Genomic DNA, 71441 nt, shown 5'->3' on the forward strand with positions numbered 1-71441 from the left:
GGCTGGGAGGTTGGGGCCCTGCGGGTCCATTAAACACAGGCCTCTGCTTCTCAGCTGGTGCAACAGTGTATGGGGACAGTCATCCTGGACCAGGTCACAGGGTCCTTCGACATCAACTGTGAAAAGGTGAGTGGCGTCTCCCAGGCTGACGAGTAGGTGATGGCTGAACATCCATGAACCCATTAACCGCTGCTCTATCCAGGGCAGAGAAAGTGACTCCTGTCCTGGGTTCCCCCCTCATTCTGAACCCCATAGCTGACTTAGAAGCTGTGATTCCCCCCCCCCCTTCTTTCTTTCTTCCTCTCTTCCTTCTTTCTTTTTCCCTCTTCTTTTTTTTTTGGGTCACACTCGGTGATGGTCAGGGTTTACTCCTGGCTCTGTGCTCAGGGATTGCTCCTTGTGGGGCCTGGAGGGTCCAAGTGTACCAAGGATCGAATCCCGGTCAGCTGCATGCAAGGCAAAAGCCCTACCTGCTGGACTGTCTCTCTTTCTCTCTTTCACTGTCCCTTTTGCCCTTTCTCCCTGCCCCCTTCTTTTCCCTCTTCCCTCTTTTCCCTTCCCACACCCTGCAATTTGCTCAGAGTGTACCCCTGACTCTGAACTCAGGAGACCATGAGGTGCTGGGCATCAAACATAGGCCTCTTGCATGCAAAACGTGCTTATCTTCCAGCCCAGAGGAATGATTTTCAAAATGGGATTCTCACCTGGGAGCTTGTTAGAAAAGCAAATTCCCAGGCCTTCTGCACATGTGCTGAATCAGACTTTGGATGGGGCCCACCGATATTTATTTTATCAAACTCTGGGGGTTGAGAGAAGCTGGCTTGGAGGGCGCCCTCTGCCCATGTATCCACAGCATCCCTGTGGGACCAGGAAGCATGACCCTGGAATAACCCTTGCCACCTCCAGGCTCTGTTTTCTTGCCTGTCTGTGGGGGTGTCTGTGGAGGTAGGGACTCGACCACGTGCTCCAGAGATCACAGCCTGAGTGGGAAGTGGAGCCGAGATGGGGGTGTCTGGGTTGGAGGGAGCTCAGGTGAACAGAGTCTTCTGTTCTCTGCATGCAGCTGCAGCAAGTGGGCCTGGGAGGATTCCTCAAGAGAGGCGCGCAGAAGATCCGCAGAAGACTGGGGAGAATTGGTCGGAGAATCAATGGTTACCTTCAATATCTTCAGCCAAGACAAGTGAGACTTGATGAGACTCTGGAGTCTAAAAAATAAATTCTTAGGAAAGCAATCTCCTCCAGGCTTTGATTTCACTTGTCTTGATTTTCTCACATATTACTATTAACTATTTCTTGCTTAATACTATTACTTATGGGGTGGGGGGTGGGGATGGTGGGAGGGATACCAGGGACATTGGTGGTGGAAAATGTATAGGTGGCAGATGGATGTTAGATCACTGTATGACTGAAACTCAATCATGAAAGCTTTGTAACTGTATCTCATGGTGATTCAATAAAAAAAAATACTATTACATATTACTTTTCTCACTTGTTACTGAGCCCTTAACTGTGGGTTTGGGTGATTGGCATGTGGGAGACAAAGTGTGTGTGAGAGAAAAGAGTGTGTAAGAAAGAAAAGGGTGCATGAGAAAAGTGTGTAAAGTGCATATGTGAGAGAGCATGTTAGAGATAAGAGTGTATGTGTGAGAGTTGTGTGTGTGAGAGAGAGAGTGTGTGTGTATGTGTGTGTGAGAGAGAGAGAGAAAGAGTGGAGAGAGAGAGAGAGACAGAGAGAGAGGAGAGGGGAATGGGGAGCTGTTCTACCCAGGAGGGCCTGGGGTGAGGCAGCAGAGCTCAGGGGTCCCAAACAGCATATCCATTCTTAGGACCCCTCTCCATACCCTTCATAGATCTCTTAACCTTCTCATTGGACACCCTTGGAGGAACTGGAGTCCACTCCATGTGCAGAGTGGGATGCTGGGCTAATGTCCCTCCTGCTGACATGGGGGGAGGGTGGGGGATAAAGGGAAAAGGTGAGGGGGACTGGAGCCCTCTACCTCAGGGCTGTTGGCTTGGCACTCAGGAATCACTCTTGGTGGTGCTCAGGGGACCTTATGGAATGCCAGTGCTGGAATCCAGGTCAACCTCATGCAAAGCAAGCACCCTACCCACTGTTTTATCACTCCAGTTCCCTTTCATTATTTAAAAATGCATCCAGGATTTTGTCTTTTATTCAGGTATGGGCTGGAGCGATAGCACAGCGGTAGGGCATTCGCCTTACAAGCGGCCAACATGGCCGACCCGAGTTCGATTCCTCCGCCCCTCTTGGAGAGCCCGGCAAGCTACCGAGAGTATTCGATATGCTAGACACAGTAACAACAAAGTCTCCAATGGAGACGTTACTGGGCCCGCTCGAGCAAATCGATGATCAACGGGAGGGCCTTTACCTTTACCTTTATCAGGTATGTTGAAATGAACATATCACAACCTATCAGGTGACCATTGACTTGATAAGATTGTTATTGCACCAGAAAGATAAGACAGTGGGTAGGGTTTTACAACGGCTGGCTCCAGTGCAATCCCCAGCACTGCATATGGTCCCCTGAACCCTACTAGGAGTGATCCCTGAGCACAAAACCAGGAATAAGCCCTGACTACAGCAGGTGTTGCCCCCAAGCCAGAAATAAACTAATAAAATCAATTTTGTATTAAAAAAGAAAAAAGTAGGGGCTGGACCAACAGCACAGCGGGTAGGGTGTTTGCCTTGCACACGGCAGACCCAGGTTCGAGTTCCAGCATCCCATATGGTACCCTGAGCACTGTCAGGAGAGATTTCTGAGCGCATGAACCAGGAGTAACTCCTGTGCATCGCTGGGTGTGACCCAAAAAAAAGCAAAAATAAATAAATAAATAAATAAAAATAAAGAGTAAACAAAAATTCACTCTCTTTGGGTTGGGGGTGGTGAGGAGACTGTGTGGGAGAACCTTTGTTCTGGTATAGGTTTTGGAAGGATGGAGTGAGCAAGGGTAGGTCCATGGGCTGACCAGATTTGGGACAGGTCAGTTTGAAGAATGTTGAGGGCTGGGTTTGTGTGCAGGGCCTGCTCCTAGTGAACCCTGAGGTTAAAGTCTCACCTGCACTGGAGGGTGTGTGGCTGAGGAGGGAATGGTTAGTAAGTTTGCATATTAAAGCATACTGGCAGAGTGACTGCAATCTCCAGGAATCAACTCACTCAGGAAAGGACAGTCTCTCCCTGTCCTGCAAGGCTCCAGAGGTGAAATATGTACACAAACAAGAAAATGAGATTAAAATTGGACCTCAGGACCAGAGACATAGAGATAGTACAGCAGGTAGGGTGCTTGCCTTGCATGTGACCTACCTGGGTTCAACCCCCAAGTCCCTGTCAAGAGTGATCCCGAATGCAGAGTCAGGAGTAAGCCATGATCATTGCCCCAAAACTGGGAAAAATATTCCGTCTTCCTCCCCTGACCCCACTTCTCCCATGCCTTCTTTGTTGCTATCGTTGTGATACCAGGGGTCATTCCCAGGACTGGTTGTGGTGCTAGGAGGGTGCTGATCTAGTTCCAGAGCTCACACCCCGGGCTAAGTGCTCACTTAAGTCGTGGTGCAGGTTTGGGGGGCATGTGCATGTTTGGGGTCACACTCCTGGCTGTTCTGCTCACATAGCTTTTGAACTAACTGTGGTGCTTGCTGGGGTCGTGGTGGGACTCACCATGCCGTGGCAGGAGATCGCACATTTTGTTGTGAAACTGAGGGCCACAGATGGCAGAGTCACCAGACTCCACAGTGCCTGTGGCGGCACTGCACTGGAATAGAACTCCAAAGCCACTTGCCTGCAGGTGATTTTTTTTTTTTTTTAAATCACTGAACCATCCCCCAAGCCCTGACATTTTTTTTTTTTAAGGTGGGGATGGCGCTTTAGTCACACCTGGCAGTGCTCAGGATCTAATCCTGACTCTGTGCTCACAAGCGACCCCTGGCAGTACACTGTGGATCCTGTATGGTTCTGGGGATCAAAAGGGGCGCGGGGGTGGGGGGGAGGGAAGGAGGGGTGGAGTTTCCCTCTTAATGCCTCTATCTTCTGGAGATAAAGCACATCAAAATTCAGAGGATTCTTTGCCAAAGAAAGTTTCTTGAAACTATGTGGGTGGATTCACAAAGTGAATCCCTCTTGCTGTCAAAGGAATTGTTGCCTTTTAAAAGTGAGGACTCTACTCCTGGCACTGAACCACCCCTTGTTTCAGTCTCTCTCTCTCTCTCTCTCTCTCTCTCTCTCTCTCTCTCTCTCACACACACACACACACACACACACACACACACACACACTTTTTGGTTTTGTGCCATGCCTGGTGATGCTGCAAAAGCACAGGCTCCAGCCCTTGGAGTCTTCTCCCTGATCCGGTATCAGGTTATTTTTTATTGTCAGTGCCAGGAATCAAATCCAGAGCCTTGCATATATAAGGGAAGTCCTTTACCATTGAGCCACCTCACTGGTCTTATACCAGGTATTTTTTTTTCTTTTTGGGTTACACCCGGTGATGCACAGGGGTTACTCCTGGCTCATGCACTCAGGAATTACTCCTGGTGGTGCTCAGGGAACCATATGGGATGCTGAGAATCGAACGTGGGTTGGCAAAGCAAATGCCCTACCAGCTGTGCTATCGCTCGAGCCCCTTATATCAGATTTTTAACTTCCACTTTCTGGCTAAAGATACTACTGGCTGTTTTGTTGTTGTATTGTTTTCTAAGCTGCTGTTGCAAGTTGACACACGCCCTACATGAGGCTTGAAACTAACCTGTGTAGTTTCATTTGATGGACTTTTCTTAGAGCTCGGTGGTTGGTCCTGGCAAATGCATTGTGAAAGGAGATGCCTGAAGTCTAAGTGATACTTCTCCAGACCTTATATAAGCATGCTCCCAGTGGGGAAAAGGCCATGGTGAAGATGGGGCAGTAGGACAATCAGACTCCATCAACCCAATCAGCCATTGGTGGTAGCAGAGTCATTAGGAGAGTATGAAGATAGCTGGGAGGGCAAAGTGTGTGTGTATGAAGAGGTCCTCACATCAATTAAAGAGCAGGTCCAGGCAGAAGTGCTTACAGAAACTACCAACAAGCACACCAACTGCCTACCCCTGCAGGCCCAGTAGTTCTCAAGAGTCTTCCAAATTACAAGTGTCAGTGACTGATAATTACACAGAATGAATCTTGTGGCCAGCGGCAATGGGTGCCTTCATGGATGGACCCAGTACTTCCTTGCCCCTGGCACTTGGTGCCAGTAATAAGAGGCAATTCCTGGCTTATCTGGGGGTCTTAGCAGCCACTGAGTACCACAATGGGTATTGTTAGGCTCTGACACTCCTACCATTGTTTACCACAGGTAAACAATGACATTAACCTCAAAGTTGATATTGCCCAGAAAAGAAATGACCTGAAAAGACAGGACCCTAACATCTGCAGGAGGAAGTAGCACAAGACCTTCTCTATGTGAGACCCATGAGGTAGGGTCTGGGTCACAGCTTTTTGGGGGCTCTGAATTATCAAAGTTCTAAAAATGTTTACTCCTGCCTCATGGATGGATCTGCTAAATCAAAGGATGGTGGGTACACTGGGTCATGGCAGGTGTTCATTCTCAAATAAAGTTTATTTTTTTTTTGGGGGGGGGCACATCTGACAGTGCTCAGGGGCTACCCCTGGATCTGTGCTTGCCCTGGTAGTGCTTGGGTGACGATGCAATGCCAGGGACTGAATTGGCATTATTACCTTTTGTCCTTCACAGCACCTTTCTTCCTCTTGACCTAATAGCTGTTCTGATGGTTCTGCCTTTACTCTCTATGGTGTATAATCCCCTGATGACAAAAGTTAAAGTATTTCGACCGGTCCTCCTCCATGGTCCTGTTCTGTACCCTTGTTTGGTTGGCTGTCTAGTTGCTTGGGCTGAGCCCTCCCAGGGCTTCCTCTCTCTGGAATTGGTAATCATTATGTTCAAGCTTTCAATGATATGGGCTTATAGCATTACAAGTACCGTAAGTCAAATATCATGTTGTAGGCTGACAATATGCTCCTGGTTTTGGCAGGGAGGACAACATGATCAAGCAGTCTTCTTTAGGGGACAACACTATAGCTTTAGATTGCATGGGAGTTGCAGGGCCTATTCCTGGCTGGTGTTGCCCACGGCCAAGGGCCCTTCATGCCTTCATGTGTGAACATCAGTGGACCCGACAAGTTCATCAAACCTGTGCTCCTTAGATAAGGACAAGCCTGTCACACAAGGCATGGTGACTGGTAACTCTTTCCAGTAACATTTCATTTTCACTCTGGGAATTACTAGTATGTTTCCTTTCTCAACTCCCAGGTTGGGGTCAGGGTCTGTGTTTGTGGGCATTTTAAGGTAATCTGTCCTGCAGCAACAACCTGTAGCACTCAGTCATAACACAGTCATGGCTACCTTTATTGGCTTTGTGTAAACTCGAAAAATAGCCATAAAAGCATGTCTCTTTTGGGCAGACCCACCATTTTCCTTTTCCAGGAGAAGGCACGGATCCTGCCCTCAGCTATGTCACCAGCGTGCCTTTATGCACTACCCAAACTGCACACGGCCTGTGTCTGAGCCTACTGGAGGATTCCCACACAACTCTTTTATCACTCAGCTCAATCAGAGAGCTGGCATCAGGACAGGATTAACTGTGACCACTAAAGATAGAGAGAAAGCACACATAGAGAGAAAGGTGGGCTTCCAGTCTCGTGCATCCAGCAGAACGCTATCGTTGAGGAAGCCAGGCCAGACATTGCTTATACAGAATCATGGCATTTTAAAGCAGCCAATTAGCAAACTCCTCTTGAAAAAGGAGGAGCAGCTCTCTCCACGAAAGGTGAGCCTCATTCCTCTGAGCCACCTTAAGAGCAATCTGGAGACGAGGTAGAGAGCTTGATGCTGAAGGAGGCCACAATGTCCCATGCAGATGCCACCACAAGCCCTGACCCCTTGGTTCGAGAACATGCTCCAGGCTAAAGTTCTCCCTGAGAAAGGACTCGGCACTGTCACTGGACTCCACAGACGGAGGCTGCATCATTCTGGTCCCGGGGCTCCTGTGCTGGCTGCACAGTGAATGCCTCCCTCTGGACTGTAGTGGACACGGCCACAGCGCAACTGTGGCTCCTCCTCCTCATACCAGCGCTGTTCACTGAAGTCAGGGAAGAAGGCTGCAATCTCTCGCCGGGCTGAGACCACCGAGTCTGAAAGGGAGGTAAGACAGAGAAAGGGCTCTCATCAGGAGTGTGGAAAAGAGGCATGAGGCAGTCACAATCAGGCTCAGGAAACTGGCTTCTATTTCTGCCAAGTCCTCGGGCATGTCAAGGAAATCCAGAAGCTGTATCTGCTGAGATGGCACAACAGGCCAGAAGTAAAAGTGGGAGGCAGAGAGATAATACAGCAGGCAAGGAGCTTGCCTTGCCTTGCCTGCAACTGACCCAGGTTTGATCCCTGGCACCCTGAATGATTCCCTGAGCCGCCAGGAGTGATCCCTGAGCACAGAACAAAGAGTATGCTCTGAGTACTAAAATAAATAAGTAAATAAATAAATAACACTTTAAAAAAGAAGCAAGAAAGAATGGAAACTGGCAAGAAAGCTCAATGCTCAGTGGGGGTACCTAGCTCTCAGCCCACCAGTCTGTCCACTGACCCCAAGCCACCTTCTCTTACTCTCAAATGTGGCCAAGGGAGGAAAACTTACCAGAGCCATGAGTGGTGTTGCGGGTGTCAGTGAGGCCGAGACTCCCACGAATTGAATCTGGGGCCATATAGCGTGCTTGAAACACTCTGGTTGGCCCCATCAGTTTCCTCCAGAATTGGATGGCATCCTCGTGGGCAAGGATGTAGGCTCGGATTGGCCCACTGGGAACAAAACAGCATGGGTTAGGAGCCTGGCCAAGATGGCTTGAGAGTGCGTACTGTGAGCAGGGCAGAAAAAACCGCACACTGGACAGCCCACCTTTCTCTGCCTTCCTAGCTGAGTACCAACACTCCTGCTTCAAATGCAAGGGGATGGAGGGCCACTGCTGACATCACAGAGATCAACATAACTGCTAGGGAGCATTCAGTAATTATATAACCCGAGTTGGAATGCAGATGACCCCTGAGGGAAGCACTTCACCAATATTCTTATACAGCATTAAACAAGGAACCACTATGTAACAGGGGGCCAGCAGGTCAGCGGTGGCTCCATTAGCCTGTTCGAATTTTTTTTGTATATATTTTGGGAGGATACACCTGACAATGATCATGGAGCAACCCCTCCTGGTTCTGCACTGAAGAATTACTCTTGGAGGTGCTTGGTGGGATGCTGGGATCGAACCAGGGTTGGCCACGTGCAAGGCAAGTCCCCACCATGTTTCTTTACACATCAGACACTGATACCAACTTTAGAGCAGCAGGTACAATTTATGAATCTATTCTGGGGTCAGGGAATATATATTCCAGTGAATTAAGATGGTGGAACCACACTTGCGCATGTTTCTCCCACCCCACCACTTGTTCTCTTGCTCTTTCTCTCTCCCCACCCCTTCCTCAAAATTTCGAAATAAAACTTGCTATACTTAAAAAAAAAAAAAGATACTCGGACCAAAATTAGAAGTACCTGGCCATGAACTCCACCAACCGCTGATAGAAAAAACGCCCTGCAAAGACAGAGGACCTTCATCAAGACACTGACATCTAAGGGAGCTTTTTGCCTTCTTACTCAGAAAAAGAAAAGAAAAGAAAAGAAAAGAAAAGAAAAGGGGCCTCAGAATCTAACACACCTTGGATCTGAATTCAGGCTCGACCACACTTGCAACCAGTAAAGTTTTAGGTAAATTATCCAATCTGTAGACTGAGGACATAACAACACCTGTCTCACAGAGCTATTTATTAGAGAACTAAAGGAAAGTCTATATGCACTAGAACACCAGTTGACAGAGTAAATACCAAACGGATCATTCAATGTTACCAGGACAAATATTAAGTTTTTGGTTGGGACTATGAAGTAAACCTTCATGGAAGAACAAACGTTTTAAATTCCAATAATCATGAGAAAGTGTGTATAAACTCAAGATCTGAGGAGACTGATTGCAACTGGACAAGTGGCACATTGGAAAGTCTGTTATTGGCATCCAGATAAAATCTCCCTAGCTTGCCTTTTGGGAGTCTCCTGTTCAGAGGACTGTTGGTCTTACCTTCATGCTCCTGGTAAAATCTCTGGCAGTCTTCTTTCCTCCACAGAAGTTCTCTCATTCTGACGATAAGGAACTTGTTGCTCAGAATCTGCTGATGAATAGCCTGGATAAACACCCCCCCCAGAGATAGAAATCAGTCAATAGGACCATATGAGTGAGTAGGAAATCCAAGGACCGTATGAGTGAGTAGGAGATCCAGTATGACTAAACTGAGGTCTCCTGGGAGCTCACACCTTCAGGATCTATCCTGTTGGTGGATCAAGAGAGAAATAAGCGTGAGGAGGTAAAGTCACATGGTGCAATCCTCAGGTTAAGGGGGGGGGGGCGTCCTTCCCAACACCCCTCTTAACTCCAGCCCATATTCTTCTGCATCCCAGTGGGCTTACTTCACCGTGCTGCTCAGCTAGTACTTGTGGGCCCAGGGCAGGCATTATCTTAAACAGACCATAGCCTAGTCCCACCAAGATTCCACGCCCTAATCTCCAGGATTGTAAATGTGAAGCAGTATGATTATAATACTAGCACAAGGATTTTGCAGGTGTGATTAATCTTACTAATCACTTGACTTTGCTTTAAATGAAAGGGAGGTTATTCAGATTGTCCTAATTAATTAGTGGGCTTTTTTTTTTCCATACTCAGCAGTGCTTGGGGGACCAAATGGGGTGAGGGAATCACACCCAGGTTGGCCAACATGCAAGGTGGGAACCTTACCCACTAACTCTCAGTACAGATAGATAATTATCTATATAACTATCTATCCCACACAGGCTCTTTAAAAGAGAGTTTGGGACCAGATTAATAGCTCATCGCTGAGTGCATTCTTTGCATGTGAGAAGATGAGGTTCGATCCCCACCACTGCATGTCCTCAAGCACTGCTGGGAGTAACCCCCAAGCACAGGCAAAAAAAATCCAAACCATGCTGTTTTATCTAGTTGGGAGCTATAGAAGTCAGGAGGGATTTGAAGCATGAGAAGTATTTGATGCATCTGCAGTCTTAAAGATGGATAACAATATGTGATGAGGAATGCGAATGCTCTCGAGAAAATGAGCTGTTCCCACTGAAAGGCCACAAATGGGGAATTCAGCACTATAAGCAAAGAAGGCAAATCGTGGCAAGCACCTAAATGAGTTTATAAGTAGTTTCTTCCCTCCACATAATAGTACAATCTGCTGGTACCTTAACTTTGGCCTTGGGAGAAGTTAAGGAAAGAACCCAGTGAAGGCTACTGGCCCTTCAACTTCAAGAACTGTGAGTTAATTAAATAAGCCTGTTTATTTTACTTAGTTAGGTTTTTGGGGCCACACCTGGCCGTGCTCAGGGGTTACTTCTGGCTCTTGACTCAGGAATTACTCCTGGCAGGAGACCATATAGTATTCCAGGGACTGAACCCGGGTCAGCTGTGCTTACATGGTAAATGTTCTACCCTCTGTACTATTGCTCAGGTCCCTATATGAGCATTTTTAAAATGTTACCAAATCTGTGGTAATTTGTTATGTAGCACATGAAACTAATATATACACAATGTCTTGAGGTTTGGTGCTACTTTTTCTTGGTCTTTGGGTCACACTTGAAGATGCTCAGGCATTACTCCTGGCCCTGCACTCAAGAATCACTCTTTGTGGGGACCATATGGGATGCTGGGGATTGAATTTGGGTTTGCTGCGTGCAAGGCAAGTGCCTTACCCGCTGTACTACCTGTTTGGCCCCAAGATTTGGTTCTTATCATTGTATTGGATTCTTTCCTATAATTTATATCAGCTCCAATTCTCCGAGAGATTTCTAGAATTAAGGTAAGAGTCCATGGTTTCTGTTTTCCCCTTTAGAGCATCTAGCACAGGACTGCGCCACCAGTCTTCACAACTGGCCTGAAAGAGAAGCAGAGTGTGAAACCTGAAAGAGAAGCACTGCCCAGGGCCTATGGGAGAGGCTTAGCATTCATTCTTACCTCTAGCATGAGTGGGTGAGCAACGGCATCAGGCTTGATCAGGGCCAGAGTGAGCTGGAGAGCCTGAGGGCTTCGCAGGATTGAGGTCATCTCTCCTGCCATCAGAAAGCTGGTCAGGGCCCCGTAGGTGCTGCAGTCCCACCCTCCCTGCTCTGGAGCTCTGCAGCTTCCTAAGCCACCAGGGCTCACTCTTCTGACACTCATAAAGCACAGGACAGTAACACAATAGGATTGCACATTATTATTAGTTTGGTGGGGGGAGGTTGGGGCCGCGTCCAGTAGTGCCCAGGAGCTCTGTGCATAGGGATCACTCCTAGAAACGCTTGGGAGGCCATATGTGGTGCTGGGGATCTAACTGGGTTTGGCTGCATGCAAAAATAACCCCTGTAGTATCCCTGTGGTTTCACATTATTGTTGTTCTGCCACATATGGCAGTGCTCAGGGGCTACTACCAGCTTGGCATGCCACTCCTAGGGGAGCTAAGGTGACCATGCATAGCTGGGGAATGAACTCAGTGTTCTCACAATATAATGCATGTGATCCAGACCTTTGACCCATCTCCCTGGCTCCTATCTTATCGTATTAAAGTGCTTATGGAATTGAGGGAAGAGAGCAGTACAGGGTGTTATTCAAGTTGCTCTGTGGAATATTTTTATGTTTTCATTTGTGCGACTGTAAGCTTTCAGAGGAATTACCAATTCAAGAGAAATTAAAATGGGCCACACTAGCTGTACTCAGGGCTTACTCCTCGCTCTGTGCTCATGGGTAACTCCTAGAGAGGTTTGGAGGACCATATGAGGTGCCGGGGAGCAAGCCCAGTTGGCCACATGACAGACAAGTGCCTTATCCACTATACTATTGCTCTAGGCCCAATTTCCATTATATTCTATAGGGGATTTACAATTTAAGCTCTGAAACAGCTTGGTGATGATGGTATAGTATGCATTTCCACTAGTGAGTCCCTTTTATCCCATAGTACTTACCCATTATGTCTAAATGAGGACTGGGGGGCCAGAAAGATAGCTCAAGGCACATGCAATGGTTCAAGTTCAACCCCTGGCAGTCCTATAAGCACTGCTGGGAGCAAACCCTGGGCACACGGTAGGGAATAGATACAGAGTACTGCTAAGTGTGAACCCAAACTAAAACAACAATCACACCCCCTATCTCCAGCCCCCCCAAAACCCTGGAAGACTGAGTGAACAGGAACTGAAATGTTGCTGTTAACCTAATGTCAGCTGGGTACACAGTAAAATATTTCTTTCTTTTTTCCTCCCTTTTTCGGGCTGGAGCAATAGCAGAGCGGGTAGGGCGTTTGCCTTGCATGCGGCCAACGGGGCCCACCCGAGTTCGATTTCTCCGCCCCTCTCGGAGAGCCGGGCAAGCTACTGAGTGTATCTCACCCACACGGCAAAGACTGGCAAGCTCCCTGTGACATATTCGATATGCCAAACACAGTAACAACATGTCTCACAATGTTACTGGGCCCACTGGAGCAAATCGATGAACAATGGGAGAAAGGAGCTACAGTGCTACAGTACTTTTTTCCTCCCTTTTTCAGCCACACCTAGCAGTGCTTAGGGTTTACTCCTGGCTGTGCATCCAGGGATCACTGCTGGCAAGCTTGGGGGATCATATGGGATGTTGGAAATTGAACCTAGGTTGGCTGTGTGCAAGGCAAGCACCTTATCTACTCTACCCTTGCTCTGGCGCCACCATTTCTTATCTAATCTAATATCTAGGTCAGGATCTTCTCTGCCTAAATAAAAAAATCTTATAGGCAGGCAACTCCTGGGTCAGAGAGTAGTTGCAATGATTTTGTATCTGAAATAACAGAAACAGTGCTGGTACAGAAGTGTTTCATCAGTTATTAATTATATTCATCTTTGTATTTCTAGTATTTAGCTAAGCATAAGAGTTCAATAAATAATGGTGGACATGATGCACTAAACGCAAATCATTTTATAAACTGAGCTAAGGGAGATTTAAGTCTCTACCAAGTGTAATATGCTATTACATGTGAGAAATCAATTACCTCTGCAGATGTGATTGAACTTAAGGATTAGATCTTTTACATGGTGAAACCCCCAAATTTGCTAACAAATACATAAGGCTCTATAAATAGTATCTGGACAAAACTCAAATAATCTCTTATTTATTTATTTATTTATTTTTGCTCAGGGGTTACTCCTGGCTCTGCACTTAGGAATTACTCCTGGCAGTGCTTGCGGGACCACATGGGATGCTGGGGATGAACCTGGGTTGGCCACATCCAAGGCAAACGCCCTACCCGTTGTACTATATTGTTCTGGCCTCTATCTCTTATCCTGAAATACAACCTGAATCATGTTAAAGGTGATGCTAGGATCAGGCTGAACTGAAGAAACTACACTAGGGTTCCTTCTACTCTTGTCTTTTTGCCATTTTCCAGTTTGAGGCTCCAACTCCTACCCATGGTAAGCCCAGGCTAACCAGGATAAGATCAGCCATTCAATCCTCTTTTACACAGGCAGTGAGAAAAGCAAGAGTAAGCTGAGTCTCTGCCATACCTCTAAAGAGAATGATTTCCTGACACCTTCCTTCCCTTACCTTCCATTCACACGGCATTACCAAGCTCTGGCAGTTCTACAATTCTTCAGTTTCTTTCCCTCTCGATAGTTCCCACTCCAGTTCAAGACTTCATGGCTGAAGAGGCAGTACACCATGGAGAGGGTTTGCCTTGTACATGGAGCGCACCAGGAGTGATTCCTGAGTACATCCGAATGTGGCCCAAAAAAAACAGGAAAAAAACCGAAACAGATTATTTTCTTTCTTCTTGGATTTCTGCACAGCCTTCTTTACTGGTCTCTCACTTTCTATTCTATTTTTTTTTTGGGGGGGGGGGAGGGAAGAGGGAAGGCACAATCTGCTTTGCTCTGGGTTTACTCCTGTGCTCAAGAATCACTCTGGTGGGGCTCGGGGACCATACATGGCATCAGGAATTGAACCTGTGTTGGCTATGTACAAGGCAAGCACCCTATTCACTATACTATTACTCCAGCCCTCAGTTTCTACACTTGCCACGCTCTACAATCTGCTTTCCACAATAAACTAAAAATGCAGGGTTTTTTTTTGGGGGGGGGGTTGGGGCCACACCTGGCAGTGCTCTCCTGGCTCTGTACTCAGGAATTACTCCCGGTGATGCTCTGGGGACTTTATGGGATGCCGGAGATCCAACCCATGAATGTTGCAGGCAAGGCAAACACTTTTGCTCCAGTCCCTAAAAATGAACGTTTAATGATATGGTTCTTCTCCTGAACCCTTTCACATGTAACCTGCTTTTGTGATAACCCCCAAATCGTGGCCTGCCTAACCTTATCAATTCTCATGCCTGCTCTCAAGCTTCATCTGGACCATCATACTCATTAATTTACTTCTACTCCTGACTATGGGTCTCACAGCTGAGACCTTCTGTTCAGAGAGCCTCTGGGTGAGAAGTTTTTGCCCTCCAGAATCTGCCGACTGTGGTTACCTCTCATACCAGACCTTACCTCTCACTTCCCCTTACATTTCCTCCTGGCTCCTAGCAAATTTTCTTGTTATGTGTTTTTGTCCTGAAGGTCACTTTCAGGAAAGCAGGGGTCTGTTCTGCTTACTATCCTAATCTCAGTATCTACGCAAAGTACTTAGGGCTCGCCTTCAACAGTATCTGTTGAATGAATTGGCGAATGAACCAGATTGAGCTATTCCAAGGCCATTCTGGGGCTCTCCAGTGGACGACGTGGTTCCCTTCTCTAATGCCATCGAAGTCGTGGCTGGCTTGGCGTTTGGGTTACAACAAATGCTGACAGGTCATGAAATCTGCTCAAAGTAAAGGTCACTTCATCGTAAAATTACGAATTTCAAAAGTTGCCTGAGCGTTTTGAGGCCTAAAACCCAAACATCCATTTCTCTCCTCTGGGAGGGTGGGAGCCAAGCTCCACGTTTTCCCTCCAGGGCGGAGGCCGGCAGCCCCTAAAACTCCGCCTCCGACCCCCAACATCGAAAGCCCCGCCCCACAGCCCTTTGACTTACAGCCTGAACTGCTGATTTGGCCCCTACCCCACCTCTGGCCCACTTTCTGCAAGTCTGCAGCCGCGCCATCTCTACCCCTTGTACTCGGGGCACAGAGCTCACCCCAGATGCTGGATTATTTGGAGTCTAGCAGGAGTTTAGGTCCGGATTCACCTGGCCCTCCTGTCGCTGGGCCCGCCACCAGGCACCGCACTAGCCACCCTATGAGATGCGAGCGGGGTCTTTCAGGCAGTTGAACGGGCAGCCCCTGCTGGGAGGGGCCTTGCGGTGAGGCCAGGACCGGCGAGCGAGTGGGCGTGGCCACGCTTGGTGGGCGGGGCGGGACGGAGCTGCTGGCCCGGCCGGCGGCGGCGGTGTAGAGCTGCGCGCCCTCTGGCTTGCGGTAGGACTCGGCTGGCGTTTGGCCGCGGGCGGCTGAAGTGACTGGAAGAGAGTTTCTAGGGGGTCCTCTGGCCTGGCGTTGATTTTTTTTTCTTTTTGGGTCACACCCGGCGATGCACAGGGGTTACTCCTGACTTTGTACTCAGGAATTACTCCTGGCGGTGCTCAGGGGACCTTATGGGATGCTGGGAATCGAACCCGGGTGGCCCCGTGCAAGGCAAACTCTCTACCCCCTGTGTTACCGCTCCAGCCACCCCCCCACCCCCCCTCCCCGGCGTGGATCTTGCCGGACTCTCTTTCTCCTCCAGTCTTTGTAGTGGGTCATGCCTGGCACATGGTTGGCGCCCAGTGTTTGTGGGCGGCTGGCGGTGGTCAAGAGGCTTATTGTTCTCAACCCACTCGCTATATTGTCTGTTGCTCGGACTCAAAGTTCTGCTTTTCTTCTTGGACTTGCTCGGCTTATGTGATTCCTGGAGACCCTTCCTGACACAGGCTTTTCTCTTCACTGTTTTAACCATTGTGACTGTTAATTTCATTGAGTGTTTTTATTTTTCTGCGTTGTTCTAAGGAGAGCATATTTTAATTCGTAATAAGGGCACCCTTTTATTTTCTTTTGCCCTGTTTCATTTTCGTTTACACCACCCCAAATGATGTGCTTGACACGTCATGCAGTGACAGGGCTCGAACCTGGGGCTTTGTGCCTGGTGGGAGGCAGTGGGCTCCAGCCTGGTGCTCCACCTCTCCGGTCCTTTCATGTTCATTATAAATAAATCCCACCACCTTTTTACTATGGGAATTGCAGTGTAACCCTCAGAACTCCAAAACTTTGTCTACAATTACTGACAAACAGGTGGAGAGTGACCCTTAAACTGTTATCAAACCCAAGTTTCTAGTTTAGGCACCCGCTGAAGGCCAATTACTTGAAAGACAAGAGTTGATTTGAGAACGCATGTCCCCACACCCCACAGAGATTTTTTTTCCCCCACAGAGATTTTAATGCTCAATTGGAACTTGCTGGTTGGGAAAGGAAACGAGAAGTTTGAGGTCGTAGGCAAAGCAGGGAGTTCTTTTCTTTTTCTTTTTTTAATTTTTTTTATTTTATTGAATCACCGTGAGATAGTTACAAGCTTTCATGTTTGGGTTGCAATCACACAATGATCAAACAGCCATCCCTCCACCAGTGTATTTTCCCCACCACCAATATCCCCGGTATACCCCCCCCTTTCCCACCCTCCCCCTGCCTCCATGGCAGATAATATTCCCCTTCATACTCTCTCTACTTTTGGGCATTATGGTTTGCAATACAGACACTGAGAGGTTATCATGTTTGGTCCTTTATCTACTTTCTGCATACATCTCCCATCCCGACTAGTTCCTCAAGCCATCATTTTCTTAGTGATCTCTTCTCTATTCCAGCTGCCTTCTCCCGTTTGCTCATGAGGCAGGCTTCCAATATGGAGCAATCTACCTGTCTCATGTATCTACTTGACACCTCATGTTATGTTGTTTTATACTTCACAAATGAGTACAGTCCTTCTATGTCCTTTTCTTTCTGACTCATTTCACTTAGCATGATACTCTCCATGTCTATCCATTTATAAGCAAAGTTCATGACTTCATCTCTCCTGACAGATGCATAGTTTTCCATTGTGTAGATGTACAGCAGGGAGTTTGTCTCCACACTGTTCATGCTGGCGTTGGTGGTTAGTGGATCCTTAGAGAATAGGTAGCTGTTTCTTGTGGCATGAGAGGCAATAAGCCTTTTCCAGAGTCTGCATACTCACTCTGAAGAGTCCTTTTAGGGTTACTATTGTTGGTTTCTCTAAGGGAGAGAGGACTTTGTGTATGATAAGCCCCAGGAGTGTTCTCTAAGGATCTGTTGTTACTCTCAACGCACAACCATGGCTGACCTGAGTTTGATCCCTGGCACCCAATATGGTCCCCAGAGTCTACCAGGAATAAGTCCTGAGCACCTCTGGATGTGGCACCAAAAATAACAAAAAAAAATAATTCCCAACTCTAGTCCCTGATCCTTCCCCTTCATCCTATTTCCTAACCCAAATCACTGACAGGGGTCTAATTTATTTGACTTGTAACCTATTTATAGCTCATAGTTTTACTGTGACTCATTCATTTCTCAAGATGGCCTTATAATTCTGACCTTTGAACTTTAAACTCGAGTCCTAAGCTTTAGGTCTTGGCCCTAGTCCTTATCTAACCCAGCTTACTTTTCTACTATAAAGTTACTATCCTTTTTTTTTTTTGGATGGGGAAGGGGTTGGTTTTGTTTTATTTTTATTTATTTTTTTTTGCCATATTCAGGGTTCTCAGGACATATTCCTAGCTCTGCGCTCAGCGATTACTCCTGGAAAGTTTGGGAGACCATACGGAGTGCCTGGGATAGAACCCAGAGGGGCCATGTTCAAGCTAAGCACTCTACCCACTATACTGTCACTTTTCCCACCCTCTCTTCCCTCCTCATGCATTATTTTGTGAAATTTTCTATTACTCTTTAGTTTCTCTTTCATGTTTTTATTCTGAATCATGGGGTTCAAGGAACCATGTGTAGTGCTGAAATCGAACCCAGGTTGACCACATGCAAGGCAAGTGCCCTACCCACAAGTGCTCTCCAGCCACATCCCCTCCATTTTCTTATCATGAGCAATGACCACATAAATACAAATGAAGAAACTCATGCCTCCAAAAAGGCAATACTTACAATCTGAGACTTTTCATCACTACTGAGCTATATTTGTGTCATATGAATGACCTGGGTTTCAATGCATTATAATCTGATTTGAGAAATTTCAACAATATCATAAAGGAGATTCAGAGTTTTATTCAAAGGAAGATCAGTAAGCACAATACTTGGAATAATACATCATCATAATAAGTTTCTAATTACTCACAAACGCTGACTCATTTAAGTCTCACCACACAAAACTTAGATGCCAGGGAAGGCATCAAGCTGGTATTGATGGTCTGAGGAGAAGAAGTTCATTGGAGGGCAGATTTGTGAAGTATATACCTGACCATTGATCAGAGTCTCTTTGCAAAGTCTGGTCATCTAAAGACTGGACATTCCTCACATACTTTCTTTTCATTTAAATACTTGTTCCAAACTTAAATTTTTATAGCATGGGGCTCTCCAGCAGTGCTCAGTGGTCAAAGGCTACTGTCTACAGGAGTGATCCCTGAGCACAGAGCACAGAGTCTCCTGAGTATTGGTGGGTGTGACTCCAAAACTAAACCTAACCAAAAAACAAAATTGTCTAGTAAATAAAATAACCAAACATCAACTCAAAACTTAGATGCCAGGGAAAGCATCGAGCTGATATTAATGGCCTGAGGAGCAAGAAGTTGACTGGAGGGCAGACTTGTGAAGTGTATGCCTGACCACTGACCAGAGTACTTGAGCAAAGTCTGGTCATCTAAAGACTGGACATTCCTCAAATATTTGCATTTCATTTAAATACTTGTTCATATAGTTAAGGAATGCTTAACTAGTTAACCACTAAACTAATGGAAGAGTCTTTAGTGGCAATTCACAAAAAGAGAATATAGACTTGTTGTCAGAGCAATATTACAGCAAGTAGGTCACTTGCCTTGCACACAGTTGACCTGGATTCAATGCCCAGGAATGATCCCTGAATGCAGATCCAGAAGTAAGTCCTGAGCACTACTGGGTATGGCACCAATCCCCCCAAATCCCCCCACAAAAAAGAAGAAAAAAAAAGAGTGAACTAATCTAGTGTCCAAGTCATGTAGTTTGAGTAAGAGAACATAGTACCACTAATATTTGTAAAAGATTTGTATTAACCAAGAGAAATGTTTGCCAGCCAGATTTTCTGCTGAGAGTCATTTATTAAAAAGCAAATCAATGAGTTTGATCACAATTGTTGATTTTCTTTAGCATTCACCTCTAAGTGGACTATACTTAAAGAGCCAAATTGATCATCTGGGGATTCAGCAAGTTCTATAATTCTCATGGTGAGTTTAGGCAACTTCCTGTAAGAGAAGTATAAATAAATAAGTAAATAGATAAATAAATCAAACTTGGGGAAATTAAGAGATAACTACCACATTTGTAACTATATCCATAGTTTATTTAGATGAATGTTAAATAATTATTCTGTATTAAGACAGGCAAGAGAAATTCCAATTTCATTGGAGAGAAAAAAACAACAACAACAATGGAAGTGAGCAGAAAAGAGGAGAGCTAAGGATGTCGAAGCCTATGTGAATCCTGGGAAAATTAATGGGAATTTTCACTAGGCAAAAAGGTTGTGAGTAGAGACAGCGAAGCAGAGGCTGGTCAGAGGCATAGCTGGGTCTTTAGGAAGCACAGGAAGTTAAAGACCAGTGTCTGGGGACTGACTAGCTAGGTTCAAGAGTCAGTCCTGTCAGTTCCCAGCATTGTGGCATTGGGAAAATCACATTCCTCTCTAGACCTCTGAATCATTGAACAACGCATGTAGCTAATAGCAATACCTCCCACATGGTGGAGTCTGTGAGGAGTACAGGAGAGGAGAGGAGTTAAGGACAGAACCTGGGACTGGGGAGATAGGTCAAAGGGTGGGGTATAATCTTTGCATGTGTGAGATTCCACATTTGATCCCCTGAGCTCCACCAGGCTTAACTCTCCTGGCTCCCAGCACTGCCCAGACAGTGCTGTATCATCAGACCTGAGTACCCAACTAGGCCAAGTTAGTCTGGAGTTTCCTCTGTGCTCAGAGATCACTCCTGGTGGTGCTCAGAGGACCAGATGAAGTGCTGGGAATCAAACCTAGGTCGGTCACATATAAGGCAAGCAACTGTACCATTTCTTTGCCCCGTTTTTGCCCCCCGCCCCCGACATTTAAAACAAAAAACTTTCTTTGTGATCTTATAAAAAATGGAGTTTCTATTCTGCTTTGGTGAAAGACTCTAGGGAGGAAGCCACTATTCATTCATTCATTTTTTTCCTTACACCGTAGCTAGTCATTTTACTAAACTTAGCATGACTCTTTTCATGTGTGTTTGTGCAAAATCTTTAGTTCGTTATTTTTAATTGATTTGCTATAGTATTAGAATGAACCTTGCTTTTTCTCTCAATGTAATGTTTGAAATATACCTGTATTGTTAAGTGTACATCTGATTTATTTGGAAAGTTGCTTGGAGTTTCAGGAATACATCTACTGGTTTCTTTCTTTCTTCTTTTTTTTTTTTTAGGTCTCACCTAGCAGTGTTCATGACTTACTTCTAGATCTGTATTGAGGGATTATTCCTGGTAGTGATTGATTCCGGCTCGTCCATGTACAAGGCAAGTGCCCTACCCACTGCAATATCTCTCCATTCCCTGTGTTAGTTTCTTGACAGGTTTCACCTACACTGGCACCAGCCTGCCATCTGCCTCTGTGAATAACTATACAACACTAAGTGTATATCACTTTACAAAAAGTTTTTTAAAATTTAATTTAATTTAATTTTTCCCCACTGACCCTGAAAGAGCCTTCAGTGCGGCACTGTTGGGAAGGATGAGTAAGGAGAGGCTGCTAAAATCTCAGGGCTAGGACGAATGCAGATGTTACTAATGCAGATATTACTGGTGCCCACTTGAGCAAATCGATGAATAATGGGATGACAGTGATACAGTGAATTTTTATTTTTATATAGTTGTTCATGGGCTGGAGCGATAGCACAGTGGTAGGGCGTTTGCCTTATAAGAGGCCAACATGGCCGACCCGAGTTCGATTCCTCCGCCCCTCTCGGAGGGCCCGGCAAGCTACCGAGAGTATCTCGCCCGCACGGCAGAGCCTGGCAAGCTACCTGTGATGTATTCGATATGCCAAACACAGTAACAACAAGTCTCAAAATGGAGACAGTTACTGGGCCCGCTCGAGCAAATCGATGAACAACGGGAGGACCGTGATCCGTGATGTTCTGTAGTAATTGGCCTCTATAGTTGTTCATGGTGATTTATTACATTCACTAATCCATCACCAATCCCACCATCATTGCACTCTCCCCACCACCATTTTTTATAATTCTCCTAACCACCACCCAAACCCGCCCCAATAGCATGTCCTAAATTATTTTGTATGCTTGTTATGATTTTGTTGTTACTGTGTTTGGCATATCAAATACGTCACGGGGAGCTTGCCAGGCTCTGCCATGCGGACGAGATACTCTCGGTAGCTTGCCGGGCTCTCCAAGAGGGGCGGAGGAATTGAACTCGGGTTGGCCATGTTGGCTGCGTGCAAGGCAAATGCCCTACCACTGTGCTATCGCTCTAGCCCTTGTTATGAATAATTTGCAAATGATGAATAATTTACAGATGATGAGGGAACAGATCTGTAGTTATCACCAGCATGAGCATTAGGCAGCATTCTGATCTTTGCTACTATCACAAGTGATTATTCTTTTTATCTCAAGATATTATACATATATATATATATATATATATATATATATATATACATGTACCTCCTGTACTATCTCTCTGGCCCCTGTCTTAATTCTTTTAAATTCTTATTTGAGATAATTGCCATGTATCTTATAGTTTTTTTTCTGTTTTGAATTAAATGATATATTATTTAAAATTTTATTTTCCAGTTTGGTGTGTGCTACAGAGATATATTTTTGGTTCTGTAGACTGATCATGTATACAGCTAAATTTCAGGACCCCCTAAGTAGTGTGAATAGTTTGTGATTTGGGCTACTTTAATATCAATGATTTTAATATCTTCCTTTTTCTGGGTCTTTAGTAGACTAAGGTGCCATCTATCAAACAAAAAGTAGACAGAAAAAAAAGCAAAAAAGTTTATTGTTTATTCATCTATAGTGGCCCTTATACAGGTATTTTGCATTAGAGGGCAAATGTTTTTCAAATAGTGATTCAGGGACAGACTCTGTGATGATTAATTAAAAACAACTATTGCAGAGGCCACACCTGATGGTATTCAGGCCCGGGGGTATTCTGGCACAGTGGTGCTCAGTAGCCTTTAAGGTCACAACAAGTGGTGTTTGGGTAGGGGGATACTGAGTCCAGGAGTTACACCTCTACCCTTTTTTTTTCTTTTTGGGTCACACCTGGTAATGCTCAGGGGTTACTCCTGGCTCGTGCACTCAGGAATCACTCCTGGTGGTGCTTGGGGGATCATATGGGATGCTGGGAATCGAACCTGTGTCGGCCATGTTGGCTGCGTGCAAGGCAAATGCCCTACCCGCTGTGCTACCTCTCCAGCCCCATACACCTCTACCCTTTGATAATCAACTTTTGTTTTTGATAATCAATTTTATACAACATCTTGATGGGACCTCAGTTCCCAGATATTTGATCCAAAATTATTCTGCATATTTCTGTGATGGTATAACATTCACATTAAAATTAGTGGACTTTGATTAAAACAGATTATCTTCAATTATCGCTGGAGCGATAGCACAGCGGTAGGGCGTTCGCCTTACAAGCGGCCAACATGGCCGACCCGAGTTCGATTCCTCCGCCCCTCTTGGAGAGCCCGGCAAGCTACCGAGAGTATTCGATATGCCAGACACAGTAACAACAAAGTCTCCAATGGAGACGTTACTGGGCCCGCTCGAGCAAATCGATGATCAACGGGAGGGCCTTTACCTTTTACCTTTATCTTCAATAATGTGGGTAGGCCTCAATCAATGAGTTGGTTCTGAATAGAACAAGACTGGTGTTCCACAATCCAAAAGAAAGTTCTGCCAGCAGATGGCCTCAGACACCATTCTATGGTATCCAGTTTCACTTCCTCTCTTTTAAGTTACAAGGTTGAAAGAGACATTAGACTGAAGGCCTACTTGATGAGGGCCATTATCCAGCTATAATTGGAGGGGATTTAGCAGGATTTCCTATGAATGAGCTCAGGTCAAAAATAATCTGACAGCGACTAGGGGCTGTACCCAGTGGCAGAGTGCCTCCACTCTGTTTTAGGTCACAAATTTGATCCCTGGCACCGCCCACATTATCAAATGAGATTGTCAGCACTGCTGTGATTCCTCGTGCCCAAAAAGGTGACTCTGGCTCAATGAAGTGTATACAGCACTACAAGTGTGTCAGTTCAAGTCATCATAGCAATAATTGCAGCAGATAGAAAAGAGAAGGGAAAGTACTCAGACAGAAATAGAGCTCACATGCAAGCTCTTTACAAGTTGGCCCGAGTCATGAAAGTGCCTAAAATGCTTTGCATGCAGGAGGCCCAAGTTTGATCTGGCACTACAAGGTTCCCTGAATATTGTCAGGAATGGCCTGTAAGCACTCTGCTGGGAGTAGCTCTTTTGCACAACTGACTGTGGCTCCAAAAGAACAGACAAAACATCCTTATGATTTCTATATAGTGAGACTAGAGGGCAATTTTGTTATAGACCTTCCCCAAATGAGTAATATTTATAATAGAATACAAATCAAGTGAGCCTTGCAAATTTGTTGTTGAGATTATGTTAGAAAATGTTGCCCTTCGACAAAAACCTCATGGGAAGGGGGGCATTCCGGTCCGTCCTTCACGCCCTACCGAGGTCACCAGTTGCCCCCCACGAGCAGCTTTCCAGCACGGCCACGGCCCCAGAAGCACAAGGACTTAATGCAGAACCCAGCAGCTTGGAGCAGAAAAGTGAACGGACTATGTGTTAATTCAGGCCATCATGTCTGCCTGGAGGGGAAAGGGTGTTGCCCCATTCGCCCTCTCCTCTCTGGAAAGAAGATTGCGGCCACATGGGCGCCTTGTGGAGAGCAGTTGTGAGTGGGGGGTGCGGGGGCGACAAAAACCTCATGGGAAGGGGGGCGTTCCAGTCCGTCCTTCACACCCTACCGAGGTCACCAGTTGCCTCCCACGAGCGGCTCTCCAGCACGGCCACGGCCCCAGAAGCACAAAGACTTAATGCAGAACCCAGCAGCTTGGAGCAGAAAAGTGAACAGACTATGCGTTAATCCAGGCCATCATGTCTGCCTGGAGGGGAAAGGATGTTGCTCCCTTCCGCCCTCCTCCCTCTGGAAAGAAAGATGGCGGCCACATGGGAGCCTTGTGGACAGCAGGTATGAGCCAGGGGTGCGGGGGCGACAAAAACCTCATGGGAAGGGGGGCGTTCCGGTTCGTCCTTCACGCCCTACCGAGGTCACCAGTTGTCCCCCACGAGCGGCTCTCCAGCACGGCCACGGCCCCAGAAGCACAAGGACTTAATGCAGAACCCAGCAGCTTGGAGCAGAAAAGTGAACGGACTATGCGTTAATCCAGGCCATCAAGTCTGCCTGGAGGGGAAAGGGTGTTGCCCCATTCTCCCTCTCCTCTCTGGAAAGAAGTTGGCGACCACATGGGTGCCTTGTGGAGAGCAGGTGTGAGCCGGGGGTGTGGGGGCGACAAAAACCTCATGGGAAGGGGGGGCGTTCCAGTCCGTCCTTCACGCCCTACCGAGGCCGCCAGTTGCCCCCCACGAGCGGCTCTCCAGCATGGCCACGACTCCAGAGCATAGAAACCAATCTCTTAATTATCTGACTCTCAGTAGAAATACTTCCAAAATAGCGGAAATCCAAAACCAACATTTAATTCTTGAACCCAGCTATAGAAAGCGAATCACTTCACAATGCTTTCTCAGCATGTCTGATTTGGGGGGAGAGGGTAAACTCTAAATAATAGTGGTGCATCTTTTATTGAAACAATGAATCTAACCAAAGCAGATAGAGTATCAACTAGAATTCATCTGCCTCGCAGGCATTGGGAGGGGTGGGGGGTGGGATTTTATTGGGGTTCTTCGTGGTAAAAAATAAGTATTGGTAAAGAGAAAGGTGTTTGATATTTGCATGACTGAGACCTAAACCTGAAAGCTTTGTAACTTTTCCCACAGTGATTCAATAAATAAATAAATTATAAAAAAAGAAAATGTTGCCCTAAAATTAATACAGAATTACATAATTTTTAAAATAAAAATTTATTGATTTATCACTGATTTACCACACTCTAACATCCTAGTACTATAGATTCCTTCCTGTATGTGTATGAAACTCTGCACCTACCATCAAAGTTACCTAGTGCCCTCCCACTTTAAAAATTGCTTTTCTACTCATTGCTTCTAACCCTTTTCCCTTTTTTCACTATCTCACGTTTTACTCTCTTGAATTTTTATTTCAAGATAATTTGTCTCAGACCCACTTCCATGCCTCTTAATACTATAATGATTTCCACAGTATTAGTTTTTTTCTTTGACCTCACAACCTTAAAGTCATGAATGGTGATATAGCTCAATGGCAAAACATATGCTGTGCATATATTAGACCCTGGGTTCAATTCCTGGAATCAACGGAAAGACCTTAAAGTCAAAGACATAATAATCTTTATGGGACTAAGAAAAGCCTGGTCCAGTCAATACAAAGATAACCTTTAATGGGCCTGGGAGACTGCTCAGTGACAAAAGTTCCTGACTTGCTCTGAGTTTGATACCTAGTACCACCCAGATGCAACAAGTATGTAATTAGTGTCTCTGTTTACTGTGAATCCTGATACTGCAACAGAGTGCAGCTTCTGGAACACCACAACCAGATGTGTACAAGACTCCTGGCCAGCATGGCAACTAAAGATATGTGAGCATAGCAGCTAGGAGTGTGACCCTGGGTGGGCATGAGTATAGGCATTACAGTGACCCCTGGCAAGCTAACTAAAGGAGTGTGGCCCTTATGAGCACATGTACAAGCACTGCAACTTAGTGTGTGACCCTTGGTCAGCACTGCAACCAAACTTGTGAGCAGCATAGCCAAGTGTATGTGATCCCTGGTCGTGACAACACCAGCATGAAGGGGGAGGGGGGAGGCGGGCACAGAAAGAATAACCTTTCATGTTCTAATTAGTATCATTTTTCAAAATGCCAGAAATTAGAAAGAGAAAGAGTAAAATAGATCTTATTTACTCCCAAATTATCATACCAAAATGCATTGTCCCCCTGAAGATATGTTTGTAGAGTTGGTAGTACAGAATGAGCATGCAGTATGTATGTGTATATATATATATATATAGTATATATATATTTATATATATAGTATATATATATTTATATATAAGAGGATAACAGGAACTGTAGCACTGTAGCACTGTCCTCTTGTTGTTCATCAATTTGCTTGAGCGGACCCAGTAATGTCTCCATTGTGAGACTTGTTGTTACTGTTTTTGGCATATTGAATACACCATGGGTAGCTTGCCAGGCTCTGCCATACAGGCGGGATACTCTCAGTAGCTTGCTCTCTGAGAGGGGCAGAGGAATCGAACCCAGGTCGCCTGGGTCGGCTGTGTGCAAGGCAAACGCTCTACCTGCTGTGCTATCTAATTGGGTAAAATAACAGTAATTTGACTAAGTAAAGTAAAGGCCCTCCCGTTGATCATCGATTTGCTCGAGCGGGCCCAGTAACGTCTCCATTGGAGACTTTGTTGTTACTGTGTTTGGCATATCGAATACATCACGGGGAGCTTGCCAGGCTCTGCCGTGCGGGCGAGATCCTCTCGGTAGCTGGCCGGGCTCTCCGAGAGGGGCGGAGGAATCGAACTCGGGTCGGCCATGTTGGCCGCGTGCAAGGCAAACGCCCTACCCGCTGTGCTAATAGTAATTTGACTATTTAAGGAAATGTCTGCACTTAGAGATGCACTCTGAAGTATGTAGGAGTGAGGTGATATGATATGAGACTTTGTTAATAGACTTCAGCAAAGAAAAAGAAGAAATAAAAGGATAGAGGTAGGAAATGTGTCAGATACTTTGTACCTTGTTAAATCTTTATTAAATAATAGGCATATAAAGGTTATTATACATTGTCTATAATTTTATGTGTATTTAAATTTTTTAAAAAAAATTTAAAGCCATTGGGTCTGGAACGATAGCACAGTGGGTAGGGCCTTTGCCTTGCACGTGGCTGATCCGGGTTCGATTTCCAGCATCCCATATGGTCCCCCGAGCACCGCCAGGAGTAATTCTTGAGTGCATGCGCCAGGAGTAACCCCTGTGCAACACCGGGTGTGACCCAAAAAGCAAAAAAACAAAACAACAACAACAACAAAAACCTTCGAAAAACAATTTAAAGCCATTAATACATCTTAAAAATAACAAATATTTTCTTTTTTTTGTTTTTTTTTTGGGTCACACCCAGCGATGCACAGGGGTTACTCCTGGCTTTGCACTCAGGAGTTACTCCTGGCGGTGCTCAGAGGACCATAAGGGATGCTGGGAATCGAACCCGGGTCGGCCGCACGCAAAGCAAACGCCCTACCCGCTGTGCTATCTCTCCGGCCTCAAAAAATAAGAAATATTTTCAAAACAATAATGAGCTCTTTTTGGGGGGGCAAGGGAGGGACACAGCCCACATTGCTCAGGGCTTACTCCTAGCTTTGTACTCAGGAATCACTCCTGGCAGTGTTTAGGAGACTACATGGAATGCCAGGGATTGAACCTGGGTCACTGCATGCAAGGCAAGTGTCTGACCCACTGTACTATTTCTCTGGCCCACAATATTGAGGTCTTAACTATAGTTAGTTTACTACTGAAAATGAAAAATAAGAGTGATTTTACTTACACATGGTCCATCATGCAGCTTCGTTATGTTAAGCCCTTCAAATCTGCAAGGAATTTTATTTTGAAATAATTATTTTTTCCTCTATAGTATATTCTAGATTATGACTAAATTGCACTTGATAATCCCTTACTAAATTTGAGAAGGAAACATTGTGCAAACGGTGATTTCTTATTTAGCAAATGTTTTTAAATAGGGGTTAGGGAGTGCATTTCCCTTCAGCTCCCAAGCTAAGCCCCAACACTGCTAGGCAGAGCATTGGTGGCCTGGGGGCCCCAGGCACCAGTGGGGGTGGTCCTTACAAACAGTTCTTTGGCAGTCATCCCTCAGATGTCTGTGATTTCCAGCCTTCTCTGAGTCTATGATGTGCCGAGTCTCCCAGATTCTGTTGGCCATTATCTGAATCAGCGATAGAGGCTGACTTGAGAGTGGTTTACATCATCACTCTTGTTAAGTTTTGGTAGCTACCAGGAATGCAAGAAAACCCAATCCTTTCTAGCCATCATTTCTTATCATGATGAAGATGGTTATTTCTTCTCTTGAAGAGAAATCAGAAAGAGGAAAGGGAGATAGACAACTTTTATTTATTCTAAGTTTTTTGTTTTTCCTCTCAAGATATTGATCTTCATCTTAAAATCTTATTCATCCAAGGCTATGGTTCTCCTTAATGGAGAATGCGTATGTTATGGAATATGCTTTACCTCTATAAGGCAATTTTTTTTGGGGGCGGGGGAGAGGGGACACCCAGCTGTGCTCAGGCTTACACCTGGCTCTGTGCTCAGGGATCACTCTGTGATGCCTGGATTTACATATGGTCAAATTAGGCACGTACAAGGCAAGTGCCTGATCCACTGTAATGTCTTTCCAACACCTCTAAGGCAGTTTCTTTTTTTTTTTTTGGCTTTTTGGGTCACACCCGGTGATGCACAGGGGTTACTCCTGGCTCATGTACTCAGGAATCACTCCCGGCGGTACTCAGGGGCCCATATGGGATGCTGGGAATCGAACCCGGGTCGGCCGCGTGCAAGGCAAATGCCCTACCCGCTGTGCTATTGCTCCAGCCTCTCTAAGGCAGTTTCTTTGATGAAGAACTTTGTTAATCTCTATTCCTCTTGGGTCAGAGATCTGGGCATTTCACATGGGTGTCACCCATAGCTGCTAATATATGATGAACTCAAATACAAGTGCTAAAACATGTTGTTGGGCGTGGGGTGGGTGGGGGAGTACTTGCTCAGCAGAGTACTTGCATTGCCTGAGTGATGATCAGAGCCCTGGATCTGACCTCCAGCACCATCAAAAACAAAACAAACAAAAAGCATAGTGTGTTTTGGAAAATGATCTCTAGTTGAGTATCAATAAACCAACTGCTGAGGAGATTCCCCAGCTCCCTTCTCCTCTTTAGGTCTTTGACCTGAACAGGCCGAAGGAGCCTCAAGGAAAATTCTCTCTTTTTTATTTTTGTAGTTGGTTTTGGGCCACACCCAGTGCCACTCAGAATTTATTCCTGGCTCTGTGCTCAGGGATTACTCCTGCCAGTGTTGGGGGACCTTATGCAGTGCTCGGGGATCAAATCCAAGGATAACTCTCTTCTATCACCAAATAGTCTGAAGGCGATGGCTGCTTGTCCACTGGGTTCTCATCCAGGTTTAGCTCCCTCCCTCAGCAGTTTTCTGTTTCTGGGCAGGATTGCTTTTAGGAGTGTAGGAAGGAATGAAAGAATGGGACAGCAAATAAGGGAATCTCTGGAAAGAACAACTATTCAGGGACTGGAGATGGAGCGATAGCACAGCGGGTAGGGCGTTTGCCTTGCAACGCGGCTGACCCGGGTTTGATTCCCAGCATCCCATATGGTCCCCTGAGCACCACCAGGAGTAATTCCTGAGTGCAGAGCCAGGAGTAACCACTGTGCATCGCTGGGTGAGACCCAAAAAGAAAAAAAAAAACTATTCAATTAAGGAGGAAGTGTTCTAAGGAAATCCGTCTCAGCTTTTTTTAATGATACTTTTAATTTTTATTTTATTTTATTTTTTATTTTTTGCTTTTTGGGTCATACCCGGCAATGCTCAGGGGTTACTCCTGGCTCAGCACTCAGGAATTACTCCTGGCGGTACTCGGGAGACCATATGGGATGCTAAGGATCGAACCCGGGTCGACTGCGCACAAGGCAACCGCCCTACCCACTGTGCTATCGCTCCAGCCCCTCAACTTTCTTTAGTTTACTAATTGAGAAAAAGAATAAAACCAAGACTTACAGAACTTTGGAGCACAAGTGGCAGTCACTATTGTAGGTAACCCGGTCACTGCCACATACAAGTTCACTTGGCTTGATGAAGGAGATAAACCAGCATGTATTAATATTCTGGGTGCACTTGACCTGCAGGAAAGACAGAGATGACTACTTTTTTATTTTTAATTTTTTTTGTTTGGACCAGACCCAGCTGTGCTTAGCGCTTGTTCCTGACTCTGTGCTCAGGGATCACTCTTGGTGTACTCAGGAACTGTATGGGGTTCCAGGGATGAAACCCGAATTGGCTGTATGCAGGGCAAATGCCCTACCCCTTGTGCTGTCACTCTGGCCCCATTGATGCTTTAGATGCTTTAGAGATCTCAGACACTTTAGGTCCTCTCACTATCATCACTGATATTGGAGGAAGGTAGAATAAGAGCATTTAGACTGGGCATTAGGTAAACAAGCTTTGAAAGTCTCAAGTGTTTGACCCTGTCATCACAATATATATATGATGTGATACTGAATATGATAAAACATATAACCGGTGGACAACCCAGTATGAGCTACACATTTCTTTTTTTTCTTTTTTTTGGGTGGGAGGTTGGCGATGCTCAGGGGTTACACCTGAGTTTGCACTCAGGAATTACTCCTGGAAGTGCTCGGGGGACCATGTGGGATGCTGGGAATCGAACCCAGGTCAGCCGCTTGCAAGGCAAACGCCTTTCCTGCTGTGCTATCGTTCCAGCCCTGCTACACATTTCTTATTAGCAGCAAAGTCCCTGTACAGCATCAATATCCCTGTCCAACCAAATGCAAAATGTGATTGTTAGGTAACAGGGAGGAAGATGTCACTTTTTTTTGCCTTTTGGGTCACACCCAGCAATGCACAGGAATTACTCCTGGTTGTGCACTCAGGAATCATTCCTGGCAGTACTGGGGGACCATATGGAATTCTGGGGTTTGAACCCAGGTCAGCTGCATGCAAAGAAAATGTGACTATTTGTACTATTGTTCCAGTCCCTGAAGATGCCTATGGACATTGCAGAGTGATTTCTACATGCTGCTTTAGACAGCAGTGGGCTCAAACTTAGCAGAGATCAGATGTAGAAACTGAAACAGAGAGAATGCATTGTTGGGCTTGAGGTGAGAGAAGTCAGATATACGTTTTGGCGTATCTTGGTTGAAAGTGTGTCCACTACAGCACAGGAAAGAAATGAATTAGAGTCACACCTTACTCACTTAGTTAAAGATACAAAACACTTGCCTTCTCTACCCTGAGAGGGTTTCATAAATTGATTGCAAGGGAAGTGGGCTCAAGAACATAATTGTGCTGTGTGTGGTGATGACTCAGTGTTTATTGTTTATGCTAGTCCCCCCCCCTTTTTTTTGGCTTTTTGGGTCACACCCGGCAATGCACAGGGGTTACTCCTGGCTCTGTACTCAGGAGTTACTCCTGGCGGTGCTCAGGGGACCAAATGGGATGCTGGGAATCGAACCTGGGTTGGCCATGTGCAAGGCAAACGCCCTACCCGCTGTGCTATCTCTCCAGCCCCTATGCTAGTCCCTTTTGACCCCTACCTCCCAGAAGAAAGAGCCAGGGCTCTAAGGAAAAATAATTTTTTCCCCCATTTCTGTTCTTGGGCACCAGGGAAGCAGAGCTCACCTTTGTGTCTTCATAAGACACATTGGAGGTCACAGGATCAAGGAAATCTGGAAAACAAAAGCTTACGTGCTAGAGCAGACAAGGAATATAGCTCAGTAGTAGAACATTTGAATGTGTAAGAATCTGGGTTCAATCTCCGGTACCACACACACACACACACACACACACGCACACACTCAAGGATTCTTAAAAGGCAAAATGAGAGAGACTCTGGTATACAGGAAGCACCAAACCTCATAATCAAAGGATTCCTTTTTGAGTCATGCTGTCTTATAAAGCAGAATTTCCTTCCTTCCTTCCTTCCTTCCTTCCTTCCTTCCTTCCTTCCTTCCTTCCTTCCTTCCTTCCTTCCTTCCTCCCTCTCTTCCTCCCTCCCTCTCTCCCTCCCTCCCTCACTCACTCACTCACTCCCTCTTCCTTCCCTCTCTTTCTCTCTCCCTCTCTCCCGCCCTCCATTCCCACACCTGGCAGTGCTTAGGACTTACTCCTGGGTCTGTGTTCAGGGGTCATTCCTGGTGGAACTCAAGGTGCTGAGTATGGGTATGAGTATGAGTATACGGGTGCTGAGGATTCAATCCAAGTTGGCTGCATGCAAGACAAGTGCTGTGGCCCCTGTACATCTCTGACCCCTAAAGCAGAATATCTTAACCAGGGCTTAGGATATTCCGAGGCGGCCAGAGGTGAAAATCTTATAAATTGGGATGATGGAACTGGAGTAGGAGACCAACTGGTGGGAATGGAGATGCAGAAGAAGGAAACAAGGTCATAAGGGGTTACAGCCAGAAAAAGGTTGGGAAACACTGCCCTGAAGGAATGAAGAGTCAGCAAACTTTTGCCCTTCCTCCTCTCATTAAGTAGAGATCTTAATTCTACCCTTTCCTTTTCATAGGTAATTAACAACTTCTTCAACCTTTCTCAGTGCTTTTTAGACAACACACTCAAAGTTACAATTACCATGAAAGAGTTATATTGCGGTACCTTAAAAAGATACTGGGTTTCATTAAGGCCTATATACTCTGGATCTAAAGCAATTTTTAAATTATAATTTATTCACGTATATAATTATCTGACAATATTATTATTTTGGATACTATTATTATAATATGGAATATGTATAATGTGGTACCATATCTCTCTTATGTATAAGATATAACTGGCATAGCAGTACATTCACAGAGTTGTTAGACCAACCCCACAATCAGTGACATTTAGAACATTATCATCACCCCAGAGAGGAATTCTTTATGTATTAGTGGTTACTTCTTATTTCAACATAAAGTTGGATCTTCTTTTTAAATCCATTCTGACCATTTCTACCTTTTAAGTGAATTGTGAAATTTATTACCAGTGTTTTTATTGATACACTCAGATTAATGCCGCCATTACTACCCTTTATTAGTTTTGGGAATACATTCAGTGGTGCTGAGGGAACATTAGGTACTGGGAATTGAAACTGAGTCTCATGAATTGCACTCTGCTGAATTATCTCTCTGGCTCTGCCATTTTACTTTTTATGTTGTTTGTCTCATGTTTTTTCTGCTTCCCTGTTCTTCCTTTACTGATCTCTGAATATTAGTGCATTCAACACTGTGAATATATATTTTTTTTTTTTTGCTTTTTGGGTCACACCCGGCGATGCATAGGGGTTACTCCTGGCTCATGCACTCAGGAATTACTCCTGGCGGTGCTTGGGGGACCATATGGGATGCTGGGAATCGAACCTGGGTCGGCTGCGTGCAAGGCAAACACCCTACCCACTGTGCTATTGCTCCAGCCCCTGAATATTTTCTTACAATTCCTTGAGTGATCTTTTTCGTGAAATGTCTGAAGATTTTTTTGTTTTTGTTTTTGGGTCACACCCAGCGATGCTCAGGGGTTACTCCTGTCTCTGCACTCTAGAATTATTCCTGGGGGTTCTTGGGGGACCATATGGGATGCTGGGGATCAAACCTGGGCCCAGACTCAATCCCTGTCACCACATAGTTCCTCTAGCACAAGCCCCTGAGTACTGAGCCAAGAAGCAGCCTCTGAGCACCACTGTATATCACAAAATGCACTGTAGCACTGTCCTCCCATTGTTCATTGATTTACTCAAGTAGGCACCAGTAACGTCTCCATTGTGAGACTTGTTGTTACTGTTTTTGGCATATCAAATATGCCATGGGTAGTTTGCCAGGCTCTGCTGTATGGGCGGGATACTCTCCGTAGCTTGCCGGGCTCCCCAAGAGGGACGGAGGAATTGAACCTGGGGCGGCCACATGTGAGGCAAATGCCCTACCCGCTGTGCTATTGCCCCAGCCCTTATCACTTTATTCTTCCTTCTATCCTCTTATACTATGGTTTTTTATGCATACTATATTTGTATGTTACAAACTCAACATTGTATTTGTGTAATAATATTTAATATAATTTGATGTTAATATAATTTTTTATAATTAGAGAAGAAAAAATAGCAAGTACACATTTACAGAATTTGTTATATTCACCTTTGATTTACTATTTTTAGTTTTCTTCATTTGTTCTTGTAGATTTAAGTTAGCATCTGGTGTTATTTCCTTACATTAATATAACTGCTTCCACTTACTTCCTTTGTGCTGTTATTGTCAAATATATTTCACATATATGTTATAGGTTCAACAATGCAACAATGCAATTATACAAATAATCTTATACAAGAGTTTAAAGAAAATTAAATTGACTCATTCTATCTTTTATAATTACATAATCGCATTTAACATACCCTATTACTTCATGTGGACTTGAAGTGCTGCTATCTACTGTCACTTGCTTTCAACCTGAGGAATTTCCTGAAAGGTCGTTGTTGTTGTTGCTGTTGTTGTTATTATTATTTCTAAGTCCTTATTTTTTAAAGGTTGAGTCTATTAGCAACTCATATTTTTTTGTTTTTACTTTTTATTTTTATTTTATTTTATTTTTTTAATTTTTGCTTTTTTGGGTCACACCTGGCGATGCACAGGGGTTACTCCTGGCTCTGCACTCAGGAGCCACTCCTGGCAGTGCTCAGGGGACCATATGGGATGCTGAGAATCAAATCCGGGTCGGTCGCGTGCAAGGCAAACGCCCTACCCGCTGTGCTATTGCTCCAGCCCTGTTTTTATTTTTTAAAGCCTGGAAATTTTTTTCAGGGTGGGCGGGGGGGGGGGTACGGGGAAATGGCACTCCCTGTGGCGCTTGGGGCTTATTCTTGGCAGTGCTCAGGGGACTATGTGGGGAATTAAGAACTGAATCCATCCTTCCTCCCTCCCTCCCTTCCTTCCTTCCTTCCTTCCTTCCTTCCTTCCTTCCTTCCTTCCTTCCTTCCTTCCTCCCTCCCTCCCTCCTTTCCTCCCTCCTTCCCTCCCTTCCTGCTTTCCTATTTTTGAGCCTCACATGGCATTCCACAGGGGCTTCTCCTGGCTGTATGCTCAAGTGTTCTCCAGCAGTGCTAGGGATGACAAACCATACACAGTGCTGGGGATTCAAACTGGGGGGATACAAGGTAAGCACCTTAACTGCATACTATCTTTCTGGTATACAAAAGACTTTGTTTTCATTTTAATTGATTTATTTTGTGTTTTGCTCGAGCGGGCCCAGTAACGTCTCCATTGGAGACTTTGTTGTTACTGTGCCTGGCATATCGAATACTCTCGGTAGCTTGCCGGGCTCTCCGACAGGGGCGGAGGAATTGAACTCGGGTCGGCCATGTCGAATACGTCATGGGTAGCTTTCCAGGCTTTGCCATGTGGGCAAGATACTCTCGGTAGTTTGCCAGCTCTCTGAGAGGGGTGGAGGAATCGAACCCAGGTCAGCTGGGCCGGCCACGTGCAAGGCAAACTCCCTACCCGCTGTGCTATCGCTCCAGCCCATGTGACCCCTAAAAAATTAATTTTTTCAATATATATTTTTTGGTTGTATTTTGTGATATACAGTGGTGCTCAGAGGTGCTCCTTGGCTCAGTACTCAGGGGCTTGTGCTTGGGGAATATGTGGTGACAGGGATTGAGTCTGGGCCTCCCTCATACAATGCACATGCTCCAGTCCATTGAGTGGTCTCCTTGGTCTCAAAAACGTTTATTTGCTTATTTTTTGTTTGGGGCCATTCCCAGCAGTGTTTAGCGGCTATTCTCAGATCTGTACTCAAGAGTTGCTACTATCTGCTTGGAAGACCATATGTGGTGCCAGGGATTGAAATGAGGTCTACTTTGTGACAGGTAAGTACTGGCATCAAGCCTGGGTTAGTTGCATGCAAGGTAAATGCCCTCCCTGCTGTACTATCTCACGGGCCCCTAATGATGCATTTTTTTTCTGGTTGCAGAAATGGTTATTAAAGAAGAAAGCTCATAGCAGTATGGATTGTGGGTTAGAGGAATTATAGCTGGAGGCAAAGGGATTAGTGGAAGAATATGTTTTCAACTTTGATGACAATCGAGAATCACTGTTCTGAGTAGGGGCATGGATTTGCATGCTGTATGAAGTACTTTATCAACTGAAAATGGAGACTGGATTTAGGAACACAAGAGAGAAACACAGGTGAGGGAAGATATAATTCACAAAATTAGGTGAACAAGAACGGAATGAATTTTAAGACAAAGGGCTGCAGAGACGTACAGGGAGTAAGGCTCTTGTCTGGTATCACTCCTACTCTGGTTCAAATCCCCAGCACCACAGGTAGTTCCCCTGAGCAACACTAGTTACTCCTGAGCACAGAGCCAGGCACAGCCCCTAAGTGCAGTACTAGGTGGGGCCTCAGACCTCCCTTCAGAAGTAAGGGATTGAGGGAGGCAGAAGAGGGAGGAGCCAAGATTCAGCACACAAATCACACAGTGGTCTTCCAGGAAGGTGATATATTGAATAGTGTTCTCAGTAACAGTAGAAAAGAGGATTAATAAAAAATGACATGTAGAAATAGATCTAGAGTACTTAGGAGAGGATTAAGTTTGGGGAGGTATAATAACTAAATAGAATGGGGACCAGAGAGATAGTACAATGGTTAGGGCACTAACCTTGCAGGGACCTGGCTTCAATCCCCAGTATCCCATATAGTTCCCTGAGCACTCCAGAGTGACCCCTGAGTGCAGAGCCAGGAGTAAGCACAGAGAACTTCCAGGTGTGGCCCAAAAGCCAAAAAAAGGGGAGTCAGATAGGGGACTTGGTCGAACCAGGGTCCATCCTCAGAACTCCACCAGGAATAACCACTGAGCACAGAGCTCGGAGTTAAGTCCTGAGCACTGCCAGATATGCCTTCCCGGTCACTCCCAGAAAAGGTTTGGCTTCTTTCCTCAGTTTTTGGCATAGAACTCCGGAAGCTATTGTAATTTCCTGAATTGTAGGGGTGAGAGGAGTGTATTTCTTATTCTTAATAACCCCCTTTCAATCATACACCTGAGTTTGTGCAGATGAGAAGGCTCCTGGAGGACAGAGGCTGCTGCCAAAGAAACCAGTCATATGATACGGAGGCTGGAACTTTCGACCTGACCACCTAACCTTTGAGAAGGGATAGAGTTGGAGATTGAACAACCACTATTGACTTGATGATTTAATCATTGTGCCTTCAGGATGAAACCGTCATAAAAATTCTATAAACAAAGAAAGTTTGGAGAATCTCCAAGTTGGTGAACACATTGATATAGGGGGAGGGTGGTGAATCCTGGACCCCTTCCCACATATCTTGTCCTGTTTATCTCTTCCTTTTGGCTATTTTCCCCTCCCTCCCCCATTTGGCTATTCTTGTTTGTTTTCCTGTTTTTGGGCCACACTCAGCTGTGCTCTTTGTTCAGAGATACCTCCTGGTAGCACCCAGGGGACCACTTCGGGTGCTAGAGATCGAACTTGGGTCATCTGCATGCAGGGCAACCTTACCCACTGTACTCCAGTCGCTGTTTGGTTATTCTTGACTTCTGCCTGTTTTACTAACCTGTTAGTAGGTAGGCATTTTCCTGAGTTCTGTGAGGCATTCTAGCAATTTTTTGTATTCCTATTTGGATCACACCTGGCGATGCTCAGAAGTTACTCCTGACTTTGCACTCAGGAATTACTCCTGGCAGTACTTGGAGGACCATAAGGGATTGAGGGGGCTGGAGTGATAGTACAGCAGGGAGGGTATTTGCTTTGCATGTAGCTGACCCAGGTTTGATTCCCAGGATCCCATATGGTCCCCGAAACATGCCAGGAGTAATTCCTGAGTACAGAGCCAGGAGTAACCCTTGAGCATCACCAGGTATGACCTAAAAAGATAAAAAAAACACAAACAACAAAACAAAACATAAGGATTAAACCCAGGTCAGCTGTGTGCAAGGCAAATGCCCTATCTGCTGTACTATCACTCTAGTCCCCATACTAGTAAACTGCCAAACCCAAGGTAAGAGTTATGGGAATCCCTGATTCTTGACCAGTCAGAAGTACTGCAAGTTCTGACTTGTTATTGGCATCTGAAGTTAGGGGCACTCTTGCAGGACTGTCCCCTTAGCTATGGATCTGCTGGGTAGTTAGTGTCATATTTGAATAAAATTGTAGGATATTCAGTTGATGTCCACAAAACACCGGAGAAAAGAGGACTCACACATTTGGTGTCAGGAATGCTGTGAGAAGAAGGAACTCATATTTTTTTCTTTAATAGGGGAGGGAAAGTATTTTTTCCCCCTGTAAGATAGGAGAGTTCAAGGGTTAAGGTGCTTGCCTTGCATCCCTCTGACCCTGGTCATTCCCCAGGCACACCAGGGGTCACTCCTGAACACAAAGTCAAAAATGGCCCCCTGATTACTGTAGGATGTGGACCCCAAACCCTCCCCACAAAAAAAGATAGAAGAAGCATGAATTTTCAATTTGTTACAGAATTTCTTAAATTTTAAGAAGCTTGAAAAATATGTTTTAGTGAGGGAGCACCAATGAAAATAATAGATTGAAAGCCATTGAGGAAATTTCACAGTCCAAGTGGAAAAGAATGTACTTAAGCCCTCAGGGGTTCCCTGGAGTTAACTCCCTGCTTATTCCAAAACAAGCTGTGAATCATAATGGTACAAAAGTTAGCTTCCACAGAGTCTACTGAAATTAATTCCAGGTCTGAGAAGTGTAGATAAATATACTCTGGGAATGAAATTTTCTAAGGTTTTAATGTCCTGGATGGTAAACCATATGCATATATATATATATATAATTATATATATATTTTAAATTGAATCACAGTGATATATGCAGTTACAAAGTTGGTCATGATTGGGTTTCAGTCATATAATGTTCAAACACCCGTCCCTTCACCAGAGTAGATTTCCCATCACCGGTGGTCCCAGTTTCCTATCCCCCATCTCTTCCCTGCTCGCCTCTGTGGCAGATCCTTTCTCTCTCTCTCTCTCTCTCTCTCTCTCTCTCTCTCTCTCTCTCTCTCTCTCTTTCTTCCTCTCCCTCTTTCTCTATCTCTCTCTCCCCCCGCTCTTGGACCTTATGAAAACCAGATATTGTGAAAAGGTCAATGGACATGAACTTGGAAATGTTTAGATTTGAGTCAAAACTTTAAGATCAATGACATTGGGTATGTGAATCCTTTCATTCTGAGCTTGCATTCTATATCTATACCCTGGGAAATTCAGATTAAATAAAATTAATGGCCCCACTGCTCCACCCTAATTTCCCAATGATCAGGGATATGCTGAAGAAAGTACAGGTAGAACAAGGACTTGTAACTCACCATAGGCAAAGGTAGCCCAGGCAGAGATGGTCAGAACAAGGATGGCTTTGGAAAAGGTCCCCTTCATAGTGGCAGAGGAGCTGTGGAAATAGGCAGCGTTTGACTGGGGGGGCAGAGAAAATCCCATGTGAAGGACAAATTCTCAAGAGACACTTCTCTGATCAGGAAATAAATGCTTCAAGTTTATTTTTCCATTGGGTTATTTGGAATGAATTTTCTGATGCAATCACATTACTAAATTTATTTTTATCCAGAACAATAGACCATTAGGGAGAGAGAGAGAAAGAGAGAGAGAGAGAGAGAGAGAGAGAGAGAGAGAGAGGGAAAACCCTCAAAAATAGAATTTAAGAATTTTCTGGGAAAAGGGTTAATATAAAAATCTTTGCAGAGGATTCTTAGGTGAGACAAAAAGCACAGATAATTTTTCCAATGAAATACTTAAAGATTTATATTTATTTCTGAGGTAAAACAGGCAGGCACTAGAAAGTTCAAAAATACATGTAAATCAGCAGACAATAAAAAAAAACAGGAGTAGACAAAACACCAAACAGTAAACTCTCATATTACTATTTTTTAAAATATTGTTTTGGTCTTTTTTAGAAGGCTTCTCAGTGATGTTGGACGCCACCAGGGCTAGCTAATGGTACCAGGGAAACTATGCGGTGCTGGGGATTTAATTTTGGTGTCAAACATGCACTAGTTATTTTAGCTATCACCCTAGCCCTTCACTCTATATTTTTTCTTCCTCCTCCTCCATACCCCCTTTATTTTTTCTTTTTTGCTGTACTATCACTCCTCTGATATTCTTTCTTTCTTTCTTTATTTATTTTGGTGGGGGCATACCCTCTGTGCTCAAGGGTTAATCCTGGCTTTGTTCTTGTACATACAGTGCCTGGTATCAAACCGAAAAGGAGTTCCCAAAAGCACAGTATGTGCTCCAGTCCTTTGAGACCCTCTCTAAACCCTGCACTCCCATATTCTTAATTTTCTATATCACCAGTCTTCTTTTGTTAGTAATTAGTCATTAAAAATTATTGAAACAAGAACTACAGAGTATTTGCCAAAAGAATACTTATATTGTTGAAAATAGTATAGTAGACTGATATTAAACAATAGTATAGTAGATTGATATTAAACAATTTTTTATACATTTTCTTCATGCTTTCTACATATTTCCATGAAAATTATATATCTAAGTAATTTCCACCCAAAATATCCCCTGAGTTAAAACAAATAACAAACATTACCCTTTCCCTATGAAAGGTTTGTAAATTAAAAGTTCACTTTACCTACTGTGACTTCCTTTGACAACTGCTCTGAGAAACTGGCTGGACAGGATATTTTAAATTTCTAGTTTGTTGATAGAGAAATTACAATGAGTACACAGAGAGGAAGAATATTTGTCTTTTTTGAGGTCACGTTGCTGGCAGAGAATGAACTTGAGCACTTCCTTAGTACAGAATCAGGAGTAACCCCTGAGCATTGCCAGGTGTGACCCAAAATGAAAACAAAGAAAATTTACCAAAAAACAACCAAAAAACCCCAAAAGATACATCAGCCTTTTTTCCCCCCTGCTTTTTGGGGTCATACCTGGCTATCCACAGGGGTTACTCCTGGCTCTGCACTCACGAATTACTCTTGTCAGTGCTCGGGGGACATATGAGATATTGGGGATATTGCAGAGAGAGAGAGCGAGAGAGAAGAAAAGTCCCTGCCATAAAGGTGGGGGTGCGGGGTGTAGGGGGAAACTGGGGACGTTGTGGTAGGAAATGTACACTGTGAAGGGACGGGTGTTGGAACATTCTATGACTGAAGTTCAATCATGGATAACTTAGTAACTATGTATCTCACTTGATTCAGTTAAAAAAATAAATTAAAAAAAATTGAGGTGGGCAAGTAGCCAGTTAGGAAGGCAAGTAGTCAGGTAGGAGATTCTTGGCAATGAGTTTCAGGAAGTTAAAAAGAAAAAAAAAGAAGATTGGGGCTGGAGCAATAGCACAGCAGGTAGGGTGTTTGCCTTGCACACGGCCAACCTGGGTTTGATTCCCAACATTTCATATGGTTCCCTGAGTGCTGCCAGGAGTAATTCCTGAGTGCAGAGCCAGGAGTAACCCCTGTGCATCACCGGGTATGGCCCAAAAAGCGGGAAAAAAAGATAGGATCTGAAAAATAATTTAGTCCTGTTTCCAGTCTTTTTCATAACCAAAAAGTATGAAGGCTGACCTCATTTGGATATGTAAAAACTGAGGTTTGACAAGACCCTGAGTGATGCCAGTCTGAAGGCTGGACACTGTCAGGAGAGAAGAAATGTCTCTAGTAAGATTATGAAGGTTGGGAGAGATGGCTCAAAGTTATATGCTCTGCATATGGAGAGCCTGGGTTTGATCCTCAGCACTACATGGTCCCCCAGCACATACTAGGGAATAGCCCTTGAGCACCACTGTTTCTGGCTCCGAAACTGGAAAAAAAATGGAATATAGGGACCAGAGATAGTGTAGTGAGTAAGAAGCTTGCCTTGCATGGGACAGACCTGAGTTCAATCCTTAGCATCCCATATGTTCCCCTGAGCACTGCCAGGAGTGATTCCTGAGTGCAGAGCAAAGAGTAACCCCAAGCATTGCCAAGTGTGTTCCCAAAACCAAAAACAAAAAACAAAATGAAAGATCACTAAAATTTCCAAGTGTTTCCTCTTTGACAACTCCCTTATCTGCTCAGAAGAATACTAATCCAAGGCATCCAGAGAAAACCTATATAGAGCCCTTCTTAAAAACCTATCAGGTGCTTTCCTCTCACAATTCTCTCTCTCTCTCTCTCTCTCTCTCTCTCTCTCTCTCTCTCTCTCTCTCTCCTTCTCTCTCTTAAAATTGTATCACTGTTAGATAGACCACCATAAAACTGTTCACGATTGGGTTTCAGTCATACAATGTTCCAACAACACCCATGCCTCCACCAATGTACATTTCCCACCACCAATGTCCTCAGTTTCCCTCCCACTCCCGAGATGCCCTCCCTCTGCCTGCCTCTATGGCAGGAGACTTTGTTCTTTCTCTCTCTTTCTCCTTTTGGACATTATGAATTGCAGTACAGGTGCCAAGAGGTCATTGTGTTTGTTCAGGACTTCAGCATTCTAATTAGGAAGGTATATCTGGAGTAGCTTTTGATAACTGGGTGACAGCTTTGGAGTGTGGAGTGCTGGGGCTTCTGGAGTGTGGAGTGCTGGGGCTTCTGGGCCAGGGCAGAGGAGGGAGATAGCACATACCAAACCCAATAAAGTCTGGAGATTTCAGTCACAAAACACGCATACCAAATTTTCAGCAGATTAATATTTTGGTGAGGTTTGTCCCAAGACAGTGGAGTCTGGTCAGGGGCATGGTAGTGATTGTGGATTGTGGGAGCAAGCAGCTACTGAGGGCTCTGTTTGGGTGGGCACTAGGCAAACCTGCCCCTCTCTTATCTATCCTAGTCAGCCTTGCACAGGTCCAAGATTAACTGTGACTTTTGATGTCTTTCGGGTTTTATTCATGGGTCTCTGGAGCAAGGCCAATAAATGAACCTGTATAGCTCATCCAGAGATGCTTTGTGGGTGTGGCTCCCACATACCTAACTTTTGGTGGTTTAATTTCTTGGAAAACTTGGTCTTGACTTGTTGGAGTCTGGCCAGAGGCAAGCAGTGATCTTGGGGTGTCAGGAAGGCCAAGGGCACTATAAGGTTGCTGATGCCCTCATTCCCTGTGTCCAGGTTGATCCGCCAGTGACACTGCATCCTCTGGGCACCAGTGGCAGTGGTAGCCACGGCCCTGACAGGGACCAGGACTGAAACCAGGGCTGCTACTGTTTGCAGGTTGGACGCTGGGGGTGGGCTGTAGCCACCAGTCCAGCAGAACCTGCCCAGGGAGTACACACCTCCATCCAAGGTCTCCAGACAGTTGACGCTCAGGGAGGCCCTTCTCCGTAATATGTTGCAGGTGGCACTGGTGGTGCTGGTTGGTCTGAAGAAGAAATGGTGGTGGGAATGCCCTGCTGGCAGTGAGCTCCCATGGTGGGAACCCAGGCACCTCCTCAACTTGGGGACCCACACGGTAGTGCCAAGCTGGATCCAAAGAGTTCCACTCCTTCACGCTAACTGCTGCTGCCACAGTGGCTGGCTACCCATAGTGCTGAGAGCTGAAGTAAGTAACTGTCAGCTTTGGAGCTTGTGTGGGCGCCACCACCATTTTCACGAGTCTGCCACGGGTGCCAATTTGGTTCTACTTAAAGCCACTCTTTTGGAGTGGAAATATTTAAAGGGCACAGCCATTCATGAATAAATTTTTAGATCTCACCAGCCCCACTTTTCAGAGTGCTGAGAGCTGCTTCTGCTCTGCCAGCTCTCGCTTCTGCTGCTGTGTCTCCGCCTTCTTCTCTCTCTCCCCTCCTACAGTCTCTCTTGAATATGTTTTCTTTTCTCCCTCTTCCTCCGTTTTAGTAAAATTTCTTTATTTCTGTTTTCTCCTAAAATTCTTTTCTGTGAAAGTAGGTAACAAACCCAGGAAACCTGTGTGGAGGTCGGAACTGATTTTTTTCTGCAAAGAGCTAGACCCTCACTTTAGTGGGAGAACCCAGGGGTTCATGAAGACAGGTGGTGGGGACCAGACCAGATTCTATGCTTCGCAGAGCAAGTGGGTCCCAGATGTAGCTTGATGGTGCTTCATGTCGCAGGTGGAAACTTGTATCTACATTACACTGCTCACACAAATTTGATGGGTTCTAACCTTCCAGACTCTTCAAGGGTGAGATCAGGTGGGCTAAGCAAGAGGGCAGTAGCACCCTTACACTCTCTGCTGTGGTTGCTATCTTCATGGTCTCTGGCTGTCCACACTCCCCACTGGCAAGAGAATGTTTCCACATTGACTCAGAATCTTAAAGTAGAAAGGTATGTTACACAGAATCTGCCAAGCTCAGTCTTATCCTTTAGTGGAGTTGAGAAATCCTGGGATGGAATAACCAGTCCATTAAATGGTAGCTCTTTCTACCACTTGGTGAAAAAGCTCTCTCAAAATACCAACTTCCATTAAAGGAAAAGTTTAGAGGTATTGAATAACATAAATTCCTTAGATCCCAGTTGTGAATTGATGCTTTTTAATTTTGGGGGAGGTTTCTGGGTTACAGCTGGCAGTGCTCCAGGGCTACTCCTGGCTCAGTGCTTGGTGCTGCATGCAGTGCTGGTGACTGAACCCAGTCTTCTAGCAGGCAGAGCATACTACTCAGCCTGTCAAACTTTCTCTGACCCATTAGTAAATTAGCAAAAGATCTTCTGCATTGTTCAAGGAGAGCAAAGATTCTCTCTTAGTATTGTTCAGATTAAATAGAATTTTTTCAAATTTGAAGTGTCTTCAAGTTTTTGCTTTCCATTAAATTAAGTTTGGGGACTGGAGCGATAGCACAGCAGTAGGACATTTGCCTTGCATGCAGCCAACATGGCCGACCCGAGTTCGATTCCTCCGCCCCTCTCGGAGAGCTCGGCAAGCTGCCGAGAGTATCTCGCCCGCACGGCAGAGCCTGGCAAGCCACCCGTGATGTATTCGATATGCCAGACACAGTAACAACAAAATCTCCAATGGAGACGTTACTGGGCCCGCTCGAGCAAATCGATGATCAACGGGAGTGCCTAGATTAAGTTTGGTGCACACATATATAAACATTACATGTACAATTTCTTACTGTAAATTAGAATAGTTGCAAATGATTGACTTACTAGTAGCTTATTTTATTTTATTTTATTTTTGCTCTTTGGGTCACACCCTGCGATGCACAGGGGTTACTCCTGGCTCTGCACTCAGGAATTACCCCTGGCAGTGCTCAGGGAACCATATGGGATGCTGGGAATTGAACCCGGGTCGGCCATGTGCAAGGCAAGCGCCCTACCAGCTGTGTTATTGATCCAGCCCCATTACTAGCTTATTTTAAATATTAACACTTTATTTAAAATTTTAAAAAGTTATTGTGATGTAGATAAAGTTCACAATTGTTGATACAGTTCTAGAGTTTGAAATTGATAACAGAGCTCCAATGTTAAAATCAGTAGATATAAAATTTTTTTTTTCTTTTTGGGTCACACCCGGCGATGCACAGGGGTTCCTCCTGGCTCTGCACTCAGGAGTTACTCCTGGCGGTGCTCAGGGGACCATATGGGATGCTGGGAATCGAACCCAGGTCAGCCGCGTGCAAGGCAAACGCCCTACCTGCTGTGCTATCTCTCCAGCCCTAAAAAATTTTTTTCAATGTGAGAATTGTTGTATTTGATCACGGGGTTGTTAAATCCTGGTCTCAGAATCTATTAAGCTATTTGTTGCTAGATGAGCCATCTTATTGTTATTGTTTTGTTTGTTGAGTTTAGTTGGCTTCTATATTACTTTCCTTTCTAATTTTGTGTACTGCTACTCCCCATCTAATTTCAGTATTGAAAAATTAGGAGGTGTTGCACAGCCATGCATTCAGTCATGCAGTACAGAGACTTCAGGATCTATGGTCTGGGCCAATGAGTTGACAAAGGCGTGGCTGCCTGGCTTCTGGAAGCATGGGGGGTTAGGAGGAAGCTACCCACCCCAACTCCAAAAAAAAACAGTTCTCAGCCCTGTCACCCAGTACCTGAAATTATTTGCAGTTTGGTGTTTCTGCAGAGAATATTCATGAAGTGGTGGAGTTGCGCCCTTGGCGTGAATGCAGTGGTGGGGTGCAGGTACAGGTGCCAGAACTTCAGCAGGGTGGGTACTCTGCCCCTGCCTCCCCAGGGCACCCCTGAGGTTTTAGTCGCAGAGACCAGTGTTTCCATGAATTTTAGTTGCTTGGCATGCGTCTCCTAGAAGATTTAGTCAGGAATCAGTAGAGCAGGGCCAGTAGGTGAGTCAACATGGCGGTGTCTATGGCAATATTAACACTTTAGAATAAAGATATTTAAAATAAAAATTAGTCGTAGGAGAGATACTCAAGAGGTAGAGCACATTCCTAACATGAGTGAGACACTGAGTTCCATCTCCAGGACCACATGCATCCCAACCCCAACATCACTGAGTGCAGCTACAATTAAGAAAAGATAACGAAAGTTCCAGAGATATCCCTCTCTGAGCACATGCATTGCATGCAGGACGCCTGGGTCCAATGCTTGGCACTGATGGGCTCCTGAGCACCACAAGTGACCTGATTGTGACCTTCAGTGAGGACCATAACTGAAAATAGGCATGAGCACCACAGCCAGGTGTGTGTGCAACCCCCAGTCATCACAATAATACCATCAGCAAAAATGGAGGGAACATGATGTGTGTAAATAAATCAGGGCTAAAGATTAGCACAAGGGTTAAGGCACTTGCCTTGTATGCAAACAACACCAGTTCAATCTCTGGCACCCCATTTGGTTCCCAGAGCATTGCTAGGAATGATTCCTGAGCACAGAGCCAGGAGTAAGCTCTGACCACTGTGAATGTGACTCAGGGCCCCCAAAAATAATAAACAAAGGGAGAAAAAGTGATACTTTATTTGATATGTATTATGTTACTTAATGTGATGCACTGCTTGTTCTTTTCTGTTTCCTTGAATTTTGTTGCTAGAATAACTCAAGATTTAGCATCGGTTCTACTTTTATTCTTTGTTGAAAAAAATACATACAAAAATCATGTTTTCATTAAATAAAAAAATGAAATTAAATTTTTTAGTAGTATAGATCAAGGCTTAGAAGTCTTTTGAAATGATATATCACTGTCACTGTCCTCCTGTTGTTCATCGATTTGCTCGAGCAGGCCCAGTACCACTGTGAGACTTGTTACTGTGTTTGGCATATAGAATACTCCACGGATAGCTTGCCAGGCTTTGCTGTGTGGGTAAGATACTCTCGGTAGCTTGCCAGGCTCTCAGAGAGGGGTGGAGGAATTGAACTCAGGTTGGCCTTGTTGGCTGCGTGCAAGGCAAATGCCCTACCCTCCGTGCTATCACTCCAGCCCGAAATGTATATCAAAAAGCATATTATTATATCAAAATAATTTTAAAGATTTTGTATATGCTGCGACTAGAAAGATAGTACAGAGTGCAAGGTGCTTGCATACAGTCGATTCAAGTTTGATTCCAGGTACCACATATCGTCTTCACCAGGAGTGATCCCTGAGCACAGCCAGGAGTAAACGCAGTGCACTGCTGGGTGTGGTTCTCCTCCCTTCCAAAAGAAAATATTTTAGAGCCATAATTTTTTTCTTTTTTTTCCTTTTTAATAATTTTATTTATTGAATTTATAAAGGTAAAGGCCCTCCCGTTGATCGTCGATTTGCTCGAGCGGGCCCAGTAACGTCTCCATTGGAGACTTTGTTGTTACTGTGTCTGGCATATCGAATACGTCACGGGGAGCTTGCCAGGCTCTGCCGTGCGGGCGAGATACTCTCGGTAGCTTGCCGGGCTCTCCGAGAGGGGCGGAGGAATCGAACTCAGGTTGGCCATGTTGGCCGCTTGTAAGGCGAACGCCCTACCGCTCTGCTTTATAATTTTATTATTGAATTTATTTATTTATTGAATCACTGTGAGAGCAGTTACAAAGCTTTCGGGTTTAAGTCTCGGTCATACAATGATGAAACACTCATGGCTTCACCAGTGCCCATTTTACACCACCAAAAACCCCAGTATACCCCCCATTCCACACCCTCACCCTACCTTTGGGGCAGATGATTTCCACATTACTCTCTCTCTACTTTGAGTACATTCAATATTTTGACATCAGACCCACCATTATTTTTTTTTTCAGATTTTTTTTTCTCTTTTCTTTTTTCTACTTTTTTTTTCTTTTTTATTAGTGAAACGACATGAGGTACAGTTGTAGATTTACAAATTTTTGTGCTTGGATCTCGGTCATACCACGATCAAATACCCATCCCTCCACCAGTGCCCATTTTCCACCACCAGGATAATATCCCTCCTCCCCCATCCTCCCATCCCCCCATCCCCCCCTGCCACTGTGGTAGGGCATTCCCCCCTGTTCTCTCTCTCCTCCTGGGCGCTGTGATCAGCCAAAGAGGCATTGAGTGGCGAACATGTTCAGTCCAGTCTACTTTCAACCTGCATCTCCCCTCCTGGGAGGATCCTCCAAACACCTCCACTTGGTGTTCCCCTTTCTATCTGAATTGTCCTTTCCCCTAGAATACCCAGCTGGCCTCTAAGTTATGGAGTAATTCTCCTGGTGTTGCTCTCAGCTATTCTTGGGTATTAATCTCATATTTTATTATTTTATATCCCCCAGATGAATGCTATCTTTCTATGTCTATCCCTCTCTTTCTGACTCATTTCGCTTAGCATGATACTTTCCATATTGTACCACTTGTATGTAAAGTTCATGACTTCATCTTTTCTAAGAGCCACATAGTACTCCATTGTGTAGATGTACCAAAGTTTCTTTAACCAGTCATCTGTTCTTGGGCACTCAGGTCTCTTCCAGTTTCTGGCTACTGTAAAGAGTGCTGCAATGAACAAACAAGTGCAGATGTCACTTTGGCTACACGTTTTTGCCTCTCTGGGATATATTCCCAGGAGTGGTATCGCTGGGTCAAATGGGAGCTCAATTTCTAATTTTTTGAGGAACGTCCATACTGTTTTCCAGAAGGGCTGAACCAGTGGACATTCCCACCAACAGTGAAGGAGTGTCCCTTTCTCGCCACATCCGCGCCAGCAACGGTTGCTTTTGTTCTTTTTTTTTTTTTTTTTTTTTTTTTTTTTTTTTAAATTTTTTTTCCCTTTATTTTATTTTATTTTTTTTAAAGTTGTAGATTTACAATTTTTTGTGCTTTGGTTTCAATTATACAATGATCAGATACCCATCCCTCCACCAGTGCCCATTTTCCACCACCATGGATAATATCCCTCCCACCCCCATCCCCCCATCTCCCCTGTCTCTGTGGCAGGGCAATCCCCTGTGTTCTCTCTCTCCTTTTGGGTGTTGTGGTCTGCAAAAGAGGCATTGAGTGGCAAACATGTTCAGTCCATAGTCTACTTTCTACATGCATCTCCCCTCCTGGGAGGATCCTCCAAACATCCTTTATTTGGTGCTCCCTTCTCTATCTGAACAGCCCTTTCCTCTAGGATACCCGGCTGGCCTCTAAGTTATGGAGTAATCCTCCTGGTGCTGATCTCAGCTATTCTTGGGTATTAATCTCATACTTTGTTACTTTATATCCCCCAGATGAATGCAATCTTTCTATGTATATCCCTCTCTTTCTGACTCATTTCGCTTAGCATGATACTTTCCATATTGTACCACTTGTATGTAAATTTCATGACTTCATCTTTTCTAAGAGCTACATAGTACTCCATTGTGTAGATGTACCAAAGTTTCTTTAACCAGTCATCTGTTCTTGGGCATTCAGGTTTCTTCCAGTTTCTGGCTATTGTAAAGAGTGCTGCAATGAACAAACAAGTGCAGATGTCACTTCGACTATACATTTTTGCCTCTCTGGGATATATTCCCAGGAGTGGTATTGCTGGGTCAAATGGGAGCTCAATTTCTAATTTTTTGAGAATCGTCCATACTGTTTTCCAGAAGGGCTGAACCAGTGGACATTCCCACCAACAGTGAAGGAGTGTCCCTTTCTCGCCACATCCACGCCAGCATCGGTTGCTTTTGTTCTTTTGAATGTGGGCCAGTCTCTGAGGTGTGAGATGGTATCTCATTGTGGTTTTGATCTGCATCTCCCTGATGATTAATGATGTAGAGCATTTTCTCATGTGCTTTTTTGCCATTCGGATTTCTTCTTTGAGAAAGTTTCTGTTCATTTCATTGCCCCATTTTTTGATGGGGTTGGATGTTTTCTTCTTGTGGAGTTCAACCAGTATTTTGTATATCCTTGATATCAATCCCTTGTCAGATGTGTATTCGGCGAATATTCTTTCCCATTCTGTAGGCTGTCTTTGTATTTTGGTCACTGTTTCTTTGGAGGTACAGAAGCTTCTTAGTTTAAGATAGTCCCATTTATCTATCTCTGTTTTCACTTGCTCAGCCAGTGGTGTGTCATCTTTGAACATACCATTAGCCTCAATGTCATGGAGGGTTTTGCCAACTTTGTCTTCAATGTATCTTATGGTTTCTGGTCTGATGTTGAGGTCTTTAATCCATTTTGATCTTACCTTTGTACATGGTGTTAGGCAGAGTTCTGAGCCCATTTTTTTGCATGTAGCCGTCCAGTGATGCCAGCACAATTTGTTAAAGAGGCTTTCCTTACTCCACTTCACATTTCTTGCACCTTTATCAAAGATTAGATGATCATATGATTGGGGGGTGATGTCAGTGTATTCAACTCTGTTCCATTGGTCTGCAGTTCTGCCTTTGTTCCAGTACCATGCTGTTTTGATTATTACCGCTTTGTAGTAAAGTTTGAAGTTCGGGAGGTTGATTCCTCCCATTTTCTTTTTCCCCAGAATTGCTTTAGCTATTCGTGGGGGTTTATTGTTCCATATAAATTTCAGGAGTGTTTTCTCCATTTCTTTGAAGAACGTCATGGGTATCCTTATAGGGATTGCATTGAATTTGTACAGTGCTTTCGGTAGTATTGCCATTTTGATAATGTTCAGTCTTCCGACCCATGAGCAGGGGATGTCTTTCCATTTCCTCATGTCCTCTTTTATTTCCTGAAGTAGCGTTTTGTAGTTTTCTTTGTACAGGTCCTTTACTTCCTTAGTTAGGCTGATTCCTAGGTACTTGATTTTCTGGGGCACAATTGTGAACGGGATTGATTTTTTCATGTAGCTTTCCTCTCTCTCACTGTTTGCATATAGGAAAGCCATGGACTTTTGGGTATTGATTTTATAACCTGCAACTTTACTATACAAGTCTATTGTTTCTAGGAGTTTTTGGGTGGAGGTTATTGGGTTCTCTAAGTATAGTATCATATCATCTGCGAATAGTGAGAGCTTTATTTCTTCCTTTCCTACCTGAATGCCCTTAATGTCTTTTTCTTGCCTAATTGCTATTGCAAGTACTTCCAGTACTATATTGAACAGCAGTGGAGAGAGTGGGCATCCTTGTCTCGTCCCTGATCTTAGAGGGAAGGCTCTCAGTTTTTCCCCATTGAGGATGATGCTTGCTGTAGGCTTGTGGTAGATGGCTTTAACTATGTTGAGGAAAGTCCCCTCTATGCCCATTTTGGCTAGGGTTTTCATCATAAAGGGGTGCTGGATCTTGTCAAATGCTTTCTCTGCATCTATTGATATGATCATATGCTTTTTATCTTTTCTTTTGTTGATATGATGGATTATGTTGATTGATTTCCGAATGTTGAACCATCCTTGCATCCCTGGGATGAATCCTACTTGGTCATGGTGTATGATCTTTTTGATGAGTAGTTGGATTCTATTTGCTAGTAGTTTGTTGAGGATCTTTGCATCTGTGTTCATCAGGGATATCGGCCTGTAGTTCTCTTTCTTTGTGTTATCTCTGTCTGCTTTTGGTATCAGTGTGATATTTGCTTCATAGAAACTGTTCGGAAGTGTGTTTGATATTTCAATTTCATGGAAAAGCTTAAAGAGGATTGGGAGTAAGTCTTCTTTAAAGATTTGGAAGAATTCACTGGTGAATCCATCCGGGCCAGGGCTTTTGTGCTTGGGGAGACTTTTTATTACCATTTCAATTTCCTTGATGGTGATAGGTCTGTTCAGGTATTCCAGGTCTTCTTGGTTCAGCCTTGGGAGTCTGTAGGAGTCTAGGAATTTATCCATTTCCTCGAGGTTTTGATGTTCTGTGGCATAAAGCTTTTCAAAGTACTCCCTGAGGATCCTTTGAATTTCTGTAGTTTCTGTTGTAATGACCCCCTTTTCATTTCTGATTCGGTTTATTAGGGTTTTCTCTCTCCCTTTCTTTGTGAGTTTTGCTAGGGGCTTATCGATTTTGTTAATTTTCTCAAAGAACCAGCTCTTGGTTTCATTGATCTTTCGGATTGTTTTCTGGGTTTCCATCTCGTTAATCTCTGCTCTGAGTTTTATTATTTCCTTCCTCCTGTTAGGGTTGTGCTCCTTTTGTTGGTCCTTCTCCAAGTTCTTAAGCTGTGAGGTTAGTTTATTTATGTGGGCTCGCTCCTCCTTCCTGAGGAATGTTTGTAGAGCTATAAACTTTCCTCTTAAGACTGCTTTTGCTGTGTCCCATAGGTTTTGGTAACTCGTGTCCTCATTTTCATTCGTTTCTAGGAATCTTTTGATTTCCTCTTTAATTTCCTGTCTAAGCCACTCGTTGTTTAATAGCGCACTGTTTAATTTCCATGTGTTTAATTTAGTTTTCTGTTTTTGTGTGTGATTTACTTCTAATTTCAGCGCATTATAGACCCACCATTATTATTAGGGATTTTACCCCAACATTCAAATCTGCTGAAAAGGCAACAGTAGACAATTTGTTTTCTATTGCTGGTTATGAATAACATATGATGTCACCTGGCCGCAGTAGTGGCCGCGCTATTTTGGAATTCCGAAATTTAACAATTAAATGTGAAGGGATTTCTGCCAAAACCTGCTGGGTTCCAAGATTCGTTCCTGAGTCTCTTGGATCATGGCCATTAAGCAGCTTGACCAAGGAGCCAGAGAGGCCGTTTGTGGGTGGTGACTCAGGATCTCGTTGGGGCAGGGGGTGGGGGGAGGAGGCCGGTGAGGGCAGGAGGATTGGCTCCACCCCCATCCCGCGAGGCCCTGCATGTCTCATCACTGCCGGCCCAATCCTGACTGTCCAGTGACCTCTGGAAGATGGTGGCCGGTGGTCACCGAGCTGCCAAGGGGGAGCAGGTGGAGGGACAACACCCTTTTCCCCCGGAGTAGTGTTCCCATTGCAGGGACCGGATGTATCTCTGCCAAAAGCCGCTGGGTTCCAAGTTTGTCTCTGAGTCTCTGGGACCATGGCCATTAAGCAGTTCGATCAGGAACCAGAGAGGCCTTACCTCCAGTTATATAGCTAAGCTAGAGGTGGTTTGTGGGTGTATCTCTCACATACCTTTTTTTTTGATTCTTATTTTTTTAAATTTTTTTATTAGTGAAACATCATGAGGTACAGTTATAGACTTACAAATTTTTGTGCTTGGGTTTCAGTTGTACAATGATCAAGTACCCATCCCTCCACCAGCGCCCATCCTCCACCACCACCAGTCCCAGCATCCCTCCCACCCCCCATCCCCCCTATCCCTCCCTTCCTCTGTGGCAGGACATTCCCCCTTGTTCTCTCTCTTTTGTTTTGGGTCCTATGTTTTGCAAGAGAGGCATGATTGCCACTCACATGCCTAACTTTTGACTGTTTACTTTCTTGCCCCAAGTTTTTGGGGTCTGGCCAAAGGCACAGCAGCAATTTTGAGGTATCTGGAAGTCTGAAGGCGCCATGAGGTTGCTGATGCACTCGCCTCACAGGTACAGATTGACCTGCTGGCGGCACCATAGCCCCGGCATAATTTTATTTTAGAACTTGATTTTATTTTTCTTGAATGTTGGTGAAATAGGAAAATTGAAGACAACCTGATTTCAAAGGAAATGATGTATTAGTCACAGAGCGATCTACAGCTGTCTGTGTGCTCAATTTTAACTTACTTATACTTATTTATTGGTTTTTGGTTATGAACCCAAAATGGTTATAAACCCAACTGTGCTCAAGGGTTACTCCTAACTCTGAGCTCAGGAATTACTCCTGGTAGGCTTGGGGGACTATATGGGGTGGAGGGGATCAAACCTGGGTTGAATTTCTCCAGCCTCTGTGTGCTCAGTTTTTAGAAAATGCTCTGTCCATATGACCACTGTGACTTTTACTAAGACACAGATTATTCAACCTGTACTTATCACAGGCTGGGGAAAGAAATGTCGTTTTCTACATACCTTAGCCAGAACAATATTTCGATAATGTGTTTTCCATTACAAGAATTTGTATGTGATTACATATTGATTGTTTTGGAGCCACTACTGATGGTACACAAGGGCTGCACCTGGTTCAATGCTCACGGAACTATGTGGTGCTGGGTATAGGACATGGGCCTCCAATATTCAAAGCATGAGCTCCAGCCCTTTGACCATCTCTTTAACCCAAGATTACACAGCCTGTTGAATTCTTTCTGCCCACCCCCCATATATTTGGGGTCACGCTTACCAGTGCCTAGGGTCCTTACTCCTGCCTCTGCACTCAGAGATCACTCCTGGTGGTGCTCAGTGGCCCATATGTGGTGGTGGGGATCAAACCCTGATTGGCTGCATGCAAGAGAAGCATACAAGCACTTTATGTTCTGTACTCTCTTCACACCCCTCTCCCTGATATGATACTTTTTTTTTTTTGCTTTTTTGGGTCACACCTGGCGATGCACAGAGGTTACTCCTGGCTCTGCACTCAGGAGTTACTCCTGGCGGTGCTCAGGGGACCATATGGGGTGCTGGGAATTGAACCCGGGTTGGCCGCGTGCAAGGCAAATGCCCTACCCGCTGTGCTATCTCTCCAGCCCAATATGATACATTTTTATCAGCACCTGGAACTGTAGATTCAGTTCATTCAACTTAAGAGATAGAACTAGCATATAGTTTAATTTGTAAAGCCTGTTTTCATTGTAAAATTAGTCAGCCAAAGTAATCTTACTATTTTTTTATTAGGCCACAACCAGTGATGCACAGGGGTTACTCCTAGCTCTGTACTCGAATTACTCCTGACTGGCTTGGGGGATCATATGGGGTGCCAGGGATTGAATCTAGTTCAACCACATGCAAGGCAAGTGCCCTCCCTACCCGCTGAATTACTGCTCTGGCCCCAATCTTACTTTCTATCAGGAAAAAAATGTCTAATTTATTTTATAATTTTAAATGTTAATATATATTTTCCTATCAGTCATATTGAATAGGGTTAGCATATAGCTGAATCTCAGAGTCTTCTATGAAATTATGCCTGGCTGAAGAAATGGTTTGGCACCTAATGATGCTTTGACCTTCCTTCCTTCCTTCCTTCCTTCCTTCCTTCCTTCCTTCCTTCCTTCCTTCCTTCCTTCCCCACACCTTGTGGCACTCAGAGCTTACCCCTGGCTCTGTACTCAGAGGTCACTCCTCATGGTTTTCAGGGGACCGTATGGGGTGCTGGAGATTGAACCAGTTAGCTGTGTGCAGGCAAGTGCCTTACCTGCTGTTCTATTTTTCGGCTCCCTTTGGCATTTCTTACAGACCCCACACATGATAGATGAAAAGCAAGTCCTGCTGCCATTCTGCCTAGTTCTAGAACCTTTCTACATGCCCCCGTCCATTGTGCTTTATTCTCTCACCATTTTGAGTTCTCCCTCTCTATTGGGCATGCCCTCCTAATTTCTCCAGCTCTTACTTTACTTATGTACACTTATTGTTCTGGTAGTCTCTCATGTTTTAAAATTTAGGTATAATTCAAACAGTAAAATATTTTAAAAATTATTAAAATTCACTTTCACTGGATCTAGATGTTTGGAGGCGGTATGAGTAATCTGCTGCCACTGAAAAATTGACAAGATGAATGGATACTTCTACTTTGCACTCCTTTCTTCATTTTTCACTGTAGCTTTTCTCTGTTGCTAGTGAGAATATAGGAGAAAAAGGATTCGCAATACAACCCCTCAAAACTTCCCAAACACCACTATGTGTATATATGTCTATTTATTAAAAAATTGTCATTTACAAAGTTATTGATAGTTAAGTTTTCGGCATATAGTATTTTTTTAAAAATAATTTTTAAATTTTATTTTCATAGAGTTGTTCACAATAGTTGATTACATTCAATATTTCAACACCAATCCCACCACCATTACACCTTACCACCACCATTATTTCGAATTTCCTACCACCATTCAAGCCTACCCCACAGGCAGTTGCTAGATAATTAGTTTTGTTAGTGACTGTGTGCTCCTGGAATTCTAAAATTTTCAATAATTGGGGTCTGGAGGCACCGCTGCAGCATGCTGCTCTCTTCCGAGATTTATTTATGAGTCTCTGCATCATAGCCATTAATGCACATAAAAAAAGTTAATGGGCCAGAGGCAGTTCTTGGGCATGACTGCCAGAGAACTGGAAGGTTAAGTAGATGGTAGGAGGTGGACCATTCCTGATTCCGTGAAGCCTGGAGTTTTCAGCCACAGGTCTTGCATACCTGGAATTTTCAGCAGATTCATTCTCACGCGTGTGTGTGTATGTGTGGGGGAACCTGAGGACGAGCCTGTGAAGATTGGCCACGAGCATGACAGCAATAGGGTTCTGGAGGTTTGCTGTTGCCCGGGTTCATTTGGAGTAAGCGGAGGAACATGCTTGCCTCCCCCGAGGCACCCTGGTGAAATCAGCCTAGTGTGGGGTGGGGAGGCATCTCTGCAGCATGCTTCTCTCTTCTGAGATTCATTTGTGATTCTGGCAATATACTGTTTCAACACAAGTCTCACCACTGATGTCAACTTTCTTCCACCAATATTCCTATATTCCCTCTATATTATATATATATGTATATATTTAAACTTGAAACACCATGACATTCTCTCTCTCTCTCTCTCTCTCTCTCTCTCTCTCAGCACTGTAATTTTCAATACTGTTCATGATCGGGCTTCATGCATACAATATCTCAGTGTCACCTCCACTATTATCACAGGGTCCCTTCTTGTCCACCTCTCTTCCCCATCCTTTGGGACACAATAAAATATTACTTGGCTAAAGAAAAAGATGAAATCATGCAGTTTGACAGTCTGTGGATGGAACTCAAGAATATCATGCTGGGTGAGAGAGTCAGATACAGAACAACATCTCTTATGTTGGATCTAAGGAAACACAGTAAAGGAAAAACAGTGGCCAAAAGCAACAGAATCTAAGAACTTATCTACATTAGATTTTGATATGATGCCTCCTACCAAAGAATAATCTTTAACAGTAGATCGAAAAGAAATCACAGGCCATTTCACAAAGTCATCTTGGAAGTGATTTGACCTTTGTTTTAAGGGTGGTAAATTGAGATTTATAGAGCAGACAATGCTTTTCCAGAGTCAGATGTAGTACTAGATTCTGAGCTGTTTAGAGCTATGTGGCAATCTTGTGGTAGTTAAATTTATCCATTTCGAGTCCAGAAAAATAGCTCAAAGGGCTGGAGTGCATGTTTTGTGGGCAGGTGGTCTGGGTCCTAGGTATGGTCGCCTGAACAATGCCAGGAGTTACTGCTGAGCACAGAGCTAGGAATAGTCTCTAAGCACAGCTGAGTGTGGTCCAATATCCCCTTCATACCCTGGTTTGCACCTTGGTGGTTTTATACATTTAATCACCAAGGTTGTTTGAAGCTGAGATTCATGAGGATCTTGCATAATTATCTCAGTTGTGAGTCAAATTTGTTACTTTTTTACATTCCCATTCTCTTTGTGTTGTTGCCCTCGTTATTGTGATGACTTGGGTTGGCACACTTGGCTGCGGGGCATTAAAGAACATATACAAGTACACCAAGAATTAAAATGGCAGTGATCTTACTGCCAGGATCTCACTAGGTATTGTGGGGTGGTGTCAGGGATTTATTTCCTGGCTTAACCCCTTTAGGACAAGCACTCAACCACTGAGCCATATCCCAAGATCCCCCAAACCCCACCCCAATATAAGTTTTGTGTTTTATTCAAGAGGTTTCTGCTACATTTAAGCCCATAATAGCTTAGTGAATTAATCTCAGTCAGTAAAAATCTTTGGTGGGGCCAGAGAGATAATGGTTAAGGTGCTTGCCTTGCATTCTACTGACCCAGATTCAATACCTGGTACCACATATGGTCCCTTGAGCAACCCCCCTCCAAAAAAAAAAAAAACATAAACGAAGAAACAAAACCTGTTGTGGAAAAAGCTTAGATAAGAATATTTACCTCCTAGGTTTACTCCATGGCTTGGAGACCAGCCGCACACTCTAGGGGTAAAGGCAGCTCAGACAGAGAAGGGAGCACCAAATAAAGGGTGTTGGGAAGATCCACCCAGGATGGGAGATGCATGCTGAAAGTAGACTATAGACCGAACATGATTGCCACTCGATGCCTCTTTTGCAAACCACAGCACCCAAAAGGAGAGAGAGAACAAAAGGGAGTGCCCTGCCACAGAGGCAGGGTGGGATGGGGGGATGAGGGGGTTGGAGGGATACTGGGACCCGTGGTGGTGGAGAATGGGCACTGGTGGAGGGATGGGTACTCGATCATTGTATAACTGAAACCCAAGCACAAAAATTTGTAAGTCTACAACTGTACCTCATGGTGTTTCACTAATAAAAATAAAAAAAAAGAATATTTACCTCCTAGGGCTGGAGCGATAGCACAGCGGTAGGGCGTTCGCCTTACAAGTGGCCAACATGGCCGACCCGAGTTCGATTCCTCTGCCCCTCTCGGAGAGCCCGTCAAGCTACCAAGAGTATTCGATATGCCAAACACAGTAACAACAAAGTCTCCAATGGAGACGTTACTGGGCCCGCTTGAGCAAATCGACGATCAACGGGAGGGCCTTTACCATTTTTACCTATGTCATATCTCCAAGTTGATGAAAGATGGCAGTCAGCTCCCTCCTGAAACCTGGATCACAAAACTTGAGCCAGGAACAGAAAGGGAGTGTTTGTACCTTGGTGATGTGGATGGGCACCCATTCAAAAGGGGTCTGGACCACAACACCCAAAAGGAGAGAGAGAACACAGGGGATTGCCCTGCCACAGAGACGGGGGGATGGGGGGATGGGGGTGGGAGGGATATTATCCATGGTGGTGGAAAATGGGCACTGGTGGAGGGATGGGTATCTGATCATTGTATAATTGAAACCAAAGCACAAAAAATTGTAAATCTACAACTTTAAAAAAAATAAAATAAAATAAAGGGGAAAAAAAAAATAGGGCACCCAAATATACATGAATATGTAATATTTGCTCGAGCGGGCCCAGTAACGTCTCCATTGGAGACTTTGTTGTTACTGTGTCTGGCATATTGAATACGTCACGGGGAGCTTGCCAGCCTCTGCCGTGCGGGCAAGATACTCTCGGTAGCTTGCCGGGCTCTCCGAGAGGGGCAGAGGAATCGAACTCGGGTCAGTCATGTTGGCTGCGTGCAAGGCAAACGCCCTACTGCTGTGCTATTATTTATAATAAACTACTGCTCAATCAAAAAAAAAAAAAAAAAAACAAAAGGGGTCTGGAGCTTTTCCCCTCCACTTTTTTTCTTTTCTCCGTGGCAGATTGTCATAGTAAATCCAGTCGGAACAGATTAACTCTGTTGTCCAGTGGGGTCAGTTGTAAAGAATGAAACAGATACTGCAGCTTGTCCAGGTTGCAAGCTAGCCTCACTAGCCTCAGTCTTTTATTAAGGTCATCCCCTGTTTCCCTTATCGCTTTCATCATGTGCACTATGGATAATGAGTTAGTACATAGAACAAAAGATTAGCTCTTAGTGTAGCTGTGGGCATTGGAATGTGGAAATATTTGCAGACAATAAACAGCTTGAGATGATGAGACTCCTCTACCAAGCTGCCTGTTACGGGTCCCATTAGTCTGTTTAAGCCTGCACTTTCCCTAGCAGGATTTTTTCTGCTTGTACCCATGCTTTCTTATAAGCTTGCTTAACCTAGGATACTATGTTTATTTTAGGACCTGCGTTTATGGGGCCATCTTCCACATTCCTCTGACATGTAATTTCAATTATATTTTAAATGCTTTGAAAACTATCACACTGTCCAGTTTTTCATTTCTCTCTTTCTTCCCCACTCCCCATTTTTTTCTGTTCCAATAAAATAATTCTTTTTTTAAAAAAAATTTTATTAGTGAGACATCATGAGGTACAGTTGTAGACTTAGAAATTTTGTGCTTGGGTTTCAGTTATACAATGATCAAATACCCATCCCTCCACCAGTGCCCATTTCCCACCACCACGGATCCCAATATCCCTCACACACCCCCATCCCCTCCATTCCACCCAACCTCTGTGGCAGGGCATTCCCCTTTGTTCTCTCTCTCCTTTTGGGTGTTGTGGTTTGCAAAAGAGGCATTGAGTGGCAATCATGTTTGGTCTATAGTCTACTTTCAGCATGCTTCTCCCTTCCTGGGAGGATCCTCCCAACACCCTTTATTTGGTGCTCCCTTCTCTATATGAGCTGCCTTTCCCCCTAGCATGTGTGGCTGGCCTACAAGCCATGGAGCAAAATTCCTGGTACTAATCTTGGCCATTCTTGGGTGTTAGTCTCCTATTTTGTTACTTTATGTTCCCCAGATGAATGCAATCTTTCTATGTCTATCCCTTTCTTTCTGAGTTATTTCGCTTAACATGATACTTTCCATGTAGTACCACTTGTATGTAAATTTCATGACTTCATCTTTTCTAACAGCTACATAGTACTCCATTGTGTAAATGTACCAACTTTTCTTTAACCAGTCATCTGTTCTCAGGCACTCATGTTTTTTCCAGATTCTGGCTATTGTAAAGAGTGCTGCAATGAACAAACAATTACAGATGTCATTTAGAATATACTTTTTTTTGCCTCTCTGGGATATATTCCCAGGAGTGGTATTGCTGGGTCAAATGAAAGCTCAATTTCTAATTTTTTGAGAATTGTCCATACTGTTTTCCAAAAGGGCTGAACCAGTCGGCATTCCCACCAGCAGTGAAGGACGGTCCCTTTCTCGCCACATCCGTGCCAGCACCGGTTGTTTTTGTTCTTGTGGATGTGGGCCAATCTCTGTGGTGTGAAATGATATCTCATTGTGCTTTTGATCTGAATCTCCCTGATGATTAATGATGTGGAGCATTTTCTCATGTGCCTTTTAGCCATTTGAATTTCTTCTCTGAGAAAGTTTCTGTTCATTTCATCGCCCCATTTTTTGATGGGGTTGGATGTTTTCTTCTTGTGGAGTTCAACCAGTACTTTGTATATCCTTGATATCAACTCCTTGTCAGATGTGCATTTGGCGAATATCCTTTCCCATTCTGTAGACTGTCTTTGTATTTTGGTCACTATTTCTTTTGAGGTGCAGAAGCTTCTTAGTTTAAGATAGTCCCATTTGTCTCTCTCTGGTGTGACATCTTTGAAGATACCATTAGCTTCAATGTCATGGAGGGTTTTGCCAACTTTTTCTTCAATGTACCTTATGGATTCCGATCTGATGTTGAGGTCTTTAATCTACTTTGATCTTACTTTTGTACATGGCATTAGGCAGAGATCTGAGCCCACTTTTTTGCATGTAGCCGTCCAGTTTTGCCAGCACAATTTGTTAAAGAGGCTTTCCTTGCTCCACTTCACTTTTATTGCCCCCTTATCAAAGATTAGATGATCATATGCTTGGGGGGAGATGTCAGTATATTCAACCCTGTTCCATTGGTCTACAGCTCTGCCTTTGTTCAGTACCATGCTGTTTTAATTATTACTGCTTTGTAGTAGAGTTTAAAGTTAGGGAGGTTGATTCCTCCCATTTTCTTTTCCCCAAGAATTACTTTAGCTATTCGTGGGGACTTATTGTTCCATATAAATTTCAGGAGTGTTTGCTCCATTTCTTTGAAGAATGTCATGGGTATCCTAATAGGGATTGTGTTGAATTTGTACAGTGCTTTGGGAAGTATTGCCATTTTGACAATGTTAATTCTCCCAATCCATGCACAGGGGATATTTTTCCATTTCCTCGTGTCTTCTTTTATTTCCTGAAGTAGCGTTTTGTATTTTTCTTTGTACAGATCCTTTAATTCCTTAGTTAAGTTGATTCCTAGGTACTTGATTTTCTAGGGCACAATTGTGAACAGGATTGTTTTCATGTCACTTTCTTCTCTTTCACTATTTGCATATAGGAAAGTCATGGACTTTTGGGTATTGATTTTATAGCCTGCAACTTTACTATACAAGTCTATTGTTTCTAGGAGTTTCTTGGTAGAGGTTTTAGGGTTCTCTAAGTATAGATCATATCATCTGCGAATAGTGAGAGCTTGATTTCTCCCTTTCCTACCCGGATACCCTTAATATCTTTTTCTTGCCTAATCGCTGTTGCAAGTACTTCCAGTAGTATATTGAACAGCAGTGGAGAGAGTGGACATCCTTATTTTGTCCCTGATCTCAGGGGAAAGGCTCTCAGTTTTTCCCCATTGAGGATGATGCTTGCTGTAGGCTTGTGGTAGATGGTTTTAACTATATTGAGGAAAGTCCCCTCTATCCCCATTTTGGTGAGGGTTTTCATCAAAAACAGGTGCTGGATCTTGTCAAATGCTTTCTCTGCATCTATTGATATGATCATATGATTTTTATCTTTTCTTTTGTTGATATGATGGATTATGTTGATTGATTTCCGGGCATTAAACCATCCTTGCATCCCCGGGATGAATCCCACTTGGTCATGGTGTATGATCTTTTTGATGAGTAGTTGAATTATATTTGCTAGTATTTTGTTGAGATTCTTCGCATCCGTGTTCATCAGGGATATCAGCCTGTAGTTTTCTTTTCTTGTGGTGTCTTTGTTTCCTTTTAGTATTAGATATGGGCTTCATAGAAACTGTTTGGGAGAGTTTCTGTTTTTTCAATTTCCTGGAAAAGCTTGAGAAGAACTGGCAGTAGGTCCTCTTTAAATGTTTGGAAAAATTTGTTAGTGAATCCATCTGGACCTGGGCTTTTGTTTTTGGGAAGACTTTTGATTACAGTTTCAATTTCCTTGATGTTAATAGGTCTATTCAGGTACTCTAGATCTTCTTGATTCAGCTTTGCCCACTCCCCATTTTTGTTTTTTGTTTGTTTTGGTTATTGGGCCACACCTAGCAGTGCTTAGGGCTTTCTCCTGGCTATGCACTCAGGAATTACTCCTGTCGGTTCTTAGGAGATCATATGGGGTTCGAGGAATAGAACCTGTGCAAGGCTTTCCACTGTACTATCGCTTTGACCCCAGTCCAGATTTTTATTTCAAAAATAGTGGTGACTTTTTTCCTACTTAAAAGTGAATCTTGTGTATAAATGGTCATTTTCAAAATAATGGTATATGAAAAGAGACTACTCAAGTTAAAGACATAGGCTTGATTCCAGCAATAGTTATGAGCTCCATTGAGGCTGTGTGATTTGGTGGATATTAAGTCTGATTCTTTCTTGAGTTCACCTTAGTAGACTTGGGTGTCCTGAGATGGTTCAGTGGTTGCCTCTTCTAGCTCAGGAGCTGTATGGTGGGGCAGTCAGCTTGTCAACCAGAGGGGCCTCACAGTAGCTCTTTGGCCCTATTTAGGCTGATCTATGACGAAGCCAGTCTTCTCTACAGAGATAAATTCTTCAATGAGACTCTTCTTGATCCTCTGCCAGTTGACTGGAGCTGTTTCATCCAGCTTTAATTAGCTATATAAAATTTCCAAAGTACTCTGAAAAAAAGAATGTCAAACTTTGAAGATTGTGGGAATGTTTCCTAATCCAAACCACTCATTTGACACATAAATTGAAACCCAAATGAGCTATTTGGGAGGAAGGATATTGGGGCCACATCTGGCAGTGCTCATTGGCCACTCCTGAATCTGTGCTCAAGGATCACTCCCAGCAGTGCTTAGGGGAACACATGTGGTGCTGAGGATCAAACGAGAGTGAGCCACGTGCAAGGTAAACACCTTACCTCTTGTATGATTTCTCCAGCCCCTCAAATGAGCTATTAAGACATTTGGGGGCCAGAGAGATAATACACCAGGTAAGACACTTGCCTTGTACGTTGTTGACCTGGTTTGATTCCTGGCTTGATATGGTCCTCTAAGCACTGCCAGGAATGATCCCTGAGTGCAGAGCCAGAAGTAAACCCTGAGCATTGCTAGTCCACAAATAAAAACAAAACCAACAAAACCAACTCAACCCCTCTCCCCACACTCCTCCCCTTCCATTTTCCCTCCAAGGTATCTAGGTTTCAGTGAATCATAATAAGTATTCATTTTATGGTTAAGGGTGACAGGCCACACTAGCAGTTCTCAGAGACTATTCCTGACTCTATTCAGGGGACTATATGCAGTAACTGAGGATAGAACCTGAGCTTCAGGTTCTATCTCAGGTTTGTACCTGTGTACAAAGCATGTACTCAGCTCTTTGAGCTGTTTCTCAGCTCCAGTAGTAAATAGTCTCTTTAACTTGCTTTCATTTGGTACAATAAGTCCTTCAGGTTAGGAAAGAGATTCATGCTGGCCACATTTCAGACTCTCACACAGACACAGTGAAGAACCATTTGTTCTTGGACCAGAGAGATGGTACAGCAGGTAGGGTATATGCCTAGCATGTGATCAACCTGCATTCCACCCTGGCAGCACTTACGGTCTCCCAAGCCCAGCCCACTTGGGAGTGATCCCCAAGTACAGAGACAGGAGTAAGCCCTAAGTACAGCTGGGTATAGGGAGGAAAGGAAGGAAGGGAAGAAGGAAGGCAGGAAGGAAAGAAGAAAGAAAGGGAGGAAGGGAGGGAGGGAGGAAGGAAGGAAGAAATTTATATACATTCATGTGTTAATATTGCAAACCTTGGGGTAAACCCTAAACTGATTTCTTAATAATGAGAAATTGGTAAAGTGATATAGTTATATATTCACAATCTGTGCTTCCATATTTAATGTTCGAGTTTATATTACTCTTAGTCATTTTAGTATGTGTATAGAGGTATCTCACTGTGTTTTTAATTTTAATTATATATTTTATTATTATTATTATTATTGAGGTCACATAGATACAAAGTGTTAATATTTATGCATTTGGTGTACAAATTACTGCCCTGCTTCACCACCAGAGGACTCTCCACTGCTGTCCTTAAGTCACTTTGAGTCCACCCCATCCCTCCCAACCAGACACCACTCCCACCCACACCCATTTTTAACCTCCGTTCTTCAAAGTCCAAGGGTTTGTTTTCATTGGATACTTTCATTCCTTTTCTTTGTTTCTTTATATACCACACGGATGAGATCATTTGGCATTTGTCCTTTCTCTGACTAATTTCTCCTAGCATGACACCCTCTAGTTATATCCAAAAAAGGTAAGATTTTATCTTTCAGTATAGCTGAGCATTCCATTGGGTATAGTTACCATAGTTACCAATTTTTTAACTTTATGTTATTTATTCATTTATTTTAATGAATCACCATGAGAGATGGGCTGGAGTGATAGCACAGCAGTAGGGCATTTGCCTTGCATGCAGCCGACCTGGGGACCCGGGTTTGATTCCTCCATGCCTCTCGGAGAGCCTGGCAAGCTACCAAGAGTATCGCGCCTGCATGGCAGAGCCTGGCAAGCTGCTCGTGATGTATTCGATATGCCAAAAACGTAACAAGTCTCACAATGGAGGCATTACTGGTGCCCGCTTGAGCAAATTGATGAACAACAGGAGGACAGTGCTACAGTGCTACCATGAGATGCAGTTACAGACTTACAGACTTTCATGATTATATTTCAGTTGTACAATGATCCAGTACCCATCCCTCCACCAGTGCCCATTCTCCATCCACCACCAATGTTCCCAGTATCCCTCCTGCCACACCCACCCCAACCCCCACCCCACCCCTGCCTCTGTGGCAGGCACATTCCCTTTTACTCTCTCTCTCTCTCTCTCTCTTTCTCTCTCTCTCTCTCTCTCTCTCTCTCTCTCTCTCTCTACTTTTGGGTGTTATGGTTTGCAATACAGGTAGTAAATGGCCATCATGTTTGGTCCATAGTCTACTTTCAGCACGCATCTCCCATCCAGAGTGCCCCCTCCCACCATCATTCACTTAGTGGCCTCTTTTATATCCCAGCTGCCTTTTCAAACCCCAGCATGTGAGGCTGGTTTCCAAGCCATGGAACAATCCTTCTGGCCTTTATCTCTATTATCCTTGGGTATTAGTCTCCCATTATGTTACTCTATAGTCCACAAATGAGTGCAGTCATTCTATGTCAGTCCCTTTGTCTCTGACTCATTTCACTTAGCATGATACGCTCCATGTTGATCCACTTACATGCAAATTTCATGACTTCATCTTTTCTAACAGCTGCATAGTATTCCATGTATAGATGTACCAGTTTCTTTAATCAGTCATCTATTCTGGGGCACTCGGGTTTTTTCCAGATTCTGGCTATTGTAAATAGTGCTGCAATAAACATACAAGTGCAGATGTCATTTCTACTGTATTTTTTTTTGCATCTTGGGATATAATCCCAGAAGTGGCATTGCTGGGTCAAATGGGATATTAATTTCTAGTTTTTTGAGAAACATCCATATTGTTTTCCAAAAGACTGAATCAGTCAGCATTCCCACCAGCAGTGAAGGAGAATCCCCTTCTCCCCACATCCATGCCAACACCGGTTGTTTTTGTTCTTTTGGATGTGTGCCAGTCTCTGTGGTGTGAGATGATATCTCATTATTGTTTCGATCTGCATCTCCCTGATGATTAGTGATAAGAGCATTTTTTCATGTGACTTTTGGTCAGTTGGATTTCTTCTTTGAGAAAGTTTCTGTTCATTTCATTGCCCCATTTTTTGGATGTGATTGGGTGTTTTCTTCTTGTAGAGTTCAACCAGTGCCTTGTATATCCTTGATATTAACACAGCTCCCCTCTTTTTGATTTTAATTTATTAATAATTTTCCCCAAATCTTCCCCCCTTTTATTTTTAAGTGAGGATGATTTGTATCATGGGCTCACTGCCTCTTTAGGGTGAGTTTTCCAATGTTTGAAGATTATGTTTTTTACCTGGTACAGGATCTTGATGCTAAAACAACTTATCAGTACAAATATTAAACATTCCTATTTCTGCAAGAATCTAGCTCTTATTATTTATTTATTTATTTTAGGGCTTTGGGCCACACCTGGCAGTGCTCAACGGACCGACCAGGGGACAGAGATTCTCTGCTTGCTCCCACCAACCACAGGTGACAAAGGGATTATAATCAGGAGCCCCACCCTACCCTGCCCTGTCTGCTTCCACCAACAACCAGAGACCCAGGGATTGGATTGCTCACAGAAGACCCACCCTACCCCTACCGGTCCCAGATAAATACCTCACCAGCAGACCTCCACTACCTCCACTACTTCCAAGTAATATAAAATGCTTTATAAAAAACATTCTTTTTTTTTTGGTTCACACCCGGCGATACTCAGGGGTTACTCTACTCCTGGCTCATGCACTCAGGAATCACTCCTGGTGGTGCTTGGGGGACCATATGGGATGCTGGGAATCGAAACTGTGTCGGCCATGTTGGCTGCGTGCAAGGCAAACACCCTACCCGTTGTACTATCGCTCCAGCCCCCATTCTTTTTTTTTTAAATTTTTTAAAGTGAAACACCATGAAGTACAGTTGTAGACTTACAAATTTTTGTGCTTGGGTTTCCGTTGTACAATGATCGAGTACCCATCCCTCTACCAGTGCCCATTTTCCACCACCACTGATCCCAGTACCCCTCCCACCCCTCTCATCCCCCCATCCCACCCTGCCTCTGTGGCATGGCACTCCCTTTTGTTCTCTCTCTCCTTTCGGGTGCTGTCGCCTGCAAAAGAGGCATCAAGTGGCAACAAGTTCGGTCTAGAGTCTAGTCTCAGCATGCTTCTCCCATCCAGAGGGGATCCTCCTAATAACCGCCATTTGGTGCTCCCTTCTACATCTGGGCTGCCTTTATCCCTAGAGTGTGAAGCTGGCCTCCAAGCCACGGAGTAAACCTCCTGGTATTTATCTCGGCTATTCTTGGGTGTTAGTCTCCTATTTTATTACTTTATGTTCCCCAGATGAATGCAATCTTTCTATGTCTATCCCTCTCTTTCTGACTCATTTCGCTTAGCATTATACTTTCCATGTAGTACCACTTGTATATAAATTTCATGACTTCATCCTTTCTGACAGCTACATAGTATTCCATTGTGTAGATGTACCAAACTTCTTTAACCAGTCATCTGTTCTTGGGAACTCAGTTTTTTTCCAGATTCTAGCTATTGTAAACAGTACTGCAATGAACAGACAACTGCAGATGTCTCTTCGACTATATTTTTTTGCCTCTCCGGGGTATATTCCCAGGAGTGGAATTGCTGGGTCAAATGGGAGCTCAATTTCTAATTTTTTGAGAATCGTCCATACTGTTTTCCAGAAGGGCTGAACCAGTCGGCATTCCCACCAGCAGTGAAGGAGGGTCCCTTTCTCGCCACATCCGTGCCAGCATCAGTTGCTTTTGTTCATTTTGGATGTGGGCCAGTCTCTGTGGTGTGAAATGATATCTCATTGTTGTTTTGATCAGCATCTCCCTGATGATTAATGATGTAGAGCATTTTCTCATGTATCTTTTAGCCATTCGGATTTCATCTTTGAGGAAGTTTCTGTTCATTTCATCGCCCCATTTTCTGATAGGATTGGATGTTTTCTTCTTGTGGAGTTCAACCAGTACTTTGTATATCCTTGACATCAACCCTTTGATAAAGAACATTCTTATTTTGAGATTCCACAAGTTATTGAGGTTGAAATGGGAGATAATGGGCTTGGTCTACTTTAGCAGTGTCCTTATTGATAGAGCAGGAGTGAAAAGATGGAGCATCAGGTACATTTATTTATTTTTTTACTGTCTACTCCCTACACACACACACACACACACACACACACACACAAACACACTTATTTTTTACTGAATCACCACCTTGAAATACACAGTTACAAAGTTGTTCATGATTGTATTCCATCATCCAACCCTTCACCAGTGAACATTTCCCGCCACCAAGTCCCTAGTTTCCTCCCCCATCCCAGCTTGCCTCTATTACAGACACCCCCACCTCTCACCTCACACTCTTTCTATCTTTCTTCTTAGGCATTGTGGTTTGTAATACAGGTACTGAAAGGTTAACGTATGTTAACCTCTTTATCTCCTTTCAGCACTCAGTTCTTGTCTAGAGTGATCATTTCCAACTATCATTTCATAGTGGTCCCTTCTCTGTCCTAACTGTGGTCCTCCCCACTGCCACCTAGCTCCTGCTGTCCCCACTGTGACAAGCATCCAAGCATGGACCAGTCCTCCTGGCCCTGATTTCTACTATCTTTGGTTATTAGTTGCATACTATGTTTTTTTTTTCTTTTTGGGACACACCCAGCAATGCTCAGGAGTTAGTCTTGTCTCTGCACTCAGGAATTACTCAGGCGGTGCTCAGGGGACCTTATGGAATGCCAGGGACCAAACCCAGATCAGCCGACTGCGAGACAAACACCCCACCCGCTGTACTATTGCTCCTGCCCTAGTGATTTTTTTTTAATATTCTGCAAATAAGTGCAATCATTCTATGTCCCTCTCCTGACTCTTTTCACTCAGTGTCATCCTCAATGTCCATTCATTTAATAAGCAAATTTCATAACTTCATTTTTCCTAGTGGCTGCATAGTATTCCATTGTATAGATTACAAAGTTTCTTTATCCAGTCATCTGATTTTGGATATTCACGTTGATTCCAGATTCTGGCTATTGTGAATAGTGCTGCAATGAACACAGAAGTGTAAATGGCTTTTCTGTGTTATATTTTTGGGCTCCTAGAGTATATTTGAAGGAGTGGTACTAGTGGGTCATACAGAAGCTCAACTTCTAGTTTTTTAAGGAAACCCATATTGTTTAAAAAAAAACAATTTGGTTGGCATTCCAGCTGGTTGGCATTCCAGTTGGCATTCCAGTTGGTTGGAATTCCAATTGGCATTCCATTTGGTTGGCATTCCAATTGGCATTCCCACCAATGAATGAGTGTTCCTTTCTCCTCACTTCCACACTAGCACTGGTGGTTTTTTTTTTTTTTTTGATGTGTGATGTGAGATGATATCTCATTGTTTTGATTTGCATCTCCCTAATGATTAGTGATGCAAAGCATTTTTAATGTGCCTTTGGCTATTTGTATTTCTTCTTTGAGAAAGTTTCTGTTCATTTCTTCTCCCCAATTTTTTGGATGGGGTTGGATGATTTTTTTTTTGTAAAGTTCTACTAGTGTCATATTTATATATACATATATATTTGATTGTCGCACTGTCCTCTCGTTGTTCATCGATTTGCTCGAGCGGGCCCAGTAACGTCTCCATTGTGAGACTTGTTTTTACTGCGTTACTGTGTTATCACTCCGCGGGTTTTTATTTACCAAATATACAATTTTCCATGGGCGGGAGTGATAGCATAGTGGGTAGGGCGTTTGGCTTGCATGAGGCCCACGTGGCCGACCTGAGTTCCATTCCTCTGCCCCTCTCAGAGAGCCCGGCAAGCTACGGAGAGTATCTTGCCTGAAGGGCAAAGCCTGGCAAGCTATCCGTGATGTATTTGATATGCCAAACACAGTAACAACAAGTTTCACAATGGAGACATTACTGGGTTTGCTGAGAAAGTCGATGAACAGTGGGAGGACAGTGCAGTGCTACAGTGCTATATATTTGATATTAACCCTTTATCAAGTGGGTGTTAGGAAAATAATTTTTCCCATTCTGTTGGCTGGCTTTATATCCTGGTCATTATTTTCTTTGTGAAACTTTTTAGTTCAATGTAGTCCCAGTTGTTTAGTCTTCTTCCACTTGCTTGCTCATGCTACATTAATTTAGTCAGTTACTTCATTTATGTATTTATTTATTTATTTATTGCTTTTTGGGTCACACCTGGCGATGCTAGGGGTGACTTCTGGCACTGCACTCAGGAATCACTCCTGGCTGTGCTCAGGGGACCATATGGGATGCTGGGAATCGAATCCGGTCGGCCGTGTGCAAGGCAAATGCCCTACTCACTGTGCTATCACTCCAGCCCCTAGTCAGTTACTTTAAATATTGCTCATGGAACAGGTAGCCACTCAGAATAGATAATGGAATGACTGGGGGTGGGTTATACAAGCAGATTAAAGGAGGCTCCCAGTCCCAT

The 71441-nt window shown here is 44.1% G+C and overlaps 3 protein-coding genes across 7 annotated transcripts in view; 1 reads left to right on the top strand and 2 right to left on the bottom strand.

Annotated features, from left to right (window-relative positions):
• Positions 1-1236, top strand: part of LOC130037757 (cathelicidin-6-like) — a 2105-nt gene extending 869 nt beyond the window's left edge. The window contains exons 3-4 of the mRNA XM_056129684.1: positions 55-126; positions 1064-1236. Coding sequence (XP_055985659.1) covers positions 55-126; positions 1064-1216 — 225 coding nt within the window. The 3' untranslated portion in view covers positions 1217-1236. The remainder of the gene's footprint in view (positions 1-54; positions 127-1063) is intronic.
• A 5167-nt stretch (positions 1237-6403) lies between these two features.
• LOC130037655 (nucleoside diphosphate kinase 6) lies at positions 6404-15393 on the bottom strand. 5 transcript variants are annotated; one of them, XM_056129560.1, is made up of 7 exons: positions 15276-15366; positions 13731-13868; positions 11121-11215; positions 9174-9276; positions 8597-8636; positions 7694-7854; positions 6404-7196 (listed from the first exon to the last, which is right to left on the bottom strand). In XM_056129560.1, exons 3-7 carry the CDS (start codon positions 11208-11210, stop codon positions 7030-7032), a joined length of 561 nt encoding a protein of 186 aa, XP_055985535.1. In that variant the 5' UTR covers positions 11211-11215; positions 13731-13868; positions 15276-15366; the 3' UTR covers positions 6404-7029. The 5 variants fall into 5 exon arrangements, with proteins under 5 accessions (XP_055985535.1, XP_055985532.1, XP_055985533.1 ...); XM_056129557.1 differs by having other exon boundaries at positions 13710-13868; XM_056129558.1 differs by lacking the exon at positions 15276-15366 and adding an exon at positions 14256-14303 and having other exon boundaries at positions 13710-13868.
• Positions 15394-19459: 4066 nt separating this feature from the next.
• Positions 19460-39776, bottom strand: SPINK8 (serine peptidase inhibitor Kazal type 8 (putative)). The gene is made up of 5 exons (XM_056129849.1): positions 39672-39776; positions 31992-32038; positions 30351-30472; positions 28102-28144; positions 19460-19562 (listed from the first exon to the last, which is right to left on the bottom strand). The coding sequence occupies exons 1-5, from the start codon at positions 39736-39738 to the stop codon at positions 19551-19553; spliced, it is 291 nt and encodes a 96-aa protein (XP_055985824.1). The 5' UTR covers positions 39739-39776; the 3' UTR covers positions 19460-19550.
• Between the last annotated feature and the right edge of the window lie 31665 nt (positions 39777-71441).

This window comes from Sorex fumeus, unplaced genomic scaffold (genome assembly GCF_029834395.1).
Source record: "Sorex fumeus unplaced genomic scaffold, SorFum_2.1 ptg000072l, whole genome shotgun sequence".
NCBI lineage: Eukaryota > Metazoa > Chordata > Mammalia > Eulipotyphla > Soricidae > Sorex > Sorex fumeus.

Coding starts and splice junctions, on each gene's coding strand:
- SPINK8 (XM_056129849.1), bottom strand. CDS start 39,738: ATGAAGGGGACCTTTTCCAAAGCCATCCTTGTTCTGACCATCTCTGCC. Junction 32,039..39,671: donor CTGGGCTACCTTTGCCTATG/GTGAGTTACAAG, acceptor TTTGTTTTCCAG/ATTTCCTTGATCCTGTGACC. Junction 30,473..31,991: donor TGTCTTATGAAGACACAAAG/GTGAGCTCTGCT, acceptor TCTTTCCTGCAG/GTCAAGTGCACCCAGAATAT.
- LOC130037655 (XM_056129557.1), bottom strand. Junction 9,277..11,120: donor CTCACCCACTCATGCTAGAG/GTAAGAATGAAT, acceptor GTGTTTATCCAG/GCTATTCATCAGCAGATTCT. Junction 8,637..9,173: donor ATTTTACCAGGAGCATGAAG/GTAAGACCAACA, acceptor CTGTCTTTGCAG/GGCGTTTTTTCTATCAGCGG.